Below are 72,089 nucleotides of genomic sequence, written 5' to 3' on the forward strand. Positions count from 1 at the left end.
GCTTTAGTGTGTCGCCCTAAGAGAAAGGGGTATGCCCTGATGTGAGTTCCATGCAAACAACGCTAATGGAAACAAGTTGTACCTAGCTGATGAGCTCGGAACTAGGGCAAAACCGGTCCTGGATTGCTTGTGCTCTTGCTCAGAAAGGACCTGGCTTAGCAGTTAGGGCAGGAATTTTCAGATTGGACCAGGGTAAAGACTGATTTGCATATAGCTGGCTCCAAACTGAGGTGACATGGTATGCAAAATAACAATGGATTAGGATGCCCCCAAGTAATTAACAGTGGCTGAGACTAATTAAAGCATTCCATCCATCACTTTTTTGAATACTTTAGGGTGTGTGTATTGGAGCTATGCAGCAGTTTGTGTGCCAGCCCAGGCAGAGAGCAGGAATGCACCATAAATTGTTAAATAGAGTGCCCTCACCCGTTCACACAGCATAGCAAGGTGGCTTGCTGCATTCCGCTGCATGAAATAATGAGAAATATGAGCCCTGGTCTTTGCCACCCCTGGCATTCAATAGCGCAGGTTGCAGGCTTCTGAGCAAAACGTTGGGCCCTGGCACTTATTCTTTTACAATGTAAGCACTGATAATGTTCAATCAGTCTTGTAGATCTTGATCCTAAGAAATACCTTTACTTTCTAAGCCCTTGAGGTGTCAGAACTCTGTAACTTAAGCCAAGGATCAGCAATACCAGACTGTAGGTTTTCTTAAACCTGACCTGTATCTCTGCTATTTATCGGCTAAGGTGCGTGTACCTTAAGGGATAATTCTGCTGTCTAATGTCAGCACATGAAAATTTGTGAAAGTTGATGGGTGACTAAGCTGTTTGAGGCCTGACCTAGTAAACATTTTCGATCTGAACTACAACTATGAGACTGTACCTATGGATATGAGCTTTTATGTTCTGTGCCTTCTGGGGTATAGCATTGCTGTCTAAACCCAGAGAATATGTGTTACCCTGTTAAACAGCTTTCCTGCATGGTACATTGTATTTGAAAATGTTATGAGATCACTGGAACCCTGTGAAGTATGATCTCTTAGCAACACTATTACTTTCACAATAGATCCCTCCACTTTTTTTAAAGGTGGTAAAGGGAAATAAGTTAGTGAACTTTCATAATCAGTTCAATAAGTGCAATGGTTTTAATCTGTTTTTGCATAATTACATAATATACCAGCTTTGTACACTGCACTGTTCAAAGCGGATATTTTATGTAATTTATTACATTAAATTTATACAATTATGCATTTTAGTGTGAATATTACTTGTGTTAAGGAATGTGTCACTCATAATATCAGTCATAAGACATTGTATACCCTGAATGCAGGGAAATATTACAACCAAATAAATGGAATATTTGGAGGTTATGAGGATGCACCTTGGTGTGATGAACCACCTAGCAAAGTAGACATCCTCTGGAACATAGTAAGAGGCAGATTTACAAAAAAAACATATTTTAGGCATATCCAACACGGCATATCCAACACGTTCGCAATTAAAGCTAATAACTTTAAATTAATTTTCAGTACCTGTGAAATAACATATGTATTTAACATGTCACTTCGATTAGGGCTCTTCTTAACTTTACAAATCACATTTTCAGGGTGAAATGTAAGAAAAGCATCCATCGTCAGAAACGTAACCAAATTTCCGTAATGACAGCTCCGTAGGCTGAGATATTTGCAATAAGTTGCACAAACCGAGCAAAACACAAATGCTGTGTTATTTAGCACTGACAAAAAGCTTTAGGTCACCCAGCCTATGTTTTTTACAAACAAGCATTACATAGTTTGGAGTCTGTCTTCATTCATTTTAATCCGTAACGGGTCTAGACTACAGACCTATATGAAATTGAAGATAATAGTATATCCCCTGCTTTTATTAAATAGTTCCACAAAAATACACAATCATTTCCAAAACTGCCAAACTCTGTCGAATCCGGCCGTCTTTAACGATATTGCTCAAAAATACTTCAATCTCAAGGGAACTATACCGTGAGGATCTTCTGAAATAAATGCAAACATCAGTTTAAGGAATATTGTAATGTTGACTAAATATACAAGGAAAATAAAGAGGGGAGAATATTGATATTTGGCGAAGACACATATTTCTAGGACTTCCCGGAAAAACTAGCTTTAGGTTTTAACTTGTCGTGTCCTTTCCTGTTTAAACTAACCAACAAGGATCTTTCACTGTGCTCGGGCATCTGACCGAAGCGTGCGTCCAATAGTATGAAGAGTGACGGAAGCACGTTTGGCCCAAATCCAGGCACTTGTCACACAAAACGTGTCTCTGCAAGTCCCCTATTGCTTCATTAGGCACTTCGCGCGAAAAGAAGTAGAGGTTTATGCCTCTAGAAAAGGGAGACCATGTTTTCTATTTCCCGAAGCCGTCTTCTGAATTTATGAGCTCTTAAAAGCTAAAATGTTGTGATTGGAACTGTCCCGCCGGTTCCAACAGGGAAAGGAAATGGGTCTCTCATTCTCACACTCTATATGATATTGTGTCCGGCTCGTGCCAAGTTTTGGCCTTGCACGAAACAGGGAAGGGAAAATGGAAATTAAAAATGGGTCGGTTCAGAGCTCTACGTTTATATAAGACCAGGACAGCGATTGCTAAAACAAGAGTCAGAAGTAACAACGCCAAGTGGGTTTTGGGCATAAATATTTCTAGCGAAAATAAACAGGAGTCTTAGGAGTAAAGGAAACATTTTGTGCACCTTCGAGTTCTAGAAAACAGAAAAGTTCACACCGAGTAAGACATTTCTCCTGAGCAATTCTTTGTTGCTCTGTGGCTTTTGATTCCAGTATAGTAACATTTGTTTAATGTGCTTTTCCTGGAAAGAGTCCGATTGAAAGATTTAAACACAGGAATCACAGCAAAGAGGGAAATATTGAGGGAGAGCTGCAAAAATGTCAATCTTGGCACCTGTCACTCATTCTCCTAGTTCACACTGGTGTCTCAGGCAATTAGGCAGATGTGCTGCCCTTTGGAATGCTCCATTTTCAATATTTTCAGCTGGGAAATGTGTAGTGTTATATCTAGTTAAGGCAACCTCATTTACCAGGGATATTATTAGTTATCATTGGATGTGTAAAGGTTTAGCAGGAACCGGATGCGAATTCGAGTCACCAAGAACGGCAATCACTTCCACAGTGTGGCTTTTTGTGGCCCCTGAGCTTTGCAACTATTGTGATTTAACCAGTCATACCACTATTACGTAACAGCAAGATTGTATTATTCTTTTGATAGATATAATTACTGATTCGTTTTGCATTTCTCAGTGATCAGTTTGTGTTGCTGGCTGCCGGTAGTCGGCACTGATTTTAGGTCGGCAAGGCATATTTTTCATCAGGATTCTTTGACTTGAGGAAGTGGAGCAAATGTTTGCAAAGGGAGTGCAGCGGAAACCACATTGGGACATATTTACAAGCCCCTATCGCCACAGGAATCTAACTTTTCACAATATTCCTGCGGCGATAGGGGTTTTGCCTTAATTACAAGGCAGCGTTAAGCCATTTAACATGGTTTAAAGCTGCCAGGGCGGGTGTTGCCGTGTGTGTTCCACCGCAACAACCATTGATTCTGGTGCTGCCTCCTATTTACAAGGGAGGCATAAATAGGAGGCAGTGCCAGAATTAAGACCAGGGAAAACCTGGCCTTACCCTGGCGCAACGGGGACAAATGTATAATTTCTTCTAGTTTTTGCTAATTTCATGTGTACTGCATTGTGCAGCACACATGAAAACAGCAAAAGGCCAATGATTGTTTATGTACAGGAAGGTCCACATTCCTGCACATAAACAACCATTTAAAAAAATGCTGTGTGCTGCATTAAGAATCACACATAGAAGTTACAAAACAGCATTTATATATTGTTTATGTGCAGGGAAGGGCACCTTCCTGCCCATAAACAATCTTCCCCTGCATGCAGACACCTTGCACTATGGTGCAAGGGTGCCTGTGTTGGCTCTAGGCTGCTAAGTGTAGCACCAGCGCAGGGGGACACGCAGGGCTGCACCATATTCTTGTAAATATGGTGCAGCCCTGTGTTTCTGAAGTGGCGGAGTGAGGCGTTAAGCCAGAAAGGCTAGCTCCTCAGAGGGCTAACACAAGTACAAATCAAAGTATTGAGCAAACGTTAATAAGTATCTGGACATATATAAACATTAAAAGACTAGCAAACGCATGCACACAAAGCAACATTTGACAGCTAACATAAGGGACAGTTATCACACAATTCTGCCCCCCAACCACCTTGCATGATAGTGCTGGTAGCTCTCTTGACAAACGTGGATGTGCAGCTTGAAGGTATTAGATCTACTACTAGTAGACAGAGAGAGAGAGTGAGTGTGAAATGTAAAGTAAGTGGTTAGATGCAATTAGAAGGAAATAGTGCAGACTCAGGCTTTATGTAGAGTGATACTTATCATAGGGAGTAGCACTCAGGTTTTATCCAGATTAGAACACCGACAGCAGACGCACAGTGAAGCATGAGGTTTTTTCACTTGGCTGCTGACAGCCTCTCTGAAGTAGTTATCAGGGATAGATAAAAGTACAGGCTTGATATACACATTTCCTCACCAAGAAGAACAAAGTTAGCAGTCCGCACCCCTCCTCCAATCTTCACTCAAATGGCAGTAGTCATAAAGGACTAACCTGAAGCCCATTGCTACAAAAAAGTGTTTGTGGATTTGCCAAGTGTAGTTCTATCACCACATTCCCCACTTTACTGCTCGACTCTCCATCATCCAGCCACAGGAACTCAGGCAGGTCATTCCCACTGTCTTGGGAAGATGTCCTCTTCCTCCATCATGTGCAGTACCAAGCCAGAGGCATTGAAAATAAATCCCACTGGCTTCAGTTCCCAGGCCCACTTACGCACAGAACGCTAATACTGCACATGTGCTACACACACACTTCACACACACATATGTACACGACATAGACACGGGATTCCAGCACGAAGTTCTGAGTATTCGCATAATAGCAGTACTTTACAAAAGAAGGACTGAAAGGCTGCACTCTCAATGACACAGATAACAAGCATTTACAATGCAATAGTCTCGGCAGCATTAAAGGTAGAGCTATTGGCATTGCTCATTATTTTTTTTTTTTTAAATCTTAAATAAATGACATTGTATTCTGAGAGTTACTCCTGGGGGCAACAATGCATGGTGTGAGTTACTCCCTGTGGGATAAAAATGGAGGTTTACTGAATGTCTGTGTTCGCAACAGTGAACGCAGTCAGTCAGGTACTCCCTGGGAATAATAATGGAGCAAATAATAATACATGTTGTAGGGTAAAAAAACATGCTGTCAAACACCACCTCGGTCTAACACTTTATGCCGTCATGCTGTAAATGTGCACACACTCAGATATTCCCTGTCTGATACCAACAGTACATGCTGTCCTGTACAACCTGGGACTAACAATGCAGGCGTCAGATAGGCTGGGGATAAAACTACATGCTGTCAGATGGGGGGGGGGCGGCAACATTGCTTGCTGTTAGATACTCTCTATCGGTAACAGTGCATCCTGTTGAATATTCCCGTGCCCAACAAAGCATAATGCATGTAGTCCCTCATTCGGTGAGGTCACAAATACCGAAACATGCTTGTATCTCACGAATTAGAAGCGATGTAGCCCGTCACTAGCCAAGGTTTTTTTTGTTCCCAACTGTTGAGAGGAAGCACGTGACACGTGGGTGTCGTGGGCGAAGGCTCACCTAAAATGCGTTTGTTTCGCTTCTGACACCAAACCTCCTCGGAACAGAAGTGTTCAATCAGATCCTTCGGCGACAACGTAGTAGGAAATGGAGACACTGCTGTCGCTCCTGGGACTGGCGTCGATTCTGATGGCTTGGTGTGAGGGGGCACTGGGAGTTCAGTGCCCCAAAAACCAATACCCGGTGCTGCCTCCCGCGGAAGACTGGAAATGTTGCAATCGGTGCGAAACAGGTGAGTTCACCTGAAGTTGAGGACGTGTTGTATTCATTGTCTTTTTTATGTCAACTTTTTCTGTGGAACTACTCTGCCGTTTCTGAACTTCACTTGCACTTGTTAGTTCGCTAATTCATGGTCCTAGATGTTCTGACGTGTGGGTGATGCCGAGTCTGGAACTCGCCACGTCTAGATAATTACATTTCGTCACCAGTGAGCAGCCATGATGCGATAACTTGCTTAATGAATGAAACTATTGGCAAATAGCGATTTTGAGTTCATATGAGACATGACCCAGTTTGTCCAAGATCAGACAGTTGGTTTCCTCGGGTCCGATCTTCTTACATCTGGCGGCTCACATTATGTTCTGGCTTTCCTTTAACGTGTTGTTGTACGCCTATATTGCCCTCCAATGAGTATTATTGTTACACCGAGGAGATCGGAAGGAGCCAGTTCCACGCTCAGAGACGGCACGGACAAAAAAAAACATGGCTGATTATCAGCGCCGCGCGCCTCTCTGCAGACTCCTCCCCATTCCACAGAGGCGCCCGATACGATCCAGTCAGCCCTGGAATGCTGTGGAGACAAGACCTGGCCGCGCGCACAACGTTATCCTATGGGAAAACGCTGCGCGCGGCCAGGTCTTGTCTCACTTCGGTGTTCTCAAACTGCTGAGACGCCGACAATAGTTCTCTGGCGAGAACGCGCTTTCAGCGCGTTACTAGCCGAGACCTAAAAAGGTCTGATCACACTATCAATCTAAAAACACAGTATGCTGCCATCAGTGGAACAGCAGACCTCTGTCCAACATGATGGGCATACTTGGTGTACTCCTCCAGGTTAAAGAACAGGCCCAGGACCTCACATGATCAAGGACGGCCTCATGCAATCACTTAGATTAGTGTGATTCTAGAGCAGAATAATAGTTGTAATACGAGATGTACATACAGTAAGGGATTCAGGGCAGGGGAACATACCTGTTCAATAATGATAATAATAAAAATAATAATAATAATGCTAGTAATATTAATAACAAACACACCTGTATACCATGCAGTGGATATTCCCACCGCGCACAATTCATTTAGCCATTCAAGCACCCACCCAGATTCAAACTTCCATCCATCAATCCTGTTAGACCTGGCATCTTTGGCGTGGTTTCCCCCTATCTTTTTACCTCTACCTCCTGTATTTTTGATGATGTGCTGGATTTCGTTTTAGCTGGTTTAGATGCTTTGGACACTCTGCCACTGATGATCAGTGCCAGAGTGTAAGTGCTCCCTAGGTAAATTGATATTGTGATTGGATGTACCTGATTGGCATATTTGTATCACCATGAAGTCCCTAGTAAAGTGCACTGGGTGTGCCAGGGCTGGTGATGACAAATGCTACTAGTGGGCCTGCAGCACTGATTGTGCCACCCACATGAGTAGCCCTAAAATGGTGTCTCAGGCCTGCCGCCACTGCAGTGCCTGTGTGCAGTCTTGAACTGCCATGTCCTCGTGGTCAGTGTCCCCACTGACTAGGCCTAACCCTTCCCTTTTTGTGCACATTAGTCACCCCATGGAAGGCCCAAGGTACCTCCCTGGGCAGGGTGCAGTGTATGTGAAAGGTAGAGCATGTACTGGTGCAGGTGACATGCTCTGGTAGTGAATGTCAGCCATTTTCATTTATCACTATTGTAAGGCTATCTTGCTTCATAGATTAATATGGGGGATGCTGGCTACAGTGGCTACCAGCATTTCGTCTTATAGGAACAAGATAGGACATAAGAGTCTACTATCCCTGAACTCAGAATTTAATAACACATCTTTTAGGAAAGGTTGTTTTTAAATCCTGTGTTTGAGAACAGCACTTTTAGAAAGTTGCTGTTCTCTTGTCTGACCATTCTTTGTGCCTTGGCCTGTTTGTGTATTGACTGTCTGGTTTGAGAGTGACAGGGGCTGGGGATTCCCCAGGAGGCTGGCTGAGTCAGCCCTAGGCTGAATGACTGCATTTGCAACTTGAGTGGTGGGAGGAGATAGCACCTGGGCCTGAATAGGGCTGTGCCTGCCTTCCACAATGCTGGCTCCACCTCCTGCTGGGCGGCTGATGACCCTGCCCCTCACTCTGAAAGGAAAGGAGAAGCCAGGTAAACAAAGTGCTCAAGCAACACCCAGAACTGGTTCAGACCGGGCTCAGGGCCCACTTGCACCAAGAGAACAAAGACTTTTAGGGGTATAAGTACAGGACCCCTGACAACAGAAAATTAGATCATCCTGGAATCAAGAAGGAGCCTCTGCCAAGGAGAAATCTGAAACTGAAGAAGGAAGACTGTCCTGCTGTTGCTCTGCAGGACTGACCTGTTGCTTTGCTGCCAAGGAGAGGGGAAGGACTTTGCTGTTGTGCTGTGTCCCCTGTCTTGAAGGAATCTCCAAGGGCCTGAGAAGAGCTGGCTCCCTGTTCTGAAGTCCCAGGAACAAAAGGACTTCATCCCCAGCTTCCCTGAACTCTGCTGAGAAAGTTCTGTCCTTCCTAGAGTGCTTGATCCAGTTGTGGGGCCTCTGGAAGTTGTACCTGTGCTGGGAAGCTTGAAACTAAGCTTGAGAGACTTTTGCAATTGAAAAGTTATTGCGTCTCTCGCTGCAGGGCGCATCCCCGACAGTGCGAGGAAATTCTCGCCGCTACGAAGGCCGAGCCGTCGCATCCTTCGTTTGCGGGACGCACCAGACCGGTGCGGGAAAGTCTAATATCGCTGCGAGTGTCGTCGCAGAGCCTGTCGTCGCTGGGTGAGATCGCCGCACCGCTTGCTTGCGGACCGCATCACATCGCTGCGAGTGTCGTCGCAGAAACCATTGCGTCGAGGAGCTGCGAGAGAGAAGATCACCGCTGGTCCGCGCATTGTCGCCCCGGAGATCGTCGCAACTCCAAAGATCGTCGCCTCGTGCCTTTAAGAGAACAAACTTCCTACGGAACCTCCACACCGAAATCCATACAAGAGGCCTTCCTCCCCATACAGACCGGATTCATCGCAACACGTCCGTTGCTGCAGCGGGCTGTCGCAAACGCCTCCCCAGGGTCTCAGGAGCAACGCATCGCTTGTTTTCCACCGCACCAGCTTCTGCTTTTGGAACTTTGTCGCAACTAAAAGGTACTGTGAGTAAACGTGACGCAACTGTGAACTTTTCACGTATCTGTGGATTATTTTATCGCAACCTGAAGAATTTTATCGCAAACCTTAAGAACTCTTTTGAAACCATATTCTTGAACTGTGTATGTTGGATTTTTGTCTTTTTGGTCTTGTGTAGTTTAGATTAAATACCTTTATTTTTCTAAACTGTTGTGGAGTCAGTTTGTGGTGTTTTCACTGTGTTACTGTGAGTGTTGGTACAAATACTTTACACATTGCCTCTGGTTAGCCTAGACTGCTCGTGCCAAGCTACCTAGAGGGTGAGCAGGGGTTATCCCAGAGGGTTTCCTCCTTACCCTGATTAGAAGCAAGGGTCCCTATTTGGACAGTGGTACCTACCCCTGCCAACTAGAGAACCCCAGTTCTAAAAAATCCATTCATCCATCTACACATTCTCCATTCATCCCCATAGTCTCCATATATCCATTAATTCATTTACCCAACCACATACCCATCTGTCAATCTGGCAATCCATCCGTCCAGTGGTCTAGCCATTTACCTATCCATCATACACATTAATAAGAGAAACATCAAAGTTATTTAATAACTGTTCAGGATAAATGAAAACAGAGAAATACTTGGTTAGAAGTACTATTAAAGACTCTTAAAATTCTTCCTACCCTACTTGGCCAAAAAGTGTGTGATCCTAACAAATATTTTATTTCACAGAGTTTCATTTTTGTATTTCTTTATTATCACATATGGAAGCATATTCAAACATATGTGTTTAGGACGTGTTGTACAAAAAACTCTCCTGCGTTTGATCTAATAGACTATATGATGGCTCCATGTAAATTAAGAGTATAGGCCACTTATAGGGTGCATTTGACAATTTAATTGCCTTTCAGTTCATTATGACATGGTTGTCAGGGTGGAGGGCATGAACGTTTCTAAATTCATGTTTAAAACTATTACTTTAAAAAAATGTTTCTCAATGAAGTGATATTATCTTATACTAGGGTGAAACACTTGCACATAATAAAGAAATACACTTGTTTCAATTTTGGAGAGTCTATCATATTTTTACCTGATGTTTGTTTCACAATTTACATCCCAAACATTTCCATGGCTCAGCTCATGCTGGGACGAGGTCCTAACTCCATTGTACCATGAGGATCTAGAAAAGAATATTGTTTCAGAGTCCTGGCAAGGAAGCATTGTGCAGCAAGTTCATAAATGTGGCCTGTCGGACAACCCCTCTAATTCTCCGTTAATATCTTTAACTGATGTTAAGGGGAAGGTTTTCGCCTCCCGATTATTGGCCGACTTGGATGAGTGGGCAACAACACAGGAAATGATTCCAATTAGTCAATCAGGATTTCACACAGGTCAATCTGCAATTACCAACGTTTTGACCCTCAACCTACTGGCGGAGCGAGCTGTTAAAAAAAAGCATGTATCTGCTTCGTAGACTTAACAGTTGCATTTGACTCTGACCCACACTCTGTATTATGGAGAAAACTTGCAGGATGGGGAATCCCCCAAAAACTATTGGAAGCTATTATACTTTTTTATAAAATACTTGGGTGCAGGTTAAGTTAGGGGATGAATTCAGCCTGTACCGGAGAATTAAAACCTGTAATGGCCTCAAGCAAGGCTGTGTACTGGTCCCATGCATTTTTTATCGTTTCATTTCAGATCTGTTAAAGGACCTTGAAACCGTTAATGCTCACGCCTCTAAACTTGCCGATGGTAATCTCAAATATCTTCGGTTTGCTGATGATATGATTCTATTTAGTCGAACTCCCATAGGTCTACGACAAATCACTGCATTTGATGAATACATTACAGCCAATTGTTTGGAATTGAATGATGAGAAAACTAAGATCATGGCAATTCGCCCATTGAATGCTAAAACTCGAACTTGGCAAGCGAGAAGAAGGTTAATTGAGGAAGTAAGGACATATAAATATTTGGGCATTTTATTCGATAAAAAAGTCTAATTTAAAAGTAATTTTAAGATTTTTGAGAGCAAAAACATCACCTTTCATATTTGTGTTTAAGTCACTACGAAACAAATTAGGAGGCCAATCGTATGAGCATCTTCTTGAAGTCATGGGAGCCAAGCTGCTGCTGGCTATTTCACTATGGCTCACCAATCATTAATGGAAAGGATGTCAAATTATTTGATTTATTGCTAATTAAAGCCTGCAAGTACTTGTTTGGAATCCCAAAGTCAGTTAGCCAAGCTGTAATTTGTTTGGTCTCTGAAGACAATCTTTAGTGACTCAAGGGTCATTTTTTAAAATGCATTCATTATCTGTTTCTATCAGAAGCTGGCTCCTTAGCAAATAATTTTTTGTGCTTTAGACAGTTTTTAAATAAACCAACAAAAGTAAATTTGTATATTGCGGATAAGGAGGCTTTGGCTGCAAAGAAGCATGCCTGGACAATGATTAATTTTCAGCCAAATATTGGGAAGTAAGCCATATTTGACCACTTGCTTTCAATTGTGTATGATGCACAGATATTTTAAACTGTGACTTGGCCGATTACCTACCAAGGATGGCACTCCTAAATGGATTCAGCAATGGTCATCTAGAGATTGTAGACTGTGTGGACTCTCAGAAGATTCTTTACTGCATATTGTATGTCTGCCCAAACCTGCATAATGCACATTATTTTCTTTTTTTAAACGTCATTTTTCGATGCAGGGGTGAGGTCTGTCCTCCAGGCCTTTATTTTAAGTTTATAAGGTGCTTCAATTCCACTAACTTGTCAGTTAATAACGTTTTTGACTAATGCAGACAGAATGTTTGCATCTTTACCATAAGCTCCATACATTTCTCCCACTTCGTTGAGTAGGCTGAAACTATAGCAAAAGTATGTTTAAATTATTTTACAAATAAAGTAGAATCTGCTTCTTATGGTTACCCCCACTTTTTGCTTTGTTACACTGTTTTTGACTAGTCTGACTGGTTTCCTGCTAATCAGGACCCCAGTCTATCTGCTTTCTCCCTAAAATGTTATGCCATGTACTTAAGTACACTCCGGATTGGATACTGGGGTACCCTTGTCATTCCCTAGTATATGGTACACATGTCCCAGGGCATTGGTACCCCAAAGCCCTCCCATGGGCTGAAGCATGTATTATGCCACTCATGAGAGGCCAAGCAAAATGGAACAACAGGCCTGCCATTGCAGCTTGTGTAAGATCGTGCATGCACCACTTACTTTAGATATAGGTTTACTATATTTATAGGTCACTACGCTTAAAACTTATGTCACCCCTATAGCAGGCCTTGGCAATCCTGAAGGCGTGGTGCCGAATTTTATGTGAGAGGGTGCCCCTGCATGAGCAGAGCCCCTCTGCAGCCTTCGGAGACCATTGTCCCGTGTTGTCGGTGATGCAGCCCGACATATAGGTAGAGGTGCATTATATGCTCGTGTAAAATGCTATCTCGAAAACGGCTGCAACAAAACATGTTATGGTTGGTATCAAACACTTTGGAATCAATGGTAACTGATGTGGGAGGTATGATTTCACCCTTCTGAAGCACGCTTTGTGGGGTCACTGGTCTTTACGGTACCAGCACAAATGGTTGCTGCCAACCAGAGACACATTTCTGCCCTGCTGCTGCTGAGCCAAGTTCGAGCAGGGAAAAGCAGACCAATAGGCATCCTGTGACAGGGAGGTGTGACCACCTCCCAGACAGGCTTTAGTGTATTGGGGCTGGGTGGGTGCACTTCCAAAGTGCCTGAAAGTCTGCATCTGGGGCACACTAGGAGTGTCCCTGTGCATAGTCCAGTTCAAACAAGTGAAGAACCGAGTTTTAGAACCCAGCGGCACCAGGGGCACGCCCAAAGCCTTCGGGTTCACCTGTCTTGGTATACAGAGACACGGAATACTTCTAGGTGGCGTCAGAGATCAAATTTATTAGCTGCAGCTAGTAACAGTAATCCCAGCAATGCAACACGGTGTACAACTCAGGAAACTGCTCAAATTCGTAGAGCAAAACATAACTTTTTATACATATTTTACCCATTATAAATGCACACCCACTGTGACAAATACTGACGAATGAAATACATTTTCCCACACATTATCACATTGCAAAAAGCTCGATTTACATTGTACCAACCCACAAGTTAATTATTAGGAATGTCCCAAATTCAATTTCCACAAGCCGGACAAACCCATAATTGAAAGCACTACCCATGTAATGAAAAGTCGTAAGAAAAGAAACAATTCAGATGCTGAATAGGATAAGATATGTGCAAGGAAACTAAAGTTAACGATCTACTGAACATTGATTGGCAATCTCAGACAACGATCAGCTAGAGAAATTGGCTTCGCAAAAGGTCAGTTTCAGGTGACGGGGTCAGCGTCCTGCAGTTCACTCACAAGTCAGAAAAGGCCTAGTTAATGCGTACATGAACAACGAAGCCCATGCAACTTTGTTCGTTCGGTTACCTCCACGGCCTACGTGAGGGCAACACACAAAATGGCGTCATTAACAACTCAAACAAAATGGAGTCTGGTCCAGAGAATCACGGAACCTCAGACCTCCTTTTGCCATTACGTAGGCAATAACCTAAACTCATGTCAATCTGAATCCAGGTCTATGTCTATTCTCATCAGGTCATCAAGGTGTTGCTGTAGCATCATCTTATTATCCTTTACTTCTCTCGGGGCAGGTCTTCTCACACAGATCGTAGCACAAAGACTACAAATGGCGGGACCACACTGGATGCACAAACAACACGAGAAAAGGATAGCTAAAGCCATACCAAGGAACACCAGAATCTTCCATCCCCATCTGGACAACAGTCCCCAAAACCATCCAATCAATGACCAGTTCCCTTCGTCTACATGTATAGACTCAGCAAACTTATGCAACTTCAAGATGGCTTGGTACACTGTCGGGGCATTATCTGGTATGAAAACACAGCAACTAGACCCGATCAATTTACATACTCCACCTCTATCTGCTAATATGATATCTAAAACTATACGGTTTTGTAACGTCATCAGACAATCCGCCTGAAGCTCAGCTGTAATATTGCTAAGGGCACCAGCAGTTTCATTTATAGTGGCCTCAACCACTCTCGTAAGCTGTCGAATATTCCTACTATTAGCCATAGGACCCCAAAAGGGCACGAAACCCTTAAAGAAGTCTCCAACTTCTTGTGCGACAGTATCTTTCGCATCGATAACACCTCTACCATATCTTGTCTTATGGTAATTGAAAACAGCAGTGTTTGTAGGGGGAAGCAAAAATGCCACATAACATGTACCTGAAAAATCAGGTGGCAACCATGTATAGGCTCTATCGTGACAAACAAAATACGTGCCTTTAGCTGGCACGAACGGTGGAGATTTCTGGGATGTATAGACATAGGTGTGAACACACACACTCTTACCAAGCAGAGCTCTCGGATTCTGACAATTACCTTGCAGACAAAAATGACCTTGGTGGGGTACAATCCAAATAGGCGGAGACCTTTTTCGTCTCTCCTTCTCCGTCAGACTAATACTATATCCAGTCTTGTTCCAACCAGTATATGCTCGTACCTCATCCTTAGGGATAGCATTATACGCGTCAATATCTCTGATCATATCTACTATTCCCTGTATCAAGGCATTATTACTCGCATTATCTTTAACAGAACGTACAGGAGATGCTTCATTCGCATAGATAAAGATTGCTTGGAGTGCCCATACTGACCCATTAGGCGAAAATGGCAAAACTAAATATGGCATTCCCTTGTCTGTCTTATGCGGAATAAGACCACACACCCAGCAATTCGTAGTATTTACAACTAACTGATGCTGATGCAGCATTTGTATAAATGAATTGTTCACAAATTCTGACCTTCGTGTCTGTTCATGTTCAGGCAACGTATGAAACTCATGTGGGGAAACAGTAGAAAGAGAAAGAGTAGGTTGGGAGGTAGATGCAAGCGTCTGTTGTGTAACATAGACAATCCAACCCACACAAGCTAACGTAATATTCAAAGGCATTAGAAAACACAGTATTAACAAACACTTGCTACGAATCAATATACACGTCTTCACTTTAGGATCAATTCTCTTAACACCCTTATCAGACTCAAAAGACTCCATCCTCTAACGTGCTGCTCATGGCTATTACCTTCTTCACTTAAGTGTGCGTCAAGATCATACTAACGACCATGAACCACAGACCTTTCGTCAATTCGCAGCTCCCCCTTAAGGCTGTACCGCGACCCTGCAGCGGAGTTTGGATGGTGACTCAAAAAAGAAAAAGGAAAAAAAAAAGTCTCTTGATCTGAAAAGGTGTAATTCACAACAAAAAATTCAAGTTTTATTTGTCCATTGATTTGTCCCTTCTCGGTCTCAGGTTATAACGCTCTTTGCCAGGCACAGTTTGCTCTTGAAAAAGTGTTTCCGGGTCCGTCGTATCCAGTCTTAGAAGTGGCGGCACAGCAGCTTGCAGAATTTCGTCATCCTCACGTTCTGACTGAGTCCATTCCAAATGTGCATCACTAAAAGGTACAAATCTAGGCATTCTCTCGCATTCAAAATCTGCTATACCTTCCCTTACCCACTTATCATACGGTAAGGGCAACGTAACTTTTTTACAATGGGTAGCATGTACCCAATTCTTTTTACCAGCTACTCTAACAGCAGTTCGAGTGACTAACAAAACTAAACGCGGTCCAGTCCACTTTGGCTCCAAGTTCTTAGTTCGTTGAAAGTTCTTCGTGAGAACGTAGTTACCAGGTTGAATCGTGTGGTCTGGATCCGCAGTCACTGTCGGCAAACCTGTTGGTGGAGAACACGTAATTTAGCAGTCAAGTCATGTAAGTAATCCACCAACATAGGGTACTCAATGTCACTGTACTTTTTAGGCCTCTGCACACCCCAAACATTGGCCGGACGACCAAAAACAATTTCATATGGGCTAAGTCCTACACGAGAATGTACTGTCGTCCTCGTTGACAAAAAGGCCAGCGGCAAGGCATCTGGCCATGTAAGACCAGAGCTCGCTTGTATTTTAGCTAACTTCAATTTCAGAGTATCGTTATAGCACTCAACAAGTCCAGCGGACTAGGGGTGATTCGCAGCATGAAATTTCTGATTAATACCCAAACCAGCACACACTTTCTTCATGATCTGGCCCACGAATTCACTCCCATTGTCGCTCCATACAATTCTCGGCAAACCATACCTAGGGAAGTACTCCTTGAGCAAAAACTTGGCTGTAGACAAGGCAGTATTATCCTTTAGGGGGTAGGCCTCTATCCATCTGGAAAAGGCACAAACAACCACCAGGACATACTTCAAGTTATTGCATCTCTCCATGTGAATGTAATCTAGCTGTATCACTTCAAACGGATACGTTGGAGGAGAAAAATGACCAGCTGGAGTTGGAGTTCCCTTTCCAGGACTATACATCAGACAAATCGTACAATGCTTCACCACATTCTCGGCACATTTAGAAATTCCAGCATTCTGCCATACTGGAGCCAACAACTTGCATATTCCTTTCGAACTAATGTGAGCCATTCCACGAGCCATAGTACCCACTGGGAGCACATACGCATTAGGCAACAACCATCGCTGGTGCTCCGACAACTCAACCCAACAACCTGTCGTATCCAACATACCCGAACTTTCTCTCCACGTACTTACTTCCTTTTCCGTAGCTTCAGCCTGAATTGACTTCACACTTTATATTGTGTCTTCACACATTCCACCTGCCATAACCCAGTTAGCAGGGCCCTTAATATACATTCGACTCGTCACATCCTTCGCCGTTTCCTTCGCAACTTCATCCGCAAACGCATTTCCTCGGCCCACATCATCCCTAACCTTCTTATGGGCACTACGCTTCACAATTGCAATCTGCTTTGGGAGAGTAAGTGATTCAAGAAGCTCATTCACTAATTGCCCATGCTGAATTTTCGTACCATGGGAAGTAAGAAATCCTCTCTCTCTCCATAAACGCCCGAAACTGTGGGCCACACCAAATGCATACTGGCTATCAGTGTAAACATTCACTCGCTTTCCTTCTGACAACACACACGCTCTAGTTAATGCTATTAACTCTGCTGCTTGTGCTGAATTCTGTGCTATACGTGCTGTTTCAACAACTGTATGTAAAGTTGTGACAGCATATGCTGCATTCGTCTCTCCATTCGGAAGCTTAAAACACGAGCCATCTACCCATAGGGTACCATCAACATTCGAAAGAGGAGTATCTTTTAAATCAACTCTAGCCTTCGTTTCCTCCTCTGTCCGGAGAAAACAATCATGCTGTTCTTGAGCATCCGTCTCTACAGAAATCGGCAACAACGGAGCAGGATTCAACACATTGCACCTTTTGATGTGCACATGGCTAGCCAAAAGCGTCAACTCATAACCTGACAAACGCGCACTAGTAAGGTGCTGTGTCGTAGTCCTATTCAATAAAGTATCCACTGCATGTGGGACCATCACAATCAATGTATTATCCAATACCAAACCAGCAGACTGTCGGATAGAAACAGCCGCTGCCGCTCTCAAACAGCTCGGCAACACCCTAGCTACCGGATCTAACGTAGCTGAAAAATATGCGCATGGACGCTGCTTGTCTCCAAATTGTTGCATCAACACTGACAATGCACAACCTTCTCTCTCGTGTACATACAATGTAAAAGGCTTACTGTAGTCCGGGGTACCCAACACCGGAGCAGAACACAATGCAGCACGTAATTCAGAAAAACCTTTCTGACATTTGTCAGACCAAGGGAGAGGATGCAGAGTATCTTTAAGAGTCAAAGCCAACAGAGGCTTTGCTAATAAGGAAAAATTCAAATCCACTGTCTACAATACGAAGTGATACCTAAAAAAGCACGCACTTCTCTCTGTGTGGATGGCACACTCATTTGGGCAATCGCTTGAATTCGTTCTGGGGTCAATCGTCTTCCCTCCTTCGACAAGAGATGAACTAAATAGGTTACTTCTTGTCGGCAATACTGTAACTTGGAAGGTGACACTTTATGATGAAGGTCAGACAAATGTCGTAACAAAGAAAGAGTAGCCTCTTTACAAATCTCTTCATCATCAGCAGCAACCAGTAGATCATCAACGTACTGGATAAGAGTAGCACCAGAAGGCAATACAAAATCATCAAGCTGAGTTTTCAACGCCTGACTATAGATGGAGGGACTCTCACAATAACCTTGAGGAGCACGTTTAAACCGGAAGCTTCGACCTCCTAAAGAGAAGCCAAAAATATCTATACTTTCCTCAGCGATCGCAATACTAAAGAAAGCGTTCTTCAAATCTATAACTGAAAACCAAGCAGCCGAAGCAGGGATCAGAGTCAACAAAGCAGTGATATCCAGGACAACAGGAAACTGTGGCACCACAATCGTATTCACTTCTCGAAGATCGATCACAAACCGATACACAGGTGGCTGAGAAGCATCAGTACGCTTAAGGACAGGCAGAACAGGACTGTTACACACGTTACCTCTCGTTTCTTCAACTACACCCATCTCAACCAAATCATAGATAATCGCTAAAAGAGCTCTCTCGCCATCACTAGATATTTTATATTGTGGAATATGAGGTAGCCTAGCATTCGACTTAAGGGTAACAACATAGGTTGGAATCTGCAAAATACCAACATCATTGGGACCTGTAGCCCAAAGTGTATCAGGAAGAGAACGCAATTCTAGTGGAAGACAATCTTTAGACAAATACATCGGAGAAATCAATTTTATTACCCACTGTAAGATGTACTCCCGAAGGAGAACAATGTAATGTCGCATACAATCTTTTCAGCAAGTCCAAACCCAACAGATTCTCACCACAACCAGTCGTTAGAATAAGGGGAGCTTCCAACTCACAAGGACCAATAGAAAGGGGCAAAGGACTAGAAACCGGATTACGAACTGGGGCGCCTGAAAATCCTACTGAAACATTGGTCAAGCCAGACAAAGGTGCGCCAGGAAGTTTAGAGTGCATAATAGAACTCTTCGTCGCACCAGTATCCAAAAGAAAAGGTTCTGCCGCACCTGATGTAATCACTTCAATATAGGGTCCACTCTGGTCTACTGGAACTGACACTACTCCCTCACTTTGTCCATGGCTGTTCTAACTATCATTATAACCAGCACTCTCACTTTCGACATAATAATCGTCAACGTAGTATTGTGCAGACTGAACAGTCGGAAGATTTTGTCCGTCAAAACAATTCGTAGAATTCTGAGGGGGAAAGGAACGCTCATTCCGGGGAAACACACCATGTCCCCTACCCCATGGAACTTGTTGGAAACCACCACAACCTCTCTGAACAGATACACGATTTGCACGCTGTAACAGAATCGGACAACTATTCGTAAAATGACCTTCCTCTCTGCAGTAAGCACACTGGTTAGGTCCTGGCAAAAATCGCAGAGCGCAAGCCTCGGGCTTCTGTAACAATCTCTGAAACTGTGGGGGTTGCTGAAACTGAGGCTGATTCGGACGAGGCGGATAAGCTTGCTGTAAAAGAACTTTCGTCTTTAGGTCTCTAGTTTTCTTCTCTGCTTTATCCTTCTCATCTTTATCCCTATTCTCGTAATATTGTGCAGTAGCCAATATCTGGGCCGACGAAGAAACAGCCCATGAACTCTCAGAGTCCTTTAACTTATTAGAAAGTTCGGGAAGTAAATTAAAGACAAATTTGTCCACGAACAACCTTTGACCACCTTCAGTGCTCATGTCCTGACCACTATGATCGATAAACGTTTCCTCAAACCTAGTAAGGAAATCAGACACACTCTCGTCTTTCTTTTGTTTGCATGCTGCTAACTTATCCCAATTCACTCGTAAAGGAGGCATCATAGTTTTCATTAAATTAATAATCCTACCAGGTAATTCTGCAACTAAGGGTTCAGGTTCGGCACCTCCTACCTGCCGACCATCTGCAGCAGCAATATTAACCCACGTATCTCCTAACTATGGCGCATGATCCTCATGATGGATCTTCGCCCACAAAGGTTGAGGAACTACATTACCCATCAACTTATCTATGTCAGTTAAATTCATTACACACGCATCAACTGTCTGAGACAACTCCTTGTAATAACCAGCAGGATTTTTACGGGGATCGGGTAAGGTCTGCTTAAGAGCCAAGACCTCTGCTCTTTTCCAAGGGACATGTACCTACACTCGCTGAAAATGTGCTGGTACAGCCACAATACCCTGATTAGGATTAGCAACAACTTCCTCTCTCCATACAGGAGGAACCTCTCTCATAGGATACTGCTTCACTTTCCTCCTAACTGAGGAATCAGGTTCATACAGTGTCTGAGGCGGAAGCCTAGATCTGAAAGCAAGTATCATCTCTACGGCGTCTGCAACATCAGACTCCACTATCGTCCCTTTAGCAAATTCTGACTGAACATCAAGCACTTCCTGCGGAATCAGACCCAACTCATTATCTTCCCATTCCTGACGCAGAAAAGTACACATTACATCGAAAACATACCTTTGCTTAGGCGGATCCCACTGAAAGAAAACATCCATAACTGCTTGCAAATTATACCTAGAAGCATTTAAAACCCATCTATGAGCCAATAAATCCAACACTGTCCGTTCTTCCGAACTAGGAAGCTAACTACGACTCTGCTTACGCTCCGAAACAGGGGTCATATTCAGTGACCCAAACAATGGAGACAAAAGATTAGCAACAGTCTCGGTCATTCGTTTTCGAGCAGAAGGAGAAGAAGCAGACATAAGGACAGGACAATGAGTATTTTGAGGCAAGAGAGACGTTAGGGACAAGGGTAGCAGGAGTCGAAGATACAGAAATAGAAGGCAAAGGAGTTTGAGGCAAAGCTGATAGCAAAGCTGTAAAACAACAGGTGGCTGAACAACAGCAGGGGGCTGAACAACAGCAGGGGGCTGAACAACAAAGGGTGCAACAACCGGGGGTAATGGAGGTGCAGTAGCCCCCTGCACATAAGGGGGTGGTAATCTCAATAAATGAGCTATCAAAGGATCTTTTTCAGGATCTTCAATCACTTTTGGAGGAGAAGGTGGCAAGGCCGGATAACATTTATCGATGGCCATGCAACGCTATCTATCTGAGACTTCACTCGCACGCTCTTCTCCATCTTCCTGAAACTGCCTAGCAGCTTGTAGTACTGACATATTCTTATCTTTCCTATCTCTCTTTGCTTGCTTAATTTATCGCTGTTTGGCTTCCTTACGCCAAAGGCGGAAAGAGTCAAACATCGCCGGCCGGGCTTTCTTCCTAAATAGCGCAACTTCCAAATTATCTAAAATATTTAGTTCGAAACTACCATGTTGGGGCCATCGTAAAACACCATCTTTCTTCGTATAGCGGACCCATACTTCGTTATAAGTAATAGGACCCACTCCGTGTTTTGAATAGAGCTCATAAGTCGGAGTTCCAACCGGAGGTATCGGACACGAATCCTCCAATCGGGAATCCCTGTTGCAACCACAACTAAACCATTTCCTAATTTTGCTAAGACCAGGCATCTTATAGCTCACTAATCTAGCTTCAAACTTCAAGGAGTTATCAACTATCGATACACTCGTAAATATACGAGCCCCTCGGCTTCGACTATTGCAATAACCGAATCAAAACCAAGAACCAAAACAAAGATCGTGGGAGCGACCCACTTATACTTAACCAAAATATCTGTCACACCACCAGAAGACCGTCTATCGTCTCGCTTTACAAAGGATCAATCAAGGGTCCAAGACAGGGCGACAGTCAGGGCAGCAATCCTTCGTAGCCGTTGGAAAGCGGGAAGCCTCGCAGAAAAGACCTTTGGTCCACGTCGACATGCAGGGGTCAATGAAGTGGCGGCCTTCCTCCAGAATTTCCTCACGTGGGTCCTCATGATCCTCGGGCTTGGACCGGTACAGCTGAAGTCGCCCCGCCGTTGGGCGCCAACTGAAGAACCGGGTTTTAGAACCCAGCGGCGCCAGGGGCACGCCCAAAGTCTTCGGGTTCACCTGTCTTGGTATACAGAGAGACGGAATACTTCTAGGTGGCGTCAGAGATCAAATTTATTAGCTGCAGCTAGTCACAGTAATCCCAGCAATACAACACGGTGTACAACTCAGGAAACTGCTCGAATTCGTAGAGCAAAACATCACTTTTTATACATATTTTACCCATTATCAATGCACACCCACTGCGACAAATACTGACGAATGAAATACATTTTCCGACACATTATCACATTGCAAAAAGCTCGATTTACATTGTACCAACTCACAAGTTAATTATTAGGAATGTCCCAAATTCAATTTCCACAAGCCGGACAAACCCATAATTGAAAGCACTACCCATGTAATGAAAAGTCGTAAGAAAAGAAACAATTCAGATGCTGAATAGGATAAGATATGTGCACTAAAACTAAAGTTAACAATCTCTAAGCATGGGCGGATTTTGCGGATTCGCAATCCGCGAATTTGCGTATTTGCGTATTTGCGGATTGCGAAAATCCGCAAACTCCGCGAATTCTCGCGGATTTTGCGGATTTTTTGGGGGGTGTGTGTTCGCACGGGTTTCTGCAAGTTCGCGAGGGTTTTGTAGAATTTCGCAAATTGCGAACTTACTTGTCGGGTCGCCAGTTTTGCGAACTTGTTGTTTCTACGTGCCCAGCCTGTTTGCAAGGCTTTCTTCATCACTGCCACCCTCTGTCACCACTGGCACTCTCTTTGTTCACCCATGCCACCCTCTGGCTCACCCATGTCACCCTCAGTGTCATCACAGCACCCTCTGGTTCACCAGTGTACATTATTGGGGCAAAGCAAAATACTGCCATCCTCTGTCAACACTGGCACTCTGGTTCACCCATGCCACCCTCTGGCTGGCACACCCATGCCACCCTCGGTGTCATCACAGCACCCTCTGGTTGACCAGTGAGTGTCCATTATTGTAGCAAAGCAAAGCACACCTGGTAATTGCTTCAAGTTTTGCAAACAACAACACCTGCCCTGACCCAACTGACATTAAAGAAGGCTGGCACGTGCTTGTCTGCTCCCTTTCCTTTTTGTTGCAATGTAACATTTTTTTAACAGGATGCAATGGCATACTTCTAACTATTCTGTGACTGTCAAAGCAGGGTCACACAATAGTTGCAAGTAGGCAACCGGATTCTGGAGGGCCCCTTCAGGAAGCACTACAGGGAAATGGTTACAAATGATGAGCTCGAACTTTTGCACCTGCTCGTTGGTTTTGCTTTTGCAAAACTCTTTTTTCGGTAATTTCGCCCTATTCGCGAGGCGCGGCGTCGTGCGAACTCGACCGTGGAAGCCGCGAACTCGTGCGAGTTACCCCAAGGTTGAGTATGGGCGCCGCCATTTTGTTTACGTGACATATTTCCGTTTCCGCCCGCTATGTGTAATCTCGCGGAATGAGCGCATTGCGAATGCAAGTTCGCACGAGTTCGCGAGAGAAATCGCGTGCGAACTTACTTACGCGCACGTGATCGGGCCGCCATCTTGTTTTTCATTCATTCCTATGTGTCTGGGCATGGTGTTTCTATCCTCTTTATATGTCTGCCATCCTTTGCTTGTTTTAATATTTTTTTGATCTATTTAACTTATTTTCTATCCCTCTATTTTTCTAGGTCTATATTTTTGTGTTTTAGGCTACTTTTGTTTACTTTTCAACTACTTTTTTAAACTTTTATTTTCTTCTTCCCTAATCTTATTCTTTTTCATTTTGTCTCCTTGCTGCTAACACCTGCCCAGACCATGGTGAAGACAACTGTGAAGCTGCCCAAGACGGCCCCCGCAGCCCGTGCCCGGCTCCCGTGTGGCCGTTTGAGGGCAGAAATGGTGGTGCCCAGGGAGATCTTCAGCCCTGAGGAGGTGGGCGCACTCGTTTTTTATGTACAGCGCCGCCTCCCCAGGACCATCGCGGCAGGCGGCAGGATCGCTGGTGGCTACACCAACCGCCAGGAGCGACGGAAGCGGTGGGAGCAGGTGTGCCGAGCCCTGTTTCACATCTCGGGGGTCCAGCGCACCTACAATCAGGTGACCCACCGCTGGACCGATATCCTGGACCGGGAGCGCGACCTGCTCGACCTGCTGGGAGTGGAGGTCCCCGGGCTTGGTGAGTAGTATTAGCAATTTTTTCATCACTCACTACTCTGTTTTTTCTCCTGCTCTGTGTGTTATATTGGAAATGTTTGCTTTAACTTTTTTACAAAGAATAATAATGCTGCCGATTAAATTGATAGGAGAGGTAAATTAATATTTCAAAATCTTCTGTGCATTTCAGGTGAACTGCTCTCCTTCTCTGTGGCGGTGCCACTGTTAAATTGTTTTCTATTTTGTGTTCATTTAATTGGGCTGAGTAATGTATGAGTGTACTTTACAGAACTGCGTAATGCTAGACACAAAGGGGCAGATTTACAAGCCCCTTGCGCCACGTTTACGCTGCCTTACGTGGCGCATCCCTGCGAGTCATTTACAACGTGATGCATCTAAGGAGATGCGCCACGTTAAGGCCTGTGCCTGCGCCACAATGGGTGCGTTCCCACGCAGGGGGGTGGGGGGTGGGTGGCGGTCAGGCAGCTGTGCGCCTCTCAAAAGTGCCTGCGTGAAATCTACAAGATTTAACGCAGGCACTTCCGCGACGCTGCTACATCAATTCTTTATGCCTGCTTGCTTGAAGCAGGCGTAAGGACTGATGCGGTATGTTGAGTATTGGGCAGCCCTGAGCATTGCTAGAGTTGCATCGCGCCTGCAACGCGACTCTAGAGATGCGCCCCTCTTTCGTCACGAGATGCGTCACGCATCTGCCTACCCTTGCGCCAGGGATTGCCGCATTGTAATTGCGGCGCATCTGCCGTGACGCAAGGTTAGTTTTGCGTTACGCATTTGTTCTGGTGCACCTCTGAGTAGAGGCTCAGGTGCAGTTCTTCCTTTGTAGCCCTCTTTTTGGCTGAAATAGTTGGTTCTTGTTCTTTCTAAATGTTTGATTTGGTTGACAAGGACATCGACAAGCAGCAATCATCAATGTTTTCTGTTCTTTTTTTCATGTTGTACGTCAGGTCCGCCCAGGGGCAAGCGGACGGAAAAGGAGGATGCTGTGTCTCCAAAGGAGGAGGATGCAGGCCAGGGCGGCGAGTGCTCTTTTGCTGGCCCCAGTAAGTTTTCATGTAAATATAGAGGACCTATTGTTGTCCAAGCGTTCCTAATTAAATTTTTTCGAAATAGTGTTTAGATAGGAGCAAAATCCATAATACTACTGTTGCAGGGACAATTCTCCACAAACCGAACTATGGACACCAAAAACCAGAGTAATAATATTTCAGAGTGGCGTGTTTGGCACACTGTATAAACATGGTAGTGTCAGCGACACGGACTCCTCCTTGCAAAAATTGCAAAACCTTTCGCTCAGTCACTCGAGTCTGGAGGACCAAAAACAACAGAGTCTATTCAAGTTTAAAAGCTTTATTAAAAGTAAAAGTAAACACATATATTAAAATAAAGTTAGCTAGAAATGGAAAAGTACTTGGTGCTGAGTTGATGAGTAATGGAACACATTTCTTGTGGTCGAGCCGAGCTTTCACCTGGTTTGAAGTTGATGTTGCTCTTGTCCTTAGAAGTCCAGCTTCTGTCTGTTCAGAGAAAAATGTTGTGTGTTAAAATTAAGCAAGCATTCATCAATTGTGACAAAAAAGTGCAGCAAGACAACAGCGTTCCCTGGAAGGAGGGACATTTTTACTTTAGACTAGAGTAGACAGTCAATTACTGTTTCTGTTGTTTTCACATTTCTTCATTCCTAGACCAAATACTAGTGAGTGGTGTAATCTAACATTCTTAAATCTACTTTGTAGGTGGAACATCTGGTGGCGGGGCCAGCTCGGATGAGGTGGTGGTGATAGACTCCGATGACAGCTCTGGGGAGGAGGCGGCGCAAGAACAGACTGTGAGGAAGCAGACAGTGGCGGTGGCGGGTACAGGTAAGCTGGATCATGGTACTATCTGACTCTTAGATAGCATATGATGTGTATCTACAGAGAGTAGACGGTCACTGGATGAACTACAAACATACTATGAAATGTTTCCAGGGGAGGTGCAACATCATCACCATCTCCTGAGTCCTACTCCCGACATGATTGAGCACAAGTATTAAATATATTTTTTTTAAATCTAATACAACATAGAGCTTAAATAAACAAAGAACCCCATAGGGAGAAGAGAAAAATCTTGTGCAGCACCACAGCAGACGACCTGGCAACTAAATTAAAAGAGAGGGAAAAACAAAAAATGCCAGAAAAAAAAAATTCAATCTAAATCAGGAGGATGTGGTTATAGAGCATGGGTCCTCACAAACTTTCTCTCGGGGCCAAATTGATAGTGTGGTTTGTGGCCAAGGGCCGCACCGAAGGGGGCAGGGTCAGTGGGGGAGGGGGGTGGATCTAGAGCAACAACAAAAAATATGACCATGAAATTGAACTCATGCCCCTGCAGCGGATGCCTTCGTTCACTGAGCCACCAGACCTGGCATACACATTACACATATCTTTCTTTCTCTCTCCCCCTCCCTCTCTCTCTGTCTCCCTCCCTCATCCTCCCTCTGTCACCCTCTGGCTCCCTCCCTCTCTCTCTCTCTCCTTCTGTCTTCCTCTCTCTCTGTCTCTGCCTCTATCTGTCTGTCGGTCCCAGCCTGCTGTAATTACCATATTGTAATTTGTCACTGGGCCAGCACTGGATGGACCTGCGATCCAGGGGGGGGCAATCGCGCCCTCTCTTGCCCATCCCTGCGGACGCCCATGATATTGGCCTGAATAGTTTCTTTTGTACTGCGCTGGCTAGTTGCTAGTTGTACTGTGACACAACTTCCTGCTGAATCATTTTGTGTTAATCATATTCTTAAAGAGCATTGGTTACAGATTATGTCTTTCTTTCTTCATATAGTTGGTCATACTAAAACAACGAAACCCACAAGGAGTATGCAGGCTGTACTGGCCCGGCAACGGAGGCTGGATGCAACTGTTGCCCAATATCGGCGGCTGATGGAACTGGAGGGGGACGACACGCAGTCCAGTACTTCGAATGTAACATCTGCATCCTCCTCCGTGACCCCACGTTCTGCCGGTCAGCGCAGTGCTCCAGCCAAACGAAGCCGTGCTGGCAGACGCCACCGCCGAGCAGCAAAGGCTGCACCTCACAGTACTGTAAAGGCTCGCTTGCGCCGTGCAATCCGCAGAGTGTCGGACCTGGAGGCGGAGGTCCGGAAATGGAAAGAGTACCAGAATTTGTTGGAGGGCCTCCGTTTAGATCACGCCACCCTCCGGGAGCAGTATGATGCCCTGGCCCTAAGGCATGATGCCCTGGAGGCCAAAGTCAACAACATGCATCCCTAGAGTGTCCCTTGCCCCTTTTTTAGAGACTTTTGGGGGGTGGGAATTGGGAGTTGGGTTTTTTGGGGACTTTTGAGGGACTATTTATTTCTTTGTTGGGGTTAGGGAGGGTCTTGCGGGAGATTATTTTGTTAGGGATATAAAAATATACTTTTTCAAACTTTATCTGAGCATATCTTTTTTTTTAATTACTTTTGAGCCTGGTGGGTGGTGGTTTTGCAGTAAGTTCGTTTTACTGAACACTCACAACACAAGGAGGGAGGTACCCTTAAGACCGTTTCGGGGACAGGGTAAATAGTACACAACAACAAAAAGTCCCTAATTGGAGGAAAATATATCCTAAGGCGTAAGGTAACCTAGGCCCAGTGGCTAGCAGGTTATCTACGCGAACAGAGACTACAAATATGTCAAGACACCCTATTACAAATAATCAGTCAGTGTAAGCACCCTATCTGTACGTCACACAACACTTAAGAGACATAAATTTCTGCTAGTATAAAAACCACAATTTATTAAAAACATTATACAAAATCAATTTGCACCAGAAAATACATTATACAATGAAGTACATATTAAAAAAACCAAAAGTCGACGCGGCGTTTCGGTGTCTTTTGTTGATGCTAACACCTTCTTCAGGACAGGGGTTTTGAGTTAAAAAAATCTCTGGAAGAATATTTTCGAATGTGTGGTCTTCGCTGTATCTGGGGCGACCACCGTGTATCTTTAGGCTTTATTCGGCTATAACTTTAATAATGTTATATCAGAACCGATTCAACTTTCCATCTTGAATAGAGGCAAGTGTTTCTTAAATGCCTTCTGCCGGCTTATCTTTCCTTATTTGAGGTTTTCCTTGTGACCAATTGGGATATCTTCCCTGTTTGTATCGGCCTCCCTGTCGCCTTGTTCCAGATACAGCTTCCTCGTGGGCCACGAGGAAGCTGTATCTGGAACAAGGCGACAGGGAGGCCGATACAAACAGGGAAGATATCCCAATTGGTCACAAGGAAAACCTCAAATAAGGAAAGATAAGCCGGCAGAAGGCATTTAAGAAACACTTGCCTCTATTCAAGATGGAAAGTTGAATCGGTTCTGATATAACATTATTAAAGTTATAGCCGAATAAAGCCTAAAGATACACGGTGGTCGCCCCAGATACAGCGAAGACCACACATTCGAAAATATTCTTCCAGAGATTTTTTTAACTCAAAACCCCTGTCCTGAAGAAGGTGTTAGCATCAACAAAAGACACCGAAACGCCGCGTCGACTTTTGGTTTTTTTAATATGTACTTCATTGTATAATGTATTTTCTGGTGCAAATTGATTTTGTATAATGTTTTTAATAAATTGTGGTTTTTATACTAGCAGAAATTTATGTCTCTTAAGTGTTGTGTGACGTACAGATAGGGTGCTTACACTGACTGATTATTTGTAATAGGGTGTCTTGACATATTTGTAGTCTCTGTTCGCGTAGATAACCTGCTAGCCACTGGGCCTAGGTTACCTTACGCCTTAGGATATATTTTCCTCCAATTAGGGACTTTTTGTTGTTGTGTTTTACTGAACACTGTCATCGTGTTGGTTCACGTGTAATTGGACAAATGTTTTCCAAAGTAAATGCCTGTCACAGAGTTTGTTAATTGAAGAGTCCTAGGACTTTACTACTAGTACCACTGTCACTCTCTCGCCTCTCCTAATACTCCATTATACTACCTCCCATCCAAACGCTTATCTTACCTGTAATTTGTGTTTGAGGGCTGGCTCCACCTGGAATTCACAGTGTCCTAAAGCGTTCTGCAGCAGGGCCCCAACTGGAGTTTCCCGGCGTGGATTTTCTGCAAAACAAAAGCAATCAACATTAGAAATATGGCAGCGGTGCTCACAGACCCCAAAATCCTAGAAGCCCCACAGACAGCACCCCTAAGACAGGCAAGCGAGCAATAATAACGCCTAAACGTTCACGTGTAATAGGCCAAATGTTTTCCAAAGTAAATGCCTAACCAATTTCATCCCTTAATAGACCTTGCCAGCAATGGCCCAGCCAAGACCCGTAAACCCAAACGCAAAAAAGTCACACTTAGCAAAATGTATTTAAATGAGGACTCACTACTTCCAGACAGTCCCTCTTTAGGGGACTCGTCAACGTAAGTTTCTTCATTGTGCAGAATCCAGGCATCAGCATTACGGGAAATGGATAGGGTGAGTCTGGAGGAGGAGGATAGACGACCAGGACTGAGTTCTTGTCAACTAACTGTTGTGAACCATAGGAATGCTGCGGCATCAAAATCAAGACAGTTCTGCTGATGGGCTTGTTGTTTGATTGGTTGATTACAGTTTTGTTGTGAATGTGATGAAGCACTTGCTAAAAAAAGAAAGACAGACACACAGGAATAAAAGTGAATAAGAACTAATATTAAAGTTAATGAATCATTGACTCATTTTCAGAACTCGCTGTCAGGGAAGCAGAGCTCGTCCTCAAACTCTGCAAATTGAGTCGGTAGTACTTCTGCTAACTGAGGAGAACTTTCCTCAGGTAGGTCGGTATCCTCTTCTTCCTGCGTGCATTCTCGTACTTTGTAATCTGGTGGTATGAAGTGCTGGTTCATCTTTATCATGGTGAGCCGCTCCACATTTGCGGGCAAGAGGCGGGACCTTTTGCAAGTCACAATGCCACCAGCAGAACTAAAAACACGTTCTGAAGACACGCTTGCGAGTGGGCAAGACAAGTAATTGATAGCCAGGTTGGCGAGCTCTCGCCATATGTTTCTTTTCCCATGCCAATACGCCAATGGGTCCTCAGTAATATTGACCGCTGTTGAGTCATCCAGATGGGCCTGCACCATTGAAAGAATGTCCTCCCGGATTCCTGTACTTTGCACTTCTGTGTCCTTTCTGGGACAAGGAAACCCTAGCTCACTTAGCCAATCCGCTTCAGACATATCGCCTGGGCCTGGTGCAGATGATACGGTTGCTGGTGTGGTTAACGACTCAGAGGAAAAGTCACTCACTTCTGCCACAGGCACAGATGCAGCAGTGTTTTTTTGGGACGCCTGATGGCCTGCTGATTCACTAGTAGTACTGTCTTCTCCTACAGTTTCCTTCCGCTCTCTTTCAAAACGAATGGCTGACTGAGCTAGCCAACCTTTGTACTCTGTAACATCTGATGTTTCAAAAGGAATTATTACTTTGCCAAACAATGGCTTTTTGTAACGTGGATCCAGAATAGTAGCACAAATGTAGTGCTGTTGTTTCTTGATATTTACAAGCCGTTTATTGCTAACTAGGCGTTGTAATAATCTCTGCACCAACTCATATGCTTCATTCTTTCCAGCATCTTTTAATTCTGAAGACACCACCTTGACTTGGTGCTCGAGCTTCAGCAACAATGGGATAGCTTTGCTCAAAGAACAGTCCTCCCTGCTGACGTCACGCGTGAAGACCTCAAAAGGACGAAGCATGTCTGTCAGGTTTTTAACTAGCTGCCATTGCTCCACCGCTAGCATCATTTCTGTCGTATCACCACCCAGGTTGTAGAAATACTCATTGACTACTGGAAACAGCTCATGCAGACGCTCAAGCATGTAGAAGGTTGAGTTCCAACGTGTTGCCACCTCCTGGATAAGTGCTTTCACTGGCATTCTACGTACATTTTGCTGGCGCCTCAGCTCCTTCCGGGCCTTGAAAGAATGGTTGAAATGTGTGCATATTCTTCTGCAGATGATCAGTATTTTGTCGACTGCAAGTTCTTTTTTCAAGAACTTTTGCACGACAAGGTTCATACAGTGCGCCAAACACGGCACTCTGAAATAGTAACCGTTCTCCATGGCCTTAACTACATTGCTGCCATTATCAGTAGAAACATAACCAACCTTGCAATTTCTTGGGGGCAGCCATTGCGAGACCTTTTTGTTAAAGTCATCCAAAATGTTGACTGCAGTATGACTTTTCTCCATGCCAAACATGGCTAATGTTGCATGTTTACGAGCACCCTTAAAAATCTCGACCAAGTCACCACCTGCATTTATCTGTTTTGCAACCCTTGAAAAAGAGACCCAGTGTGCAGTGATGCACATGTAATCAAGGGCTTGGCAACTGGTCCACATGTCTGTTGTCAGGTGTATAGTGTGAACAGCACTCTTCTGCAAAGCTGCCCCAACCAACTCAAGCACCTCTTTATGTAGTGCTGGAACAGCAACCCTGGCAAAATAGAACCGGCTAGGAACCTTCCATTTAGGGGCCAGTGTTGCCACGAGTTCAAGAAAACCCACACCTTCGACAAACGAAAAAGGGAGAAGGTCCACCACTAGCATTTTAGCCAGCTTAGTGTTATACAGGCGTACAATTGGGTGGTTGCGTTGAAATTGCGCATCTGAGGAGAACATGGCTGAAATGGTGCGCTGGACAAATTTACTGGATGATGCTGATGCCTTCTTCGACCCACTTCTGCTCAGTGTTGACATTTTCCGCATTGGTGTGTCTCCCAGACTCTCAGTGTGCCTCCTATGTGTTCCGGAGGGTGTGGTGCTGCCAGGGGTACTGGGTGCAACCGGACAAATGTCTGACGCTTCTTCTACCTCCCCGTCATTTTCAGATGAAACACCTAGTATGGGTATATTTTGGCCACTTGCCCTTTGGGATTGCTTTCCCTTGATGTTTGCTAGGTGCGCAAACCATTCGACAGCGTGCCTTCTTTGAAGATGACCTATCTGGCCTCCGGTTCCATAGTTGGTACCAGTCTTACCACGGCTAACTCTAGTCGTACAAATGCAACAAACGGCTATGTTATCATACTTTGCATGGACACTAAAAAAGTTCCAAACTGGGGACTGGAAACTTCTGGTTTTGCCGCACGAGATGATACTGCCAATGCCAGATGAAGCAGTGGTGGATGAGCCTTGCAGACATCTACTGGGTTGTGCAATTATTGCAGCAACCCTACTTGAGGGAGTCAAGCTGGATGGAGTCCATCTCTGGGGAGAAAATATGGGAGCTGTAGGTTTTGTTGAACTTGTTGTACTACTTGACTGCGTTGGTGGTGCTACCAGTGCCACGTCGCCAGGGTCACGCTCAGCATGACGTCGGGATAGGGTATAAATGTCTGTCTGCTGCATGGCCGGTGTGGCTGGAATGACGTGTGTGATGACTAGGTCATTGCTGTAATCCTGTTCAACAACATCAGAATGCACCACTTCATCAAGTCCGACGTTCGGATGCATAAGTATGAGCTTTCCGGGGCCCTTCCTTTTAACATTTGATACCTTTCGCAGCTCATGGTGTGCCTCCCTCTCAGACGTCGGAGATGGTTGCCAATCTAGATCCAGATGATCATCTGATGGAGCGGGGCTTGAAGACGAACTTCTACACACACTCCTTGATCTTTTCCTTGGTGGGGAGCTGGGAGAAAATGAATCATCAGGAGGAATGCCTTCGTCTTCCTGACATGATACCCCGGCTCCAAAGTCAATTTCCTCCTGTGCCCCTACTTCTGGAAGAACAACCATTGTGGGCACTTGCACCGCTCCATGCGCCGCTACATGGGCCTCTTCACTAACCTCTACTTGCAACTCTCCATGGACCTCTCCTTCTCGGCCTTCTCCTTCTCGGCCTTCTCCTTCTCGGCCTTCTCCTTCTCGGCCTTCTCCTTCTCGGCCAGCTCCTTCTCGGCCAGCTCCTTCTCGGCCAGCTCCTTCTCGGCCAGCTCCTTCTCGGCCAGCTCCTTCTCGGCCTTCTCCTTCTCGGCCTTCTCCTTCTCGGCCAGCTCCTTCTCGACCAGCTCCTTCTCGGCCAGCTCCTTCTCGGCCAGCTCCTTGCGCATGTACTTGTGCTTGTACTAGTAGCCCATGCAGTTGTTGTTGCGGTTTTGGTTGTTGAATAGTACTTGTGAGATGAGTTACAACCTGTGTTGATGGTGTGCTGCTACTTTCTTGCGATGAGCCAACATCACTGGTCGTTGGTGATTGAACCACTAAACAGGCTACCTGTGCAGCACTCATGGTGGGCCTTTGTTTTTTCCACAAAATTGTAGTGGTCGAGCCACCAGTCTCCTTGGTAAGTGGTGCCACTTGCTTCTTCTTCTCCTTAGTAGAGACATTTTTCTTGCAAGAGGAGCTACGGGCACCTCTTTTTGGAGCCATCTTCTTCAGATGTCGGAACAACAGGCCGCAGCAGGACTTCTTCCTGGCACTGATGCTCAACGATGATGCGGAGTTATTGACTTTGTGCACCTAAAAGCAAACGAAGACAGAGGAACATCAGTAAATATATGTTGCATATGTAGCGCTTCAATAAATAGTTTGCAAGTAGGCATTTATGAATACACACGTGCACACCACACAATATGGAAATTTCAAAATTAGGATTTGCAAAATTTTTGGGAAACAGGAATTTAACATTGATCAAAGAGAGCACACACAGAGAGGGTTATAGTTTCATGTACCACTGACTCCCCCTGGGCTAAAGGGGTGAAAGCAAGGCAAAATGGGTGCAGGCCTATGGCACAAAGCTCACTGCCTGCCTTCAAAATGGCCGCTTGACCCCCATCCACATGGCCAGGACCATGCCTCAAAATGGCCCCCACCAACATAGCCAGCCCCCAACCCCTACTCCAAAAAGTCAAAAAACACAACACCAATCAAATCACCACAATCCAATGCCATCCATCAAGTTTCAGAAGGTTTAGGCTGCCTGCTGGTGGTTTTCTGGTGCAGAATTGCAATTTTTGCAATTTCGCGAGTGTGAGATTGTTGCTTCACGACGCGAACGTGGCGAAAAACCAGCAAAATCCGCGAACAGACGGATTCTGGGCCCCCTGGGCATGATAAAATCACAGCACACTGGGTGCAGGCCTATGGCACAAAGCACACAAACTGGCTTAAAAATGGCCCCTAGACCCCCACCCACACGGGCTCAGGCAATAAACTGGCCCCCACCCACATAGCAAGCCCCCAACACCACCCCAAAAAGTCGTAAAACACACAAAAATCACAACAATCCAATGCCATCCATGCCCTGGCCAGAATAATGTTAAAATTCAAAAAAACAGTTGTATCATGCATGCACCCATAACTAAGCCTGGTAGTTTTCAATTCATGTGCAGAATTGTAATTTTTACAATTTCGCGAGTGCGAGATTGTTGCTGCGCGGGACGCGAGCAGTGCGAACACAGGCAATTTTTTTTTATAAAATCCGATTTTCGGGTAATCCGCGGGAGTTCGAGGCCCCCTGGGCATAATGAAAGCAATCAGAGCAGACTGGGTGGGCATAGGGCACAAAGCACACTGCCTGACTTCAAAATGGCCGATTGACCCCATCCACATGGCCAGGACCTGCAGGACCATGCCTCAAAATGGCCTCCCACACATAGCCAGCCCCCAAACCCACCCCAAAAAGTCGAAAAACACACACAAAAATCACCACAAACAAACAACATCAACTTATCAACTTACTTGTAAATCAAATTTCTAATCAAAAAGTAATCCAAAAGGCCTCAAAGCCAAATCTCCAGCAACATCCACCAAAAGTAATCCTTCCCAGTCAAGATCGAATTCAAAGTGGCCAGGAAATGGACTAAGCAACGGGAGGAGCTTGCTGGACAGGAAGAGGAAGTTGGAGACTGGGTCACTTCCTTCACCCCTCCCCAATTGTAATTTTTGTAATTTCGCGAGTGCGAGATTGTTGCTGCCCGCGCCGCGGCCCGCGAGCAGTGCGAACACAAGCAAAAAATCCGCCGCGCGCGGATTTGCGTATTTTCGCCACATCCGCGAGAGTTCGCGGATTGCGGATTTAACGAAAAATCCGCGAGCGGAACGGATTTTGCGCCCATGCTTAACGATCTCCTGAACATTGATTGGCAATCTCAGATAACGATCAGCTAGAGAAATTGGCTTCGCAAAAGGGTCAGTTTCAGGTGATGGGGTCAGCGTCCTGCAGTTCACTCACAAGTCAGAAAAGGCCTAGTTAATGCGTACATGAACAACGAAGCCCATGCAACTTTGTTCGTTCGGTTACCTCCACGGCCTACGTGAGGGCAACACACAAAATGGCGTCACGAACAACTCAAACAAAATGGAGTCTGGTCCAGAGAATGACGGAACCTCACAAGTACTGGGAGCCGTTGGCTCCTGCTCTGGTGCGAAGCCGGACAAAGGACCTGAAAGTATCCTCCCCCCTGGGAGGGTCCCCTGAATCTGTCTAACTCTCTCTCGTGGGTACAAAAGAGCTTACCTGGCTGTAGGACCCTAGATTCAACGTGGACAAGATTCTGATCAAGAAACCACTGATCTTCAACCTTCTGGACACTCTGGACTTCGCTGGATTTTAATTGGGCCCAACTTTGTCTCCCTCTCCATCCAAAGCCTCGAGTGTGCCCGTGCATCATACAGGATCCGTGCAGGACCTGTGGCGCATCAAGGACATCTGAAGTATCTCACTTGGGGTGAAGGAGCCACTCCCGTGCATTCGCAGTAACCGTAACGCAACTGACCAGTCTGCTGATCCTGAGCTGCTGCGGACTCCAAAGGCTCCAGCAACACAGGAGGTGGGTTCCTACATTCTTTGAGCTTAAGCTGCCTTCTCACTAAGTCTGAGGCCAGTATCCCTCGTGGAGACCACGTAACCCAAACCCCTGTGAACCAAATACTTTTGCAATTGCTTATGCTACTTGGTGTTCTCCAACTACCCCTGACCCTGCTTGCAGGCCAGGTCACCCCCCTGCTGCCGAACAGCTCCACCAGCTGATTGCTGCTCCTGACCCGGGTGCGTTCGCTCCCACTGTCTGCCACTGATCACCGCCGTGACCTGGGTCAGACCTGTGCTTCTGTTTTGGTTTTTTGCTCTTGTTCTGTGCTCTGTTATATCTTCTGTGGCTTTTTAGCCCCTTTCTCGCTCTGGTCACACCCCCCTACCCCCAAGCTCTCTGTTTATCCCGCTCTTTCCGCCAATACCCCTGAGGCCACGCTCCCACGCTGCCCGCTCCCGCCTCCCAGCTGCTCCTCCCTGCCTCCAACCCTTATATGGCGGCCGCTGCTTGGACGTGCAGCGGACGCGCACAGCGGGCGCGCCGATTGCACGCTGAAGGTGCGCCAAAGGCAAGCCCGTCTGCGCCCATCCGCGCCTAGACCGTGCCCAGCGCCAGAACCCCTGGACCCCGAACTCTCCACACCCCCAGACTGCGATATGACACCAACACCCTCCACGCTCTTAACACCAGCCAAGACCACCGCTGCTTCCAGGCCACCCCGAAACACACCTGCAACTTCACCTGCGATAGAACCACCAAACCTTCTAGAACCGGACCCAACCACCTCCGCTGCATACTCTTCAACACCCGCTCCGCACGCAAACACGCTGTCGAGCTCTGGGACCTGCTCGACACCTTCGAACTAGACGTGGCCTTCCTGACCGAGACCTGGTGGAACGACTCCTTGGCACCTGACATTGCCATAGCCATCCTGGACAGCTACAAGATCTCCCGCAGAGACCGCACCAATGGGATGGGAGGAGTAATAGCCATCGTCCACAAGTCCACCCTCCAGGTCCACACCCTCACAGACAACCCCCTCAATTCCACCGAACACCTTTACTTCCCGATCCACACCAACCCCAACACCACCCTCAGAGGAACACTCATCTACAGACCCCCCGCACCCCGAGCCTTCTTCAGAGACTCCGTTGCGACCTCTACAGCACCCACACACTCACCTCCACGGACTACATCCTCCTCGGGGACCTGAACTTCCACCTCGAGAACAACAACAACGCCAACTCCACCGCCCTGATCAAGAACCTCACCAACCTCGGCTTCCGACAACTCTTCACCGAACCCACCCACGCCACCGGCCACACGCTCGACCCCAGTCTTCTCCACAAGCACCCACATTCGCCTTCAACCATACCACCGAACTCCACTGGACCGACCACAGATGCATCCGTTTCATCTTCAAGAAACCAACCACGCACCACCGCACCCAACAGCTGCCTCGCCGCTGCTGGAGCAAGGTCACCGAAGACCAGCTGATCACCACCCTCGCCCAGAACCCACCCACCGACCCCACTGACACAGACGCCGCTGCCCAAAATCTCAGACAGTGGATTGACGACTGCGCCAACATCCTCACCCCGATCAAGAAACCCTCCATCAACCACCCCAGCAAAAAAGTCGCCGGGTTCACCGTAGAACTCCAGATCTCCAAACGAACATGCCGGAACCTGGAAAAGAAATGGCTCCAGGACCACACACCACACAGCCACGCAGTCCACAAGGACGCCGTCCGCAGACATCACCACCTCATCAGAACAGCCAAGAGATTGTCCTTCAAAGCCAGACTGGACAACAGCGCACACAACAGCAAAGAACTTTTCAGCATAGTGAAGGAACTCTCCAACGCCAGCACCAACACCAACAGCATCCCGCCCACGCAAGATCTGTGTGACTCACTGGCCACCTTCTTCCAGTGCAAGATAACTGACACCCACGACAGCTTCAACTCCTCATCCGCCCGACCACAACAAACCACACCCCGAACGTCACCTGCACCAACCAGCTGACCTCCTGGTCCCACGTCAACGAAGAAGAGACACGCAATATCATGAACTCCATCCACTCAGGATCCCCGTCTGACCCCTGCCCACACCACATTTTCTACAAAGCTGATGCAACCATCGCACCCCAATTGCGGAAGATCATCAACATCTCCTTCGATACAGCAACATACCCGGAAAGCTGGAAGCACGCCAAAATCAACGCCCTCCTCAAGAAACCCAAGGTGGACCCCAAAGACCTCAAGAACTTCCGGCCCATCTCCCTGCTCCCCTTCCCGGCAAAGGTCATCGAGAAAATCGCCAACATGCAGCTGACCCACCACCTCGAGGATTCTGGATTCAGACACAACCACAGCAACAAAACTGCCCTCATCGCCACCACAGATGACATCAGGCACCAGCTAGACAACAGCGAAACTTCAGCCCTCATCCTCCTGGACCTGTCAGCTGCCTTCGACACGGTCTGCCACTGCACACCAAGAATATGCCTCCAAGAAGCCAGCATCCATAAGAAGGCCCTGGACTGGACCACGTCCTTCCTCTCCGGCAGAACCCAGGGAGTCCGCCTCCCGCCCTTCCGATCCAAAGCCACCGAGATCATCTGCGGTGTACCCCAGGGCACATTCCTCCGCCCAACCCTGTTGAATGTCTGCATGGCCCCCCTCGCACAAGTGGCCCGCCAGCACGACCTGAACATCATCTCCTACGCTGATGACATCCAGCTCATCCTCTCCCTCACCAAGGACCCACACACCGCCAAAACCAACCTCCACGAGGAAATGAAGGCCGTCACCGAGTGGATGAGGAGCAGCCGTCTGAAACTGAACTCGGACAAGATGGAGGTCCTCATCCTAGGTCCCATCCCCTCTGCGTGGAAAGACTCCTGGTGGCGGACCACGCTGGGAGCAGCTCCAACACCCACGGATCATGTACGCAACCTAGGATTCATCCTCAACTCCTCCCTCTCCATGTGGAAGCAGGTCAACGCCATCGCCTCCTCCTGCTACAACTCCCTCCGCATGCTTCTGAAGAACTGGGTTTTCAAGTACCCAGCGGCGCCAGGGACACGCCCAAAGTCCCCTGGTTCCCTTGCCTTGATATACAGAGACACAGAATACTTCTAGGTGGCGTCAGAGATCAAATTTATTAGTTGCAGCTAGTAGCAGAAATCCCAGTAATGCAGCACGGTGTACAACTCAAGAAACTGCTCAATTTTACTAAGGCGAGACATCCCTATTTATACACAAAAAGGTACATTTAAAATGCACGCCCATGCACCAAAATTCAACCAATAGAAAATACATGACATCACACAGCATCATACAGTAAAGCTCATTTTACAGTGTCCCAACCCACAAGTTAATATTTAGGCATATCTAAATAATAATCTGGAAGGGCCGAACAAACCCTTAATTGAAAGCGTAACCCATGAAATGAAGAAACAATAAAGAAAAGTAGTTTCAGTTAATGTGCAAGATAACAGAAACGTAAAGAAACTTAAAAGTTAACAAATGTCTTGAATGGTGATTGGGAAAGTAGATAACGATCTTGCAGGGAAATTGGCTTGGCAGGGTCAATTCCAGGTGAAAGGCCAGCTTCTGAAATTAACTCCAGTGCACAAACAAAACCTTAGTTAATGTATATATGACCCAAAAAAGGTCAGACTGCTTTGCTCGCAGACTAACTTCTGAGGCCTAGTAAAAGGCAACACCAGATGGCAGTCACGACACATGGCAAAAACCCATGTTTAGAAAAGAAAGTCGTAAGGAAAGAAACAATTTAGATATTGTTAAGGATAAGATATGTGCAAGGAAACTAAAGGTTAACGAGGTCCTGAACAGTGATTGCCAATTTCAGACAACGATCAGCTAGTGAAACTGGTTTTGCCAAAGGTCAGTTTCAGGTGAAAAGGGTTACTCTCTCTGCAGTTCATTCAGAGTCAGAAAAACCCAAGTTAATATATGCACGAACTCAGAAGGGCAGACCACTTGTTCGTTGGGCCTACTTCACAGGCCTACGTGAGGGCAAGACTAAAATGGAGTCAGGTTTGAGAATTACAGAACCACAGTCCCTCCTTTTGCCATTACGTAGGCAATAATCTAAACTCATGTCAATCTGAATCTGGGTCTATATCTATTCTCATCAGGTCATCATGGTGTTGCTGTAACATCATCTTATTAGCCTTCACTTCTCTCGGGACGGGTCTTCTCACACAGATTGTAGCACAAAGACTACAAATGGCGGGACCACACTGGATGCAAAGGCAACAAGAGAAGAGAATAGCCAAAACCATACCAAGGTACGTCAAGATCTTCCATCCCCATGTGGACAGTAGTCCCCAAAACCATCCTGTCAATGACCAATCTCCTTCGTCTACGTGAATAGACTCAGAGATCTTGTGCAATCTAGAGATGGCCTGGTATACTGTCGGGGCATTATCTGGTATGTATATACAGCAACTGGATCCAATCAATTTGCATACTCCTCCTCGATCTGCAAGTATAATATCTAAAACCATACGGTTCTGCAAAGTCATAAGGCGGTCCGCTTGAAGCTCCGCTGTAATATTACTCAACGTTCCAGCTGTTTCGTTAATGGTAGCTTCAACTACGCGGACAAGCTGTCGAATATGCCTGCTATTTATCATAGGACCCCAAAAGGGCAGGAAACCCTTAAAGAAGTCTCCTACTTCCTGTGCAGCAGTATCTTCCTGATCGAAGACACCTCTACCATATCTTGTTCTATGATAGTCTGAGGAGGCAGTATATGTCGGGGGAAGCAGAAACGCCACATAACACGTTCCTGAAAAATCAGGTGGCAACCAAGTGTGGGCTCTGTCGTGACAAACAAAATATGTACCTTTAGCTGGCACAAACGGTGGAGAAGTTCTGGATGCATAAACGTAGGTGTGATCACAAACACTTTTACCTAACTGAGCTCTCGGATTCCGACCATTACCCTGTAAGCAAAATTCACCTCGATGTGGCACAATCCAAATGGGAGGAGACCTTTTTCGTCTCTCCTTCTCTGTCAACTAAGCACTGTATCCAGTCACATTCCAACCAATGTAAGGCAGCACCTCATCCTTAGGGATAGCCTTGTACGCATCAATATCTCTGATCATATCGGCTATTCCCTTTATCAATTCACTATTGCTCGGATTGTCTTTCATGGAACGTAAAGGATATACCTCATTGGCATAGATGAACATAGTCTGGAAAGCCCATGCAGAACCATTAAAACTAAAGGGCAAAACCAAATATGGCATGCCTCTATCTGTTGTATGAGGCATAAGACCACACACCCAACAATTAGTGGTAATGACTACTAACTGATGCTGATGCAACAGCTGAATAAACGAATTGTTGACAAACTCTGATCTCCTTATCTGTTCATGTTCAGGCAAAGTATGAAATTGGTGCGAAGAAACAGTAGTAAAGGAAAGCATAGGTTGAGAAGTTGGTGCAGACGTCAATTGTGTAGAAGGAACAAACCAGAATACTGTAGCTAATAGAATACATAAAAGTATTAAAATAGATAAAGCTATACCACACTTGGAGAACAACATTCTATATTATCGGTTTTTCATCTCTTGCCTTTTATCGTCATTCCTCAATACAATCTTCATTTTCTAATGTTGCTCACGCAATCTTGACAGAGTACCTCAGCTGTGATTATTAGCAGGTCGTAGGGACACCGCAAGTCCTGCAGACCTATTGCCACTACTCAGGTCACAAAATGAACCGTTGGTACTCCTACGTGACCCTGCAACTGGCAAATGGTAACCAATCAAAAATTTAACAGAAAACCATAATACAATTTCAGAAAAACAAAAACAAAAACAAAAACAAAAGTCAAATGCAAAATACTCAAATAAATCGACTCTTTTTGATCTCAGTGTGGAAAAAAATAATGTTCAAAGTCTCTTTATTTATTCCGAGATCGGAGGTTGTAACGTAATTTAGTCGGCACAGTTTGGTCCGTAAACAAAAGTTCAGGTTCGGTAGTGTCCAATCTCAAACGTGGAGGAACAGCTTCTTGCAACACATTGTCATTTTCCAGTTCAGATTGAGTCCATTCAAGCTGTGCGTCACTAAAAGGGACAAACCTAGGGACACGTTCTCCTTCAAAATCTCCCACACCCTCTCTAACCCAAGTGTCGTACGGCAAAGGCAGGGGTACGCGCTTCGTATGGGCAGCGTGCACCCAATTCTTTTTTCTAAACACCTTAACAGCAGTCCGAGTAGCCAAAAGAATTTGGTGGGGACCAGTCCAACGAGGCTGTAGGTTCTTTGTTCGTTGGAAGTTACGCACGAGCACCCATTGTCCTGGATTGAGGGTATGGCCTGGGTCCACAGATGCTGATGGGAGCTGGTTGTGGACCTGTTGATGAAGGACGCGCAGTTTAATAGTCAAATCGTGCAAGGAGTTTATTAGCATAGGATGTTCGATGTCGCTATATTCCTTCGGTCTAGGGACACCCCAAACGTTGGCAGGACGCCCAAACACAATCTCATATGGGCTAAGTCCCACACGAGAATGCACTGTTGTCCTTGTTGACATAAGAGCCAACGGCAAAGCATCGGGCCATGTAAGGCCAGTGCTTGCTTGCACTTTCGCTAACTTAAGCTTCAATGTCCCATTATAACCCTCAACCAAACCCTCTGACTGTGGGTGATTCGCAGCATGAAATTTCTGCTTGATGCCCAAGCCCGCACACACTTTCTTCATTATCTGACCCACAAACTCACTTCCATTGTCAGACCATACAATCCGTGGCATTCCATACCTAGGAAAAAAATCTTTGAGCAAACCTTGGCAGTAGACAAGGCAGTATTATCCTTTAGGGGGTAGGCCTCTATCCTTCTGGAAAAGGCACAAACAACCACAAGGACATACTTCAAGTTATTACATCTTTCCATGTGTATATAATCTATTTGTAGAACCTCGAACGGATACGTTGAAGGAGCAAAATGACCTGCAGGAGTTGGAGTTCCCTTGCCAGGATTATGCATCAAACACACCATACAATTCTTGACCAGATTCTCTGCACATTTGGGAATTCCACTATTCTGCCATACCGGAGCCAACAACTTGCATATCCCTTTTGAACTAATGTGAGCCAATCCATGAGCCATTGTAACAACTGGAAACACATACGCATCTGGTAACAACCATCGCTGGTGCTCTGACAACTCAATCCAACAACCTGTAGGATCCAACATACCCGTAGTCTCTCTCCAAACACTCACTTCTTTCTCAGTCTCTTCAGCCTGAATCATTTTCACACTTTCTATTGTGTCTTCACACATTCCACCAGCCATAACCCAATTAGCTGGGCCTGCAACAGACATACGGCTCATCATGTCTTTCGCCGTTTCCTTCGCAACTTCATCCGCAAACGCATTCCCTCGACCAACATCGTCCACAACTTTCTTATGCGCACTACACTTCACAATTGCAATCTGCTTTGTGAGGCATAAGACCACACACCCAACAATTAGTGGTATTGACTACTAACTGATGCTGATGCAACAGCTGAATAAACGAATTGTTGACAAACTCTGATCTCCTTATCTGTTCATGTTCAGGCAAAGTATGAAATTGGTGCGAAGAAACAGTAGTAAAGGAAAGCATAGGTTGAGAAGTTGGTGCAGACGTCAATTGTGTAGAAGGAACAAACCAGAATACTGTAGCTAATAGAATACATAAAAGTATTAAAATAGATAAAGCTATACCACACTTGGAGAACAACATTCTATATTATCGGTTTTTCATCTCTTGCCTTTTATCGTCATTCCTCAATACAATCTTCATTTTCTAATGTTGCTCACGCAATCTTGACAGAGTACCTCAGCTGTGATTATTAGCAGGTCGTAGGGACACCGCAAGTCCTGCAGACCTATTGCCACTACTCAGGTCACAAACTGAACCGTTGGTACTCCTACGTGACCCTGCAACTGGCAAATGGTAACCAATCAAAAATTTAACAGAAAACCATAATACAATTTCAGAAAAAGAAAAACAAAAACAAAAACAAAAGTCAAATGCAAAATACTCAAATAAATCGACTCTTTTTGATCTCAGTGTGGAAAAAAATAATGTTCAAAGTCTCTTTATTTATTCCGAGATCGGAGGTTGTAACGTAATTTAGTCGGCACAGTTTGGTCCGTAAACAAAAGTTCAGGTTCGGTAGTGTCCAATCTCAAACGTGGAGGAACAGCTTCTTGCAACACATTGTCATTTTCCAGTTCAGATTGAGTCCATTCAAGCTGTGCGTCACTAAAAGGGACAAACCTAGGGACACGTTCTCCTTCAAAATCTCCCACACCCTCTCTAACCCAAGTGTCGTACGGCAAAGGCAGGGGTACGCGCTTCGTATGGGCAGCGTGCGCCCAATTCTTTTTTCTAAACACCTTAACAGCAGTCCGAGTAGCCAAAAGAATTTGGTGGGGACCAGTCCAACGAGGCTGTAGGTTCTTTGTTCGTTGGAAGTTACGCACGAGCACCCATTGTCCTGGATTGAGGGTATGGCCTGGGTCCACAGATGCTGATGGGAGCTGGTTGTGGACCTGTTGATGAAGGACGCGCAGTTTAATAGTCAAATCGTGCAAGGAGTTTATTAGCATAGGATGTTCGATGTCGCTATATTCCTTCGGTCTAGGGACACCCCAAACGTTGGCAGGACGCCCAAACACAATCTCATATGGGCTAAGTCCCACACGAGAATGCACTGTTGTCCTTGTTGACATAAGAGCCAACGGCAAAGCATCGGGCCATGTAAGGCCAGTGCTTGCTTGCACTTTCGCTAACTTAAGCTTCAATGTCCCATTATAACCCTCAACCAAACCCTCTGACTGTGGGTGATTCGCAGCATGAAATTTCTGCTTGATGCCCAAGCCCGCACAAACTTTCTTCATTATCTGACCCACAAACTCACTTCCATTGTCAGACCATACAATCCGTGGCATTCCATACCTAGGAAAAAAATCTTTGAGCAAACCTTGGCAGTAGACAAGGCAGTATTATCCTTTAGGGGGTAGGCCTCTATCCTTCTGGAAAAGGCACAAACAACCACAAGGACATACTTCAAGTTATTACATCTTTCCATGTGTATATAATCTATTTGTAGAACCTCGAACGGATACGTTGAAGGAGCAAAATGACCTGCAGGAGTTGGAGTTCCCTTGCCAGGATTATGCATCAAACACACCATACAATTCTTGACCAGATTCTCTGCACATTTGGGAATTCCACTATTCTGCCATACCGGAGCCAACAACTTGCATATCCCTTTTGAACTAATGTGAGCCAATCCATGAGCCATTGTAACAACTGGAAACACATACGCATCTGGTAACAACCATCGCTGGTGCTCTGACAACTCAATCCAACAACCTGTAGGATCCAACATACCCGTAGTCTCTCTCCAAACACTCACTTCTTTCTCAGTCTCTTCAGCCTGAATCATTTTCACACTTTCTATTGTGTCTTCACACATTCCACCAGCCATAACCCAATTAGCTGGGCCTGCAACAGACATACGGCTCATCATGTCTTTCGCCGTTTCCTTCGCAACTTCATCCGCAAACGCATTCCCTCGACCAACATCGTCCACAACTTTCTTATGCGCACTACACTTCACAATTGCAATCTGCTTTGGAAGAGTGAGAGATTCCAAAAGTTCATTCAGCAACTGCCCATGCTGTATTTTTGTCCCATGCGAAGTAAGGAACCCACGCTCTCTCCACAAACGTCCAAAACTATGGGCAACACCAAACGCATACTGCCTATCGGTGTAAACATTCACTCGCTTTCCTTCTGACAACACGCACGCTCTAGTCAGTGCAATCAACTCTGCTGCTTGGGCAGAATTCTGTGGTATGCGTGCTGTCTGAACAACTGTATGTAAAGTTGTAATAGCATACGCTGCAGTCGTTTCACCATTCGGAAGCTTAAAACACGAAACATCTACCCATAGGGTACCATCAACATCCGTAAGGGGAGTATACCTTAGATCGACTCTAGCTTTCGTTTCTTCCTCTGTACGAAGAAAACAATCATGCTGTTCCTGAGGATCCGTCTCTGTAGAGATCGGTAACAACGTAGCTGGATTCAGCACATTACATCGTTTAATGTGAACATGACTAGCCAACAATGTCAACTCGTAACCTGACAGACGTGCACTAGTGAGGTGCTGTGTCTTAGTCCTGTTCAATAAGGTATCCACTGCATGTAGGACCATCACAATCAACGTATTGTCCAATACCAAACCAGCAGACTGTCGAATAGAAACAGCCGCTGCAGCTGTAGCTCTCAGACAACTCGGCAACGCCTTAGCAACTGGGTCTAACGTTGCAGAAAAATACGCGCATGGACGCTTCTTGTCCCCGAATGGTTGTGTCAACACTGACAACGCACAACCTTCTCTCTCGTGCACGTACAACGTGAAAGTCTTACTATAGTCTGGAGAACCCAACACAGGAGCCGAACACAATGCATCGCGTAGTTCAGAAAAACTTTTCTGACATTCGTCAGACCAAGGAAGAGGATGCGGAGTATCTTTCAGAGTCAATGCCAACAGTGGTTTTGCTAGCAAGGAAAAATTGGTGATCCATTGCCTACAATACGAAGTGATACCTAAAAGGCACGCACTTTTCTCTGCGTGGATGGCACATTCATTTGTGCAATCGCTTGAATTCGTTCTGGGGTCAATCTCCTTCCCTCCTTCGACAAGAGATGACCTAAGTAGGTCACTTCTTGGCGACAATATTGCAACTTTGAAGGTGACACTTTATGCTGAACGTTGGATAAATACCGCAACAAAGAAAGAGTAGCCTCCGTACAAATCTTTTCATCATCAGCAGTAATCAACAAATCATCGACGTACTGAATAAGAGTAGCACCAACAGGTAACACAAAACCGTTAAGCTGAGTTTTCAACGCCTGACTATAGATGGAGGGACTTTCCCAATAACCTTGGGGAGCTCTCTTAAACCGGAAGCTTCGGCCTCCTAATGAGAAGCCAAAAATATCCCTTCTCTCCTCAGCAATAGGAATACTGAAGAAAGCATTCTTCAAATCGATGACAGAAAACCAAGCTGCCGAAGCAGGAATCAAAGTCAACAAAGCAGTGATATCAGGTACCACAGGAAACTGTGGCACAACTATCTTATTGACCTCTCGAAGGTCGATCACAAACCTGTACACAGGTGGCTGAGAAGCATCAGTACGTTTAAGGACAGGCAAAACAGGACTGTTACACACATTACCTCTCGTTCCTTCAACTACACCCTTCTCAACCTGTCATAAACAATCGCTAAAAGAGCTCTCTCACCATCGCTCGAAATCTTGTATTGGGGAATACGAGGTAGCCTAGCATTCGACTTAAGAGTAACAACATACGAAGGAATCTGCAAAAGACCAACATCATTTTGACCTGTAGCCCAAAGTGTATCAGGAAGCGAACGCAATTCCAGTGGCAAACAATCCTTAGACAAATACATTGGGGAAATCACTTTCTTACCAAGGGTAAGTTGTACTCCTGAAGGAGAACAATGTAATGTCGCATATAATCTTTTCAGCAAGTCCAAACCCAACAGATTCTCACCACAACCAGTCGTTAAAATAAGTGGAGCTTCCAATTCACAAGGGCCAATGGAAAGAGACAAAGGGCTAGAAACCGGATTGCCAACTGGGGCGCCTGAAAATCCTACTGAAATATTGGTCAAGCCAGACAAAGGTGTGCCAGGAAGTTTAGAGTGCATAATAGAACTGTTCATCGCACCAGTATCCAAAAGAAAAGGTTCTACCACACCTGATGTAATCACTTCAACATAAGGTCCACTCTGGTCTACTGGAACTGACACTACTCCCTCACTTTGTCCTTGGCTGTCCTAGTTATCATTATAACCAGAACACTCACCTTCGACATAGTAATTCTCAACATAATACTGGGCAGACTGACCACTCGGAACATTCTGTCTGTCAAAATAATTCGCAGAATTCTGTAGGTAAGAGGAACGCTCATTCTGGGGAAACACACCACGTCCCCTACCCCTAGGAGCTTGCTGAAAACTACCACGACCTCTCTGACCAGATACACCATTCGCACGCTGTAACAAAGCCGGGCAACTATTCTTGTAATGACCTTCCTCTCTACAATAAGCACACTGATTAGGGCCAGGAAAGAATCGCTGAACATAAGGCTCAGGCTTCTGTAACAATCTCTGAAATTGTGGAGGTTGCTGAAACTGAGGCTGATTCTGACGAGGCGGATAAGCTTGCTGCAAAAGAACTTTCGTCTTTAACTCTTTCGTTTTCTTCTCCACTTTATCCTTCTCATCTTTATCCCTATTCTCATAATATTGTGCAGTAGCCAATATCTGGGCCGACGAAGAGACAGCCCATGAACTCTCAGAGTCCTTTAACTTATTAGAAAGTTCGGGAAGCAAAATAAAGACAAATTTATCCACGAACAACCTTTGACCACCCTCCGTACTCATATCCTGACCACTATGATCAATAAACGTCTCTTCAAACCTAGTGAAGAAATCAGATACACTCTCGTCTTTCTTCTGCTTACATGCTGCTAACTTATCCCAATTCACTCGTAAAGCGGGCATCATCGTTTTCATCAGATTAATAATTCTACCTGGTAATTCTGAAACTAGAGGTTCAGGTTTAGCACCTCCCTCCTGTCTACCAGCTGCGGCAACAATATTCGCCCAGGTATCACCTAATTCAGCAGCATGATTCTCATGACGAATCTTCGCCCACAAAGGTTGGGGGACTACATTACCCATCAACATATCGATGTCAGCTAAATTCATAATACATGCTTCAACTGTCTGGGACAACTCCTTGTAATAACCAGCAGGATTCTTACGAGGGTCAGGTAAGGTCTGCTTAAGAGCCAAGACCTCTGCTCTCTTCCATGGGACATGTACCCATACTCGCTGAAAATGAGCCGGAGCGGCCTGAATACCCTGATTTACATTAGCCTGAACTGCTTCTTTCCATAACGGAGGAACTTCTCTCATAGGATACTGTTTCACTTTCCTCCTAACAGAGGAATCAGGTTCATACAATGTCTGAGGCGAAAGCCTAGATCTGAAAGCAAGTATCGTCTCTACGGCATCTGTAATATCAGATTCTACTATCATCCCTTTAGCAAAATCCGACTGAACATCAAGTAGTTCCTGCGGGATCAAACCCAAATCATTATCTTCCCATTCCTGATGCAGAAAAGTACACATTACATCAAAAACATACCTTTGCTTAGGTGGTTCCCACTGAAAGAAAACATCCATTGTGATGTATTCCTATAGGTTCTGTATCGATCCCCCTATTCCTGACCCTGTTCTGGTTAACGAGTTAACTAGCAGCCATCCCATGATGCAGAAACCGTTATCTGATTAAGCCACACTACGGCACAGGAACGTGTTATCTGATTAGGTCATAACGCTTGCCATCTAATTAGACAAGCGATATTCCTCCAGCCCCTGATAAGGCATACGGAGTTCTCAAAACAAATCAAACCTATGACAACCTGGGAAAAACCCTGCGGCCATTGTTTTGATTTCATCGAGAACTTCAGCAAAAGAATGTGCTAACGACCAAGTCGTATGACATCCTTATTGACGTATCTATGTCCATCCTTACGTCAATCTCGGCACCTTACAGGTATAAATATTACCGGTATTGCCTTAAGCAAACACACGCGGTGGTGACGAGATCGGAGAAGCCAGACTTGCCGAAGCCCAGAGCAGAGCAGACCCCGCTGGCGCAGCCCCGCCTTCCTGACGCGCTGAGAACGAGACGCTGCTTTCTCCTGCCGAGAAATCCAGCTCCGGCGCTTCCGGGTAGCCCTCGCAGGCAGCCTGGAATATCGAGACTAGAGACGAGAGATACCATCCCTCATTCATCCTAGATTCCAGGTACAGAACTGAATACCCCCTCGCAGAGAATTCTTGAGTCAGTCACTTGGCAAAACAAACTTAACTTAAACTGCTACTTTCTATTCCCGCCCACGTATTAGGCTTAGGTCAGGTACACCGGGGTAGGCTTGGTTAGAAGCACCAGTTGAGGACGATTAGTCAAATGTTTAAATGTATGTATCTATTTTATCAATTTTAAACTACCTTATGGCTTAGAAACCATATAAATGTTTTTACAGTATTATTTTATACTTCTGCTTTTATTGTATGCACTTTACTTAACCATAAGTATTGCGATAATATCGATCCATTTCTCTTGTATGAGAAAAGAGACTGATCAATAAATAACATCTTTTATTGAACACGCCCGTCTCTTCCTTTTCTCTACAATCTGGTGAGACTAAGAATGCACGTACTGACTGAGTAAAATAAGTTGTCTTTTGTTTTCACACGACTCTAGAGATACACTCTTGATTAGGGGAGAGCAAAGTTGTCATGTTCTATGGTTGTCAGAAACTAAATCCCTTCTTGTCTATCCAGGGAGGTTCAACTCCTCCTTGCCTATTCGAGAAAGTTTCTAGTGAACTCTGAGCTAGCTGGAAAACCCAAAACTTTAAGTCTAATATCGACAATAGAAGACCTAGTTAACGTCTGGTCTAGGCCTATACTATTGAAGGTATTATTCCAATGCGCAGAGCCTATTGGGATAATAGGAACTACACTACATGGCGCCCAACGTTTGGAAAGGCGATAAAACTAAGGCAAGACATTAGAGTAACTCAGTCGTGCTTTTTCACTCAGACCCCTTTTTTCCCATAATACTCCAAAGACGTCTGGAGTGGGTGAAAGGTCATATCCGCCAAACCTCGCAGGAAGAAACTCCTATGTATGGTTCTTGGTTTAGTCAACGTTGAAGGATACACTGTTCCAAAATATTGTGCATCTAATCTTTGTTTCCAAAGAAACCTGATCTGCAAACAAACAAAATAACCTTCCTGACAGTAGAATGTCAGACACTGAAGAAGAAAGAGAGATAGCTAGAGTAGCAGCTGAACTCGTAACAGCTGATAATACTATGCAAGAAGCAGACCCGAATTTATACTCATCGGGGTCAACATAAGGAAATCTATAACTTTGAAACTTATAGAAAATGGACTGACACCTAGAGGTGGCACAGTCATATTCGTAATAGAGGCACACGAATATCGGCAGACAGAGGTATTCTATTCATGGATACATTTTCCAGCAGCAAACGCTGTAACAAAGGTCTTCCACCATTACAAAACAGAGGAACCTCCTGAAGAGTACACTCCTTTCGAGGAGGTGGAAGTACCACTTAAATTTCAAGAGCACCTGCTCTTGTTTAATGGCGCCCTAAAACACAACAATCACATCACCAGGCTCGGTCCATTAGGTAGACCAGGAGCAACGTGGCCGGTCCTAGCCGGATACACACCACATCCAGACATCGAAAGAATGTCTGCAGCAGATCTTCTAATACAACTAAAACAATTAATAAAAGTACATAGACAATTAGTACAATATGTAATGCGGACTTCAACAATTCAACCAGCAATTAAAATTCCACAGCTAACCCCTCATCAGGGGAACACAAATAAAATTACACCACAGAACATACAGTCCTGCCTAGGTAAAGTACCAGCTAAAAGGGAACAGATATCATTCTGGTTAGCACAAAAAATCACCCAAATAGAGGCGGTGTTTCCAGACACCACCCCTGTGGATAAACACAGGATTCTGACTATCTGTCTTCCAATGGGAATCGCACCACACGTGGAGGACTGTGACACTTGGGGTACAGTCTTTGCTTCCATTTACACAAAAACACATGGAGTTCCATCCATGTCAGTAATACCAGATGTGCTAAAACAAATTCAAGACGAATACGGTCCAGAACCCGCTTTAACTCTTGGTATGAAATTACTGAAAGACTTCAAGCAGGTCTCGGCTATATTACTAGCCAATATAAAGGGAGAAGCAGCGAATGTGGCGATCCGCCAGAGGTTAAAAGAGACAGATATAGCAGACCAACCAGCTGAAATTGCCAGAATTATAGAAAAATCCTATGAGGAACTAGGTAGAGATAGTTTGGGTGGAATACCAGTGAAGCCCCAACTAATTGAAAGTCCTGAAAAAATATTTATTAAAAATAACCTAAACAGTCAAAAGAAGAACTGGGATGGAAACAAACAATCCAATCCAAAAGAAAAGAGATTCCAGTCCAGAGGAAGGTCTCCTCGGCGGAGAGAAAGATCTCCGGACCAAGGACCCAAGTCTCCCCAAAGTGAGCCCTCTGTGAAAAAATACAACCTTAGAAATAGGGATAATATAAAGAAACCGGATAGATATCAAGATTTTGATACACGTCCCTCTCAATCTTTTCAGACTTCCTCGCAGAAATCGGAAAGAAGAGGACGATCGGAACCCAGGGAAGGGCACGTCAAGTCCAAAGACAAGGAACCTGCTCATCCAAATAAGAAATTACAATTTCCAAAAAAGAAGGTAGCCAGTATTAAAGTAGTTAACAATGCCGAGAATACTGAGGACACAACTGAAAAACGGAGAATGGGCTCAGACAATGCTAGACAGCGCAGCAGAAGTGAGCATAGCTCGCAAAGTCCTTATGAATCATCTGGAGACAGTGGACACGAATGAATATCTTCAAGTGGAAACTGCAGACACCAGAGTTAGCAAACCTCACAAAATATATGAAATAACTTTACGTATAGAAGGGGATAAGACTAGAAAAATAAGGGGACTATTTTGGGATAATCTCTCCAAGGGCTATGACATCCTTCTAGCTGAAAAAGACTGGCCACCAGAGTTTGTCAGGGACTGCCCTCATGGCGAAGAAATAATTATGCCTGCCTTCTCAAATCATATCCCAATTCATAAAAAATATACACTTGCAAGAAAGTGGGCAGTAGCTCAAGCTCCTGCTTTATATAAAAATCACGTAGGATGGGATGAGGACTCTCCTCCTCACAAAATCCAGTTAAAATCACAACCTACTGCACAAAGACAGTACCCAATTAAGCAAGAAGCTAAAAAACAGGTAAAAGAAATCCTAGATCAACTAGAATACCAGGGGGTGATTGAAACTTGCACCTCACAAATGAACAACCCTTTGTTTCCGGTCTCCAAACCAGACAATTCATATCGTCTAGTTTTGGATTAAAGACACCTTAACTCATGTTGCAAAACTTTTGCAGTACAAAACTCGCATAGTGCAGCACTAATGAATAACATAGTGCGCAAAAAATACAAAACAACATTAGACATCTCTAATGGATTCTTCTGTCAAAATATAGCACCAGAGAACAGATATTTGTCCGCGTTCTCAATAAATGGTGCTCAAAAACATTTCTGTCGGTTACCCCAAGGGTTCAAGAACAGCCCAGGATTATTCTCAGCGAGAGTAACAGAATTATTACAAACATATGACGAAGAGGCATTATCTTATGTCGACGACATATACCTAACAGATGATGACTTGGATACTCACTTGAAGAGATTGAACACCATAATACTTGGGTTCGCAGCAGAGGGTTACAAATTCAACTTTAAAAAATCTAGAATTGCCCATCTAACAGTCCTGTTCTTAGGATATGAATTATCAAGTGAAGGCAAAAGCCTGGCTGACAATTTCCTCGAGAAATGTGCCGTACTCCAAGCACCTAGAACACTAAAAAACCTACAGTCAATTCTAGGCTTCCTAAATTTCGGAAGAACATACATTGCAAATTACGCAGAAAGGGTCAAGCCCCTTTATGATCTAATAAAACCAGATTTTAAAAGAACCAATTGGACTCAAACACACACAGAAATTTTGAGATCCTTACAAACAGACATGTTAATTAAAACAAAATTAGAAACACGTGATAACACACGCAATCTTGTGATTCGAGTCATCCCAGGAAGATGCGGATTCACATACCTGACCTCTAACGAGGGAGAAAAGGTACCAATTGCATTCAAATCACACTTGTATACAGAAGCTGAAAAGAAATTCAGCATTAAAGAAAACATTGTTCATGCAGTTCAAACCGCAATAGCTAGAGAAAAAGATAAAGCTGACGGTAGACACATCACAGTCAGAACAGCAGAATCAGCCTTTGAGGCATTAACAACACTGTGTAATTTACCAACAACAGCATTGAATCCGGAATGGATACAATGGATGAACTCAATTACAACGGACAAAGTAAAATACTACTTTGATCCAGAATTAAAAGAATTGAAAATCTAGAATATGAAAGAACGTTCCCTCTGCCAATCGACATTCTGCCCTTACGACAATACGCCTGTGTAATCTATACAGACGGACATGCTCAACCCTCCGTTTGGGGAGAACAAGCATACAACCCCACATGTGAGATTACAAAAGAAGTGTGGCGCGGAGGTAAACTAAGACCTCTATTGACAAAAACACACTCAGTAGAAACTAATTCAGAACAACAGACTGAAATAATAGCATTGAAAATGGCGCTAGATAATGCGGATCGCGAATTCCCGACACTTATAGTGTCCGATTCATATTACTGCGTCAAATCATATAACAACGATTTGCAGAAATGGATTCAAAACGGTTACAAAGATGACACAGGTGCAACAATAAAGCAAAAACTGCTTTGGGAACAAATAGTTCTGTTACAAAAAGAACTACCAAAGACTCACGTGATACACTCACTGAGTCATCAGCGTGATGGCGTTCACGTTGCAGGGAATTCATTGGCTAAGACAGCCACAGCGGTAGCAACTAAATCGGCTTCCGTAGCTAGAAAAAAGCGTACAATGAAATACATTGACGGTGAAACAGTGCTGGCGGTAAAAACGTCATCAAAAGGCGACTGCTCAGCGCTACCGATCAACTATCCACTCAATTATACATACATAATCGATGCAAACTCCGTCCCTTTTGCTCGAATCCCTGGAGTGGGGGATAGAGTAATTCCAAACATGGACAGGAGAACTTTGTTAATTGCAGACGCACATATGGGCGAGGGTCTCAGACACCTCAAACTAAAAGATTCTCTGGAAGAACTACAATCAGTGTACTGGTGGCCAGGCATGAGCCTGCAGCATCACATTTGTGTAAAAAAATGCCCGGAATGCAACAGAGATCGCAGTGGCGAAAGAAACGGTATACTACCGTGGCGTTTCACTCCAGAAAGGATCAGCAGTAAAAAGCAAAGCGTCCGATTAACATATACAGGCTAGTTTCCACTTATAATGTAGATCCCCAGCACTCGGCTGACGTCTGGACTGTTATACAAAGATTTGCGAGTCTAAATGGCATATACGCTAGGAGCATGCTACGTTTGACCAATGTTTTCACTTTAGCCCTCAAGCTTGTGGGGAAGCACGGCCAAATGAGCATAGCGATGCGGGATTCTTCTCACTTCCTTCCTGAGGGATACGGGATGGTGTAAAGAAAAAACCGTGACATAAAGCAATCTATAACAGCAAAGGTATTAGGTTCGGGAGCTGGGTGGGTCAAACATCTAATAAGTGTCCAACGTAGTCTAAATAACTTGCCAAGAAATTCTCTGAAGGGATTCAGTCCGTACGAATTATTGTTTGGAACTAGGATGTTAGTCTTAGATCTTGACAGTCAGACTTCAGTGGTAAAGGAAAAAAGCTTTGATATCAAAGATCGTTTGGCTATTTTGCAGGACTTAAACAAAACAAGAAAAGACCTGAGCAACATAAAGTTGAAACAGCAGCCAACAACCACTGAAGAACCACCACCTGTCCCAGCAAGACCTGTCTGGATTCCAAAAGTCGGGGATCTAGTCAGAGAAAAGATCGCGGTAAAGAAGGAATTTGGGCCTTCTTACAGAAAAGCAGTTCCTGTCTTGTCTATCAACGGGACAAGATCAGTTGTACTACCGCCGCTTGCTGGTAAAAAGGAGAACCGAGTTGTATCCATCGACCTGGTAAAACCACAATCATGTGGCCGATAACAAACAGTAGGCCAAGTGGGCTCCCGATAAGTAGTAGAACACCAAGGTTTGCTACCAATACAGAGGTCCTAACTAAGAGGCTAATCACATTCGAAACGCCTACAGAAGAACAACAAGGACTGTGCAACAATGCAATGGAACTTAAACCTCTGAAAACCCAAATAAAAACATTTAGTAGAGACACACCAACCTACAATGAAGTAACAAACGAATATGCAAGAAACAGTAATCCTGAAGCAATTGGAACAATTGACAGAACTGCATCCGGCTACTTCATAAACTTCGATGATTCCTCTGAAGACCTAAGTGAATCAAAAACACAGCCATCAACAACAACCTTTAAAGATAAAGCTAAAGAACTTTTGAAAGAACTGAAAGAAACATATCTGATTTCTCCATGGATTGAATTTTGGGTGGGCTATGGTGCATTTATCCTAATACTTTGGCTCATCATGGTAATAACTTTGGGACGCTTCATTGAGGGAAAATATGCTAAAATGGACACAGCAAGTCAGAAAATCAACTTGATCCTCAAGCCACACACATCTTCACACGTCGAGAAAAGAGAACTTTCTTCAGTCAACTTCACAGCCAATCCTATCGCAGGTGGGGTAGCATGGGACAATACTGACTACGAAATTTATGGTCCGGTTGAGATCCTGAAATATCCACACCAAATTAAGATCTCGTTGAGTGACTTTGTAAAAACAAGCTCATTTGCTGATGATTGGGATTTTGAAAGTATAAATAATATGATGTCTGACTTAGTGATGTCTGCTAAATTTACCAAACATGATTATTTGCAGGGTTCGACTAATTATGATAGTATGTACTGTTACAACCACTATGGGAACCATTTTCTACATAAATCTGCACAACCTAGAAATGTTTTAAATTATAATCAATGGGAACATTGTGCAACCCCTCCAAAAGGAAGCTCAAGAACCTTTTACGACAAATATTCATACTTTTCAGGGTTCAACACAAGTAATGCTGAAACATTTTATTTCAAATTGTCAAATAAGACAGGGACAAAGACCATGCTAACAAACACAAAATTGATATATTCAGACTCGTTTTTTGAACAAATGAATACTTTTGGGTTTGATTATTGGGACAAAAATGTTGAAGTAAAAAGTGTTTGGGGTACAAAAGAATGGCAAGTACAAGGTATAGAATCATTGTTTAGAGCCTGCATGATCCCAGAACAAATTATATTTTTGAATGACACTGTTCAGCAAACCACCTGTCTTGGCTTAGCCAAAATCAAAGACTTAAATAAACCGTCTATTCCAAAGCCAACAATGGACAGCAATAGCTCTACAGATGAAGAGATAGACGTAAACTATATATTAAACCAAAACAGAACACATCCTGATTGGAAACAGTGGTTGATCTGGCCCACAGATACTAATAACTGTCAAGACAGATTCCTGAACAAAACACAGGGGTTCAAATTGACCAGGCCAGACCCTAGATATTCCCAAAGACAACACCCAGGGATAATAACCACCTACAGTGTGGGCAAATTATGCCTTCAATGGCTACAAACTTCCACACTGACAGAAATTAAGCAACACCTAACTTTACTTACTGATGGTGCTGACTTGCGTGATTTCATTATGGGACCACGCAAACAGCGTCAAAAACGCTTCATAGCAGCCTCTATATATGCAGCTTACAACGAGGCCTGGAAGGTAACTCAAATTGAAACAGCAGAAAGTATACGGGAAATTGACTGTATTAATTTGGAAAAATCACTTTCTGTAGTGGACAATGGGTTAATGACTCTGTCCTCCAGAATTTTTTCTTTGGACAGCATTGTGTCTTCAGCAATCGACATAATATCGCAAGACTTACTGCTGTTACAACACGGTCAGTCTCAATTGCGTTCTATTGTACAGCTTGGCTGGACGTTACAAAACCTGCGTTCAGGCTATGTGCCTTGGCGTTTAATCAACACAACGTCACTATTCACTATCTTTAACCTTACTGATAAACAGATCAGTATGGCACAAAAGGGTGCTGATTATACAATCCTGAGCATTGAGAAACTCGAGAGATTACCGTGACAATGTCAGAACGACCTGTCAGTGAATGGATAATACATGGGATAATTAATATTCCAATATCAACCTTCAGGTTTCAATACTGCCAAAAATATATACAGGCTGGCATGTACGAAAAATTGGGAAAAGGGTACATTAAAACAACATGGAACTTGCCCTATTCACATGCATGTGTCAGTAATAAAGGACAGAAAGTGTTTCTTAGTGGCAACAATTGTGCGATGTCACTAAGCGGTACACTTCTGTGTAATGGAATTAGTTTGCATGGAGCCTGTGAAGGGAACTCAAATAACCTTTCATGTCACCAGCTAGGCACACCTGCTACAGAGATAGAACCATTCTTTCAAAGACTCTATAATGGGAGTTACATTCTAATTGTGGACCGCAGATGCTGTAGTCTTATGCCCGGGACTCCTTATCTCGTAACTACGACTGCGAAGGTCAAGTGCTGTGGACGCTTATTGTTCCCCAGCTCCTTTCCAGACAGGGAGGCAAGGGCATGGCCCAACTTGAAAATTACTTCTATTCGAATAGACACTTTAAGCAGAATGAAAACAGTGCTTCTTCAGACACCAACCAGGCTCACGTCATCAAAAGAAACGTATGATCTCCTAGTCGCAAGGACGACTGCAGAGATTCACTCATTGTTATCATCTAATTCCCCCATACATTTCGCAGAAATCCTGAATGAAATCTTAAATATTTCTGATACCAGTGGAGTCTCAAAAGTATTTAAGACAGTAGTTTCGATGGCATTAACACCATTCAAAGCCATACTGGGTATTTTTCCAGATTTCGTCCATTCGATTTTTGGCGGACTTCCCCTCATTTTAGGACTAATTGCAGGAATCCTATTCTTTGTCCTTATATTTCGTTATGGCAAACCGTGTCACAGACAAAACACCTGCGACAAGGGAAGAAACAATCCGAGCCATTGGATACCGGGACCGGATATCAAAAATCCTGGGACTATCCCGGCTTAGAGACCTGAACATGACTTGGTTTCTTTCATTTCGACCAATGTGGCATCGATGTGTTTTACCTGTATTAAGGTGCCTGCTGTGCGGAGAAGAATGCGTGTTGGACACCTGTCTGACGCTACAATCGGATGCGCCAATGGATGCAGAAACATTGTTGAGTCCGATAAAGGCTCATGCTTTGTGCTGCCCTCAACGGCTGCCAATCCTGATGACGGCATTCGTGGAGACTTCACCGCTACGATTAAGGGGTAGTGGAGTTCAAGATGAAAGCAGCATCGATCAGGTACGACCTTCTGTCAGCAATACTAATCAAAACGTCAATGGAGACAATCATGCACATGAATGCATGGTTACATCCTTTTCCGAGTTAGTGGAACTCTCCCAGGAAGCTGTTGACAGCTTTTTCGACAGTCTAAATGATATGATGTTCTCACCAGAGCAGAAATAGAGACTTTTGAGCAAGCTAGCATACGGCGTTCCCTGAATTTGACCTTCAACTTTAATAACAGAATACCATGAACAATTTCCCCTCCTGTTCACGGACAGCAATTTTTCAGCAGCCCCACAATATTTTTCGATTTTTTCGGGACACTTATCTTCTGCTTAAAGTAAGAACTATTCTTAGAGAACTAAAATTTCTATTTTTAGAAACTTTATAGACATTAGCTGCCCGCTGGTATGTTCATAATTATTTTTATTCTGTGATGAAATGGTCTCGAACCTTTTTTCTTCTGTATTAAGAGCCATTTCATGTGTAAATTCTCATATACCAATTAGCAATAATGTATACATATGCGTGATTACTTTAGCATTATTCTGCAGCTTGAGTGCATATAGTACATGCGAATATTTTTTTCCGTATATTTCATTATTCGAAATGCATTATATGTATTTTGGGGTGGTAAGGTATACACGATACTCTACAGTATGTTTTACTATGCCTAGATTCATAAACATATATACAACAAGGGGTGGTGATGGACAGAGTCTCTGAATTAAGCAGCGTACTCTCACCCAGTCAAAAGATCAGGGCTAGATCCAACACCGTTTTTTAGCTCATTGCACCATCCCAGTTTCAGAACCTGGCTGTATGCAAATTAGTCTGCCCCTGGCCCAGTGCATCATGGGAACAGGGCAGACCAGACTACAAAAGCCAATTCTTACACTGGGAAGGAAACAAGCTTCCGGGGACCGGTTTCTGCCATTTCAGGCGTCTTCGGCCCGGCTTGCTTGAATCCTGATGGTGCAATGAGCAAGGGACTCACATCTGAGTATACCCTTCCACGCTTAGGGTGGACAAAATTATATACAACAAGGGGTGGTGATGGACAGAGTCTCTGAATTAAGCAGAGTACTCTCACCCAGTCAAAAGATCAGGGCTAGATCCAACACCGTTTTTTAGCTCATTGCACCATCCCAGTTTCAGAACCTGGCTGTATGCAAATTAGTCTGCCCCTGGCCCAGTGCATCATGGGAACAGGGCAGACCAGACTACAAAAGCCAATTCTTACACTGGGAAGGAAACAAGCTTCCGGGGACCGGTTTCTGCCATTTCAGGCGTCTTCGGCCCGGCTTGCTTGAATCCTGATGGTGCAATGAGCAAGGGACTCACATCTGAGTATACCCTTCCACGCTTAGGGTGGACAAAATTATATACAACAAGGGGTGGTGATGGACAGAGTCTCTGAATTAAGCAGAGTACTCTCACCCAGTCAAAAGATCAGGGCTAGATCCAACACCGTTTTTTAGCTCATTGCACCATCCCAGTTTCAGAACCTGGCTGTATGCAAATTAGTCTGCCCCTGGCCCAGTGCATCATGGGAACAGGGCAGACCAGACTGCAAAAGCCAATTCTTACACTGGGAAGGAAACAAGCTTCCGGGGACCGGTTTCTGCCATTTCAGGCGTCTTCGGCCCGGCTTGCTTGAATCCTGATGGTGCAATGAGCAAGGGACTCACATCTGAGTATACCCTTCCACGCTTAGGGTGGACAAAATTATATACAACAAGGGGTGGTGATGGACAGAGTCTCTGAATTAAGCAGAGTACTCTCACCCAGTCAAAAGATCAGGGCTAGATCCAACACCGTTTTTTAGCTCATTGCACCATCCCAGTTTCAGAACCTGGCTGTATGCAAATTAGTCTGCCCCTGGCCCAGTGCATCATGGGAACAGGGCAGACCAGACTACAAAAGCCAATTCTTACACTGGGAAGGAAACAAGCTTCCGGGGACCGGTTTCTGCCATTTCAGGCGTCTTCGGCCCGGCTTGCTTGAATCCTGATGGTGCAATGAGCAAGGGACTCACATCTGAGTATACCCTTCCACGCTTAGGGTGGACAAAATTATATACAACAAGGGGTGGTGATGGACAGAGTCTCTGAATTAAGCAGAGTACTCTCACCCAGTCAAAAGATCAGGGCTAGATCCAACACCGTTTTTTAGCTCATTGCACCATCCCAGTTTCAGAACCTGGCTGTATGCAAATTAGTCTGCCCCTGGCCCAGTGCATTATGGGAACAGGGCAGACCAGACTACAAAAGCCAATTCTTACACTGGGAAGGAAACAAGCTTCCGGGGACCGGTTTCTGCCATTTCAGGCGTCTTCGGCCCGGCTTGCTTGAATCCTGATGGTGCAATGAGCAAGGGACTCACATCTGAGTATACCCTTCCACGCTTAGGGTGGACAAAATTATATACAACAAGGGGTGGTGATGGACAGAGTCTCTGAATTAAGCAGAGTACTCTCACCCAGTCAAAAGATCAGGGCTAGATCCAACACCGTTTTTTAGCTCATTGCACCATCCCAGTTTCAGAACCTGGCTGTATGCAAATTAGTCTGCCCCTGGCCCAGTGCATCATGGGAACAGGGCAGACCAGACTACAAAAGCCAATTCTTACACTGGGAAGGAAACAAGCTTCCGGGGACCGGTTTCTGCCATTTCAGGCGTCTTCGGCCCGGCTTGCTTGAATCCTGATGGTGCAATGAGCAAGGGACTCACATCTGAGTATACCCTTCCACGCTTAGGGTGGACAAAATTATATACAACAAGGGGTGGTGATGGACAGAGTCTCTGAATTAAGCAGAGTACTCTCACCCAGTCAAAAGATCAGGGCTAGATCCAACACCGTTTTTTAGCTCATTGCACCATCCCAGTTTCAGAACCTGGCTGTATGCAAATTAGTCTGCCCCTGGCCCAGTGCATCATGGGAACAGGGCAGACCAGACTACAAAAGCCAATTCTTACACTGGGAAGGAAACAAGCTTCCAGGGACCGGTTTCTGTCATTTCAGGCGTCTTCGGCCCGGTAGCTTGTCTCCTTTCTGGTGAAGAATTGGCTTGGTAGTTTGGTCTGCCCTGTTCCCATGATGCACTGGGCCAGGGACAGACTAATTTGCATATAGCCAGGTTCTGAGCTGGGATGGGGCAGTGAGATAAATAACGGTGATGGATCAAGCCCTGATCTTTGGACCGGGTAAGAGTGGTCTGCTTAATTCAGACACTCTGTTCATCACCACCCCCTTTTCTGTATCGATTTTGGCCACTATAAGTGTGGCAGGGTATACTCAGACATGAGTCCCTTTCTCACTGCTCCATCAGGATTCAAGAAAGCCGGGCCGAAGAGGCTGAAATGCCAGAAACCGGTCCCCGGTAGCTTGTCTCCTTTCTGGTGAAGAATTGGCTTGGTAGTTTGGTCTGCCCTGTTCCCATGATGCACTGGGCCAGGGACAGACTAATTTGCATATAGCCAGGTTCTGAGCTGGGATGGGGCAGTGAGATAAATAACGGTGATGGATCAAGCCCTGATCTTTGGACTGGGTAAGAGTGGTCTGCTTAATTCAGACACTCTGTTCATCACCACCCCCTTTTCTGTATCGTTTTTGGCCACTATAAGTGTGGCAGGGTATACTCAGACATGAGTCCCTTTCTCACTGCTCCATCAGGATTCAAGCAAGCCGGGCCGAAGAGGCTGAAATGCCAGAAACCGGTCCCCGGTAGCTTGTCTCCTTTCTGGTGAAGAATTGGCTTGGTAGTTTGGTCTGCCCTGTTCCCATGATGCACTGGGCCAGGGACAGACTAATTTGCATATAGCCAGGTTCTGAGCTGGGATGGGGCAGTGAGATAAATAACGGTGATGGATCAAGCCCTGATCTTTGGACTGGGTAAGAGTGGTCTGCTTAATTCAGACACTCTGTTCATCACCACCCCCTGTTCTGTATCGTTTTTGGCCACTATAAGTGTGGCAGGGTATACTCAGACATGAGTCCCTTTCTCACTGCTCCATCAGGATTCAAGCAAGCCGGGCCGAAGAGGCTGAAATGCCAGAAACCGGTCCCCGGTAGCTTGTCTCCTTTCTGGTGAAGAATTGGCTTGGTAGTTTGGTCTGCCCTGTTCCCATGATGCACTGGGCCAGGGACAGACTAATTTGCATATAGCCAGGTTCTGAGCTGGGATGGGGCAGTGAGATAAATAACGGTGATGGATCAAGCCCTGATCTTTGGACTGGGTAAGAGTGGTCTGCTTAATTCAGACACTCTGTTCATCACCACCCCCTTTTCTGTATCGTTTTTGGCCACTATAAGTGTGGCAGGGTATACTCAGACATGAGTCCCTTTCTCACTGCTCCATCAGGATTCAAGCAAGCCGGGCCGAAGAGGCTGAAATGCCAGAAACCGGTCCCCGGTAGCTTGTCTCCTTTCTGGTGAAGAATTGGCTTGGTAGTTTGGTCTGCCCTGTTCCCATGATGCACTGGGCCAGGGACAGACTAATTTGCATATAGCCAGGTTCTGAGCTGGGATGGGGCAGTGAGATAAATAACGGTGATGGATCAAGCCCTGATCTTTGGACTGGGTAAGAGTGGTCTGCTTAATTCAGACACTCTGTTCATCACCACCCCCTTTTCTGTATCGTTTTTGGCCACTATAAGTGTGGCAGGGTATACTCAGACATGAGCCCCTTTCTCACTGCTCCATCAGGATTCAAGCAAGCCGGGCCGAAGAGGCTGAAATGCCAGAAACCGGTCCCCGGTAGCTTGTCTCCTTTCTGGTGAAGAATTGGCTTGGTAGTTTGGTCTGCCCTGTTCCCATGATGCACTGGGCCAGGGACAGACTAATTTGCATATAGCCAGGTTCTGAGCTGGGATGGGGCAGTGAGATAAATAACGGTGATGGATCAAGCCCTGATCTTTGGACTGGGTAAGAGTGGTCTGCTTAATTCAGACACTCTGTTCATCACCACCCCCTTTTCTGTATCGTTTTTGGCCACTATAAGTGTGGCAGGGTATACTCAGACATGAGTCCCTTTCTCACTGCTCCATCAGGATTCAAGCAAGCCGGGCCGAAGAGGCTGAAATGCCAGAAACCGGTCCCCGGTAGCTTGTCTCCTTTCTGGTGAAGAATTGGCTTGGTAGTTTGGTCTGCCCTGTTCCCATGATGCACTGGGCCAGGGACAGACTAATTTGCATATAGCCACGTTCTGAGCTGGGATGGGGCAGTGAGATAAATAACGGTGATGGATCAAGCCCTGATCTTTGGACTGGGTAAGAGTGGTCTGCTTAATTCAGACACTCTGTTCATCACCACCCCCTTTTCTGTATCGTTTTTGGCCACTATAAGTGTGGCAGGGTATACTCAGACATGAGTCCCTTTCTCACTGCTCCATCAGGATTCAAGCAAGCCGGGCCGAAGAGGCTGAAATGCCAGAAACCGGTCCCCGGTAGCTTGTCTCCTTTCTGGTGAAGAATTGGCTTGGTAGTTTGGTCTGCCCTGTTCCCATGATGCACTGGGCCAGGGACAGACTAATTTGCATATAGCCAGGTTCTGAGCTGGGATGGGGCAGTGAGATAAATAACGGTGATGGATCAAGCCCTGATCTTTGGACTGGGTAAGAGTGGTCTGCTTAATTCAGACACTCTGTTCATCACCACCCCCTTTTCTGTATCGTTTTTGGCCACTATAAGTGTGGCAGGGTATACTCAGACATGAGTCCCTTTCTCACTGCTCCATCAGGATTCAAGCAAGCCGGGCCGAAGAGGCTGAAATGCCAGAAACCGGTCCCCGGTAGCTTGTCTCCTTTCTGGTGAAGAATTGGCTTGGTAGTTTGGTCTGCCCTGTTCCCATGATGCACTGGGCCAGGGACAGACTAATTTGCATATAGCCAGGTTCTGAGCTGGGATGGGGCAGTGAGATAAATAACGGTGATGGATCAAGCCCTGATCTTTGGACTGGGTAAGAGTGGTCTGCTTAATTCAGACACTCTGTTCATCACCACCCCCCTTTTCTGTAGATTCATAAACATGGCCATAGTTAGCGTGGAGTGGGTGTGATGTATTCCTATAGGTTCTGTATCGATCCCCCTATTCCTGACCCTGTTCTGGTTAACGAGTTAACTAGCAGCCATCCCATGATGCAGAAACCGTTATCTGATTAAGCCACACTACGGCACAGGAACGTGTTATCTGATTAGGTCATAACGCTTGCCATCTAATTAGACAAGCGATATTCCTCCAGCCCCTGATAAGGCATACAGAGTTCTCAAAACAAATCAAACCTATGACAACCTGGGAAAAACCCTGCGGCCATTGTTTTGATTTCATCGAGAACTTCAGCAAAAGAATGTGCTAACGACCAAGTCGTATGACATCCTTATTGACGTATCTATGTCCATCCTTACATCAATCTCGGCACCTTACAGGTATAAATATTACCGGTATTGCCTTAAGCAAACACACGCGGTGGTGACGAGATCGGAGCAGCCAGACTTGCCGAAGCCCAGAGCAGAGCAGACCCCGCTGGCGCAGCCCCGCCTTCCTGACGCGCTGAGAAAGAGACGCTGCTTTCTCCTGCCGAGAAATCCAGCTCCGGCGCTTCCGGGTAGCCCTCGCAGGCAGCCTGGAATATCGAGACCAGAGACGAGAGATACCATCCCTCATTCATCCTAGATTCCAGGTACAGAACTGAATAACCCCTCGCAGAGAATTCTTGAGTCAGTCACTTGGCAAAACAAACTTAACTTAAACTGCTACTTTCTATTCCCGCCCCCGTATTAGGCTTAGGTCAGGTACACCGGGGTAGGCTTGGTTAGAAGCACCAGTTGAGGACGATTAGTCAAATGTTTAAATGTATGTATCTATTTTATCAATTTTAAACTACCTTATGGCTTAGAAACCATATAAATGTTTTTACAGTATTATTTTATACTTCTGCTTTTATTGTATGCACTTTACTTAACCATAAGTATTGCGATAATATCGATCCATTTCTCTTGTATGAGAAAAGAGACTGATCAATAAATAACATCTTTTATTGAACACGCCCGTCTCTTCCTTTTCTCTACAATCTGGTGAGACTAAGAATGCACGTACTGACTGAGTAAAATAAGTTGTCTTTTGTTTTCACACGACTCTAGAGATACACTCTTGATTAGGGGAGAGCAAAGTTGTCATGTTCTATGGTTGTCAGAAACTAAATCCCTTCTTGTCTATCCAGGGAGGTTCAACTCCTCCTTGCCTATTCGAGAAAGTTTCTAGTGAACTCTGAGCTAGCTGGCAAACCCAAAACTTTAAGTCTAATATCGACAATAGAAGACCTAGTTAACGTCTGGTCTAGGCCTATACTATTGAAGGTATTATTCCAATGCGCAGAGCCTATTGGGATAATAGGAACTACACTACACCATAACCGCTGGCAAACTATACTTTGATCAGTAATAATAAAGGTAACTCTCACAGCTGTCCGCTGCTTAATCACTCTTTTGTTGTTTTACAAAACTATACCTTGAGGCATTTATAATCCATTTACGAGCCAACAAACACAGCCCGTTCCTCAGAACCAGGAAGCTGACTACGACTCTGCTTACGCTCCGAAACAGGGGTCATATTCAGTGACCCAAACAATGGTGACAACAAATTAGAAACCGTTTCTGTCATTCGTTTTCTAACAGAAGGAGAAGAAGCAGACATAAGAACAGGAGAATAAGTATTTTGAGGCAAAGAAGGTGTAGGGACAAGAACAGTAGAAATCGAAGATGCAGAAGCAGAAGGCAAAGGAGTTTGAGGCAAAGCTGGTAGCAAGGCTGGCGACCCTAGAATGGGTTGCGCAGGAGGAGGCAAAACCATCTGTGGAACAACGGGTGGCTGAACAACAGCAGGAGGTTGAACAACAAAGGGTGGAACAACCGGGGGTAATAGAGGCGCAGTAGCACCCTGCACATAGGGAGGTGGCAATCTCAGTAAATGAGAGATCAAAGGATCTTTTTCAGGGTCTTCCATCACTTTCGGAGGAGAAGACGGCAAGGCCGGATAACATTTATCTATGGCCATGCAACGCTGTCTATCTAAAACTTCACTCACACGCTCTTCTCCATCTTCCTTAAACTGTCTAGCAGCTTGTAGTACTGACATATTCTTATCTTTCCTATCTCTCTTTGCTTGTTTAATTTCTCTCTGTTTGGCTTCCTTACGCCAAAGGCGGAAAGAGTCAAACATTGCCGGACGGGCTTTCTTCTTAAATAGCTTAACTTCTAGATTGTCTAAAATCTCTGTTTCAAAACTACCATGTGGGGCCATTGCAAAACACCATCCTTTTTAGTGTAGTGGACCCATACTTCATTATAAATATTAGGGCCCACTCCGTGTTTTGAATAGAGGTCATAAGTCGGAGTTCCAACCGGAGGTATCGGACATGAATCCTCCAATCGGGAATCCCTGTTACTACCACAAACAAACCAATTACCAATTTTACCAAGACCAGGCATCTTGCTCACTAGTCTGGTTTCAAACTTCAAATGGAATAAAAAAATTATACACTCGTAAATATACAAGCCCTTCGGCTTTGGGTGCTGCAGCAACCAAATCAAAACCAAGAAAACAAACAAAGTCGTGGGAGCGACCCACTTATACTTAACCAAATATCTGTCACGCCACCAGAAGACCGTCTATCGTCTCGCTTTACAAACATCAATTGGAGGGTACAAGACAAGGCGACAGTCAGGGCAGCAGTCCTTCGTAGCCGTTGGAAAGCGGGAAGCCTCGCAGAAAAGACCTTTGGTCCACGTCGACATGCAGGGGTCGATGAGGTGGGGGCCCTCCTCCAGAGTTTCCTCACGTGGCTCCTCGCAATCTTCGGGCTTGGACCGGTACCACTGAAGTCGCCCCATGTTGGGCGCCAACTGAAGAACTGGGTTTTCAAGTACCCAGCGGCACCAGGGACACGCCCAAAGTTCCCTGGATTCCCTTGCCTTGGTATACAGAGACACGGAATACTTCTAGGTGGCGTCAGAGATCAAATTTATTAGTTGCAGCTAGTAGCAGAAATCCCAGTAATACAGCACGGTGTACAACTCAAGAAACTTCTCAATTTGACTAAGGCGAGACATCCCTATTTATACACAAAAAGGTACATTTAAAATGCACGCCGCTGCACCAAAATTCAACCAATAGAAAATACATGACATCACACAGCATCATACAGTAAAGCTCATTTAACAGTGTCCCAACCCACAAGTTAATATTTAGGCATATCTAAATAATAATCTGGAAGGGCCGAACAAACCCTTAATTGAAAGCGTAACCCATGAAATGAAGAAACAATAAAGAAAAGTAGTTTCAGATAATGTGCAAGATAACAGAAACGTAAAGAAACGTAAAAGTTAACAAATGCCTTGAATGGTGATTGGGAAAGTAGATAACGATCTTGCAGGGAAATTGGCTTGGCAGGGTCAATTCCAGGTGAAAGGCCAGCTTCTGAAATTAACTCCAGTGCACGAACAAAACCTTAGTTAATGTATATATGACCCAAAAAAGGTCAGACTGCTGTGCTCGCAGACTAACTTCTGAGGCCTAGTAAAAGGCAACACCAGATGGCAGTCACGGCACATGGCAAAAACCCATGTTTAGAAAAGAAAGTCGTAAGGAAAGAAACAATTTAGATATTGTTTAGGATAAGATATGTGCAAGGAAACTAAAGGTTAACGAGGTCCTGAACAGTGATTGCCAATTTCAGACAACGATCAGCTAGTGAAACTGGTTTTGCAAAAGGTCAGTTTCAGGTGAAAAGGGTTACTCTCTCTGCAGTTCATTCAGAGTCAGAAAAACCCAAGTTAATATATACACGAACTCAGAAGGGCAGACCACCTGTTCGTTGGGCCTACTTCACAGGCCTACGTGAGGGCAAGACTAAAATGGAGTCAGGTTTGAAAATTACAGAACCACACTTCGCAGGATCTACAAGTGGATCCTGACCGAAACAAGAAGAACAGTGACCCAAGCCCTCGTCAGCAGCAGGCTGGACTACGGCAACGCACTCTACGCAGGAATCCCGGCCAAATACCTGCGACGACTACAACGCATCCAGAACGCCTCAGCCCGACTGATCCTCAACGTCCCCCACCGCAGCCACATCACCTCCCACCTAAGAGACCTACACTGGCTCCTCATCAACAAGAGGATGACCTTCAAACTCCTCACCCACGCACACAAAGTGCTCCACAACACCTGACCAGCCTAGCTGAACGACAGACTCAACTTCTACACTCCCACATGCCAGTTCAGCTCCGCCAGCCTCGCCCTTGCCGCCGTCCTGCACATCCAGTGAACGACCTCCAGCGTCAGATCCTTCTCCTTCCTCGCCGCCAAGACCTGGAACACCCTCCCCACCCACCTACGGAAGACCCAAGACCTGCTCACCTTCAGAAGGCTCCTCAAGACCTGGCTCTTCGAGCAGTAGCAGCACCTCCCCCTTTCAGCACCTTGAGACCCTCACAGGTAAGTAGCGTGCTTTACAAGTTCTCTGATTGATTGATTGATTGAACTAAGTGGATTGGGCTATTGATAGCCCAAAACTCTGAGCACATGGGTGGGGTTGCTCTCCAACCTTCTATGTTCTAAAGGGTTTCTTCGTAATCCACTGGGATGGGTCCTTAAACACTAAAACTGCAACGCGACTCTCCCATTGAATTGTATGTAGTATGCGGTCGTGTTCTCACTCTGCACCTGTCCTATGTGGGCTCCCTACTTACTCATCTTGGATGGTTCCTTGGGGTCCCAGTGATTCTACAACCTCTAGACACTGTCAGGACTCGAGTCGTGGTACTTATACCACTATTTTAATATATGGTTTGGTCTCCCCCTGGAGCCCACTGTGTATTAGTACTACTTACGTTTGTTTCTGTGCTACGGTTTTGTGTGCTTTATGTTTATCTGCATGTAGCAGATACTGTGAGTTATTTAAGGTGTGTTATAGTAATAAATACATATTTTTATAATTACTGTGTGTGTCTCCTTTCATTTAACCAATACATTAAGGTTGTATTCTGGTAAAACAAGCTGATTAACATTCCTTCAAAACTAAGCCTGAAGGCTGCTCTCCACAGCTACCACTTGGATAGCTTTCTAAGGTTATATTTGACCTCTTAAATCACCATAATGGTTGTTTGGACTGGTGCAAGGTGCCCTCTTTAATTAGTGGACATCATATACCAGGCCAACTTCTCACATTTTGAGATTCTCCTTCCGCACTGTTCAGGATGAGTTACTCTCCCATGTTTATGCATGTGGCCATTTTTTTTTACTGTTTTTGCCTGAATAGGTCTTATGATTGGTTGATCATGGTTGTATAACAGCACATGGTACTTTGCTCTACATAGTATTGTTTATCGTGGGTTAAGATATAAAAAGTGCCATTTTAAATAAACATATGATACTTTGAAGTACTGAATGGCTCCTTTGCAGGCAGCTTTATTTTTAACACTGTTGAATTCTTAAGCATAAAGGTTTTTAATTGAATAGCAGTATGTCCTCTGTTATAAACAGTTGCCACTTTGAAGTAATCTGTATGGTGTTTTCCGAGTTAGGATAAATGTAATCTAATGTTCAACTGTGATGAATTTCTATGCATATATTGGTTTTACTTGACTAGCATTTTGTCCTTTGTTATAAGCACTTGGCTCTTTTTTAAAACCGTTTAAGTATAAAGTTTTAACTGAATAGCAGTATGTCTTCTGTTAGAAGCATTTGGCACTTTGAAGCAACCTGTATGGTTTCAATGCATATAGGTATGATTCGGATAGCAGTATGTCCTCCTCTGTAAGCACTTGAAACTTTGAAGCAACCTGTATGGTTTTCTCTGGGCTAGGATAAATGTAATTTTAACTTCAAATGTGATGAATTTCTAAGCATATAGGTTTATTTAAATAGCAATATGATCTTTGTTATAAGCACATGGCTTTCTGGAATAACTGGTATGGCTCACTCTATTCCTAATCACCACTGCGTTATCGTCAGCGTTTCGACCCTGACAAGGCGTTATTAAAGGAGGCTGCCAATAGATCTGCATGTTTCAGGGAAGCTCAAGAATGGAGTTGTACTTCATTGATTTGGAGACTGTGGAATCTATGTAGCAGAGGTCGAGGGCTGTTTATGAGAAGAATCAGCCATCAGAGGACACAAAATGAATATGATCCAAAAGGTAGGCCAAGCAGCATTCCTGGGTCTGACTGCACGTCGCAGTCAATGAAGTACAACTCCATTCTTGATCTTCCCTGACACATGCAGATCTATTGTCAGCCTCCACTCAACGAAAGACACCAAAGGGAGAACTCCCACATGTTGGGCTGTCAATCCCCTTCCATGTCCTGAAGAAGACCTACCATGACACTTTAATAACGCCTTGTCAGGGTTGAAACGTCGATGATAACGTATGGTTCAGCGCTGCCAAATCTCTGGGTGTAAATCAATAAGCAAATGTGCCAAATACCAGAGATATTGTTTATTTTGTCATTCTGACCACATTCCTGTGTCTACTTGCTGTGCATATTTGTATATAAACGCTACCTTATATATAGGCACGGCACCACCAGCACTGAGCACCCAATGTCACTTTACTACATGTCACTTTACTATTGTGTTTCATATTGACAGCCCTTTGAATACTTGTAAATATGTATAAGCCTCAACTTATAAAAAAATAATTGATTTTTGCAAGCATATCCTAGTGATTGTCTTGCATCTTTATGTAGAGTTACAAGCAGGATTATATCAATGCACAATATTGAGAAAATGATTCTTACATATATAACGCAAACATATAGCAGTTAAAAAGTCATTTATTATAAATGCAAAGACATAACATTAAAACCAAT

The sequence above is a fragment of the Lissotriton helveticus genome, chromosome 5_1 (genome assembly GCF_964261635.1).
Source record: "Lissotriton helveticus chromosome 5_1, aLisHel1.1, whole genome shotgun sequence".
In the NCBI taxonomy this organism is placed as follows: domain Eukaryota; kingdom Metazoa; phylum Chordata; class Amphibia; order Caudata; family Salamandridae; genus Lissotriton; species Lissotriton helveticus.